Genomic DNA, 62839 nt, shown 5'->3' with positions numbered 1-62839 from the left:
ATGGGGAGGGGGGCAAAGAATTTTTTTGCTTTGACAAAAGAAAGGAAGAGGGACAATGTTCCTTATTTGTGAAAGAACAAATGACTGGAGTTTGCAAATATAAAGGGAAACCAGAGCAAGAAGCAAGCAGGAAAGACTCCCCACTACCATCATCAAAATTATAATTGCAGTGCTGGGAAAAGTATACTATTTTAATATAAACATTAGGCAGAAGGAGGATCTAATAAATTTGACACTTGGGTTATAGGTGCAAACATTAGCCAGTATTAATGCTGCTCTACAGAATCGGGGAATCATAGTGGAGGTTATTTAAGCAAGGGAGTGAAAAATGGTCTAGAGTATGAGAGGGCAGAGTTAGGAAGAATAATTAGAGGAGACGCTTGCAATAATAGTTCAGGCAGGCAGTGGTAAAGTCCTGATCAAAGCAATGACATCAGGAGTGACTAGGAGAGGAAGAATTCCAAACATCTCACTTGTAGAATGAATAGGATTTGTGAGTGATTGGCACAGTGACATTGTTGGGATACCTCCAAGGTATTTCAAGTAGGAGTAACTGACTGAACAATGATGTATTTATCAGACCTTTAAAACACAGTAAAAGGGGCAGGTTTTGTGGGGGAAAATAGTGACTTCTAATTAGATATACAGTGGGGATGTACAGAAGAACGCTGGAATTAAACATTTATGCAGTGTTTTAGAATTAAACTGCTAGCAATAATGAGAATTCCCATAATGCAAAGAGAGAAGGGGAAAAGCTGAGCATGCAAGCATGGTGGGTGGCCAGGAACATTTAGCAGCTGGGTGAAGAAAGAGAAGCCAAAGCGAAATCAAAAGGAAGAATTTGATATCATAAATGCCAAAGAAAAAGAAGTCAAGAAGTGCTGAATAAGATGCTAGCTGAAAAAAAGCTATTGGATTTGATGAAAATTATCAATGGACAGTGAATATAGAAACCAAATTATTGTAGTCTAAGGATGAAAGACAGTGAAACATGGGGACTCTAAAATTTTCTGAAGAAAAGGATGGTATGGCAATAACCTGAGAGGGTGTCACTGTCACAGAGGATTTTCATTCTCCAATATAAACCTACCCTACCATTTTGACTCTGTAGCCACTCAATATCTATTAAGTACAGCAATATTTTCACTTATAGAGTAGCTCTCCTATGAAAAAAAGTCCAGTATTCTCCAAATAAAACAGTACAAGACAGACCCATCAATATTTGAATGGTGAGAAGGGAAATATATGGAAATACAGACATTTCTTATTCTATGTTACATCTTGGGTTAATTGGTAAGAATTATCTTTTTTTCTTGTATATCTATAATTATAAATTATAAAGGAGGGAAAAAAACAAATGGTTTGCTGATCCTGTACCCCAAGGGCATAATTGCTCAGTCCAAAAAAGAATTTTAGCTTACTTTATAAATGATTAGGCATCAGGATGCCATGATTTGTCTTAATGACATATTTAGTTGCTTTAGCTAACATGTATGGGAAACTTGAATAATTTTTAAATGACATAAAAAAATGCTTGCAATGTAACACTAAGTGAAAAAAGGCAGTACTGTATTATATGTGCAATATGATCTCAATTTGGGGGAGGAGAAATTATATGAAATTATACACAAAATAGGAATAAATGCTAGAAGAAAATAAACTAAAATGGTAACAGACTCTGGGTGGTAAAATTAGGGATTTTTATTTTCTTCATCGTCTTTTCCTAATTAATTTCTACAAATCTCCATAAAGTCATGGCAATTTCTCTCTTTAAACACTTACATACAATTCAAGTATACTCTTTTTGGTCTAGGTGGCTCTAAAATAATAATAGTTATACTAGTAATTCACCAACTTGAACTGTAGTCCTTTTCCTTACCAACTTCTTTAGATTCTTTCTCCTATTCATCTCACTAGTAGTTTTTTTTTTTTTAATAAAATTTTATGATTTACCATTGGTGGATACATCTTCACCTCCACATGTGTATAAGCCTCAGTTCACACAACATCAAAATTCTAGTGTTCTTGGCACTATTACTACTCTTTCCTCCTCCTCTGGTAATCGCTCTTTTTTTCTTGGAGTCTAAGAGTTATTTTTGTTTGGTCAGTTCCCTTATTTTGGTTACTGGATAAAGAAGTTCTGGTAAATATTCTCAATGGAATACTATTCAGCTATTAAAAAGATGGTATCTTCCCTTTTGTGACATGGACAGAATTTGAACTGATTAAGCTGAGTGAAATAAATCAGAAAAGTGATGGATAAATAACCAAAGCAAAGGAACTAGCAAATGCTTTTAGTATTTACTTCCTTGGATTCGATTTGACTCTTGGATTCTTTTTTTTTTTTTTAAGATTTATTTATTCATGCATACAAAAGCTGGGGTACAGGCCAGAGGTGTGGGGGTGTGGGGGGTGAGAGGATTCACCAGAGACAGTGGGGGACAGAAGTACACTGCTGAGGGGGCAGCTGCCAGCGAGACAGGAGAGGTCTGCTGGGCCATGTGGGATTCTCACCAGCCTGTCGGGATCCAATAGGTGCTGCAGAGGCTGCAGACTGCTTCACGGAGCAGCACTCAACCTCCTGAGCCACCAGGGGAGGTCCTTTTTTTAATATTTAAAGCGCACGTTTATTAGAAAAGGGACAGGACAGTAAAAGCCACTTGCATAGGCACAAGCAACGAGGTGCCCGCAAAACGACAGGTTTGCTTAGAGAGGCCTGCATGTGGCTGGCTGGCAGCCTTGAGGAGAGCTGCCTCCGCTGAGGGAGGTCAGTGAGGATAAGTCCCTGCATGGTACAGGTCATGGGCAGGCAGGCGCGGCTGCCCCACGGAGGGAATAGAGCTGGTAAAAGAAAGCACCTGCAGAGTCACAGGTGGGCAGAAAGATTGCTGCTGACTCTTGGGTTCTAAAAGTAAGTTTTAAGAAGCAAGTAGAAAATAGAAGAAAGGACCCAAAGTTCCAGAGGAACTGTACTGTTCCGGGTAGTGTATGGGAAAAGATAATTAATTAGGACTGGGCTCTGCTGTCAACCAGATAAATCAGTTCGTGTCTGCCACTCAGTTATGCCCGCTTACCCATCTTTGAAATGGGGTGATAGAATTTACACTGTAGTGGGGAATGGCCATGGTCGGTGGCAAAACAGAAATTGCCATAGTTGGGGACATCTGCAATTCAGTAGTTCTTAGTCCATGCCTCGGTGAGAGGCACCACCCCAAGCATACTGACTCTGAGGGGTGGGGCCCCGGAATCTGTATTTTAACAGCTGCCCAGGTGATTCAGATGCTCATTTAGGTTTGAAAACCAAGACCTGTTTCCAGTTCCCCTGTTCTCGAAAGCACTTCTCAACTTCCTCTTGGTGCCAACGACGTTCAGCAGCAAGAGGAGCCGCGGGAACAGAGGAGAGCCGGCGAGGTGGAGGCCCGGCCCCCGCGGGCCCCCCTTCCCCCCCTCGCCTGCCCCCCTCGCCTGCCCCCCCACCGCCTCCCCCCACCCGGGGAGCCAGCCGGCAGGTTACATAACGGGCCTCCGCGCGGGCTCTCGCGAGGCTTCCGTCGCCCCCTCCTCCCTCCACGTCAAAGGGAACCCGGCGCAGCAGCCAACATGGCGGAACGCAGGCGACACAAGAAGCGGATCCAGGTAGCAAACCCGAGCATGGGGGTGGAGGGCTTTCGGGGCACTCGGGAGTGGACGAAGCGGGGGAAGCCTCCTGGAAAGGCGAGGCGGGGTGGGGTTCCGCCGCAAGCCGCCGATTGCGTCGTTGTGAGGGGCCTGAGGGGGGGCGGTGTTGGTGACGGCCGAGACCGGGGCGGAGGTGCCGGGGCAGCGGCGGAAGGCTGGGGGCGCCGCGCCCGGAATGCTTGGAGTTCCTGCGGCCGTGCTGGCAGGGCCGTCGAGGGAGGTCAGCCTCTGGCCCAGACAGACACCGACCCTCCCCGGGCTCCTCCCCTCCTTCTCCAGCCCATCCACTTGTCTCAGCTATCCCGAAATTAAGGCCACGGTAATTAGGGTAAAAGGAGGCGGAGGACCGACCTAAAGCTGCGGGTTCTTTGTGCGCAAATAGAAGGCCCGTAGGAGGGGGAGTAATCTGGGTTTGGGCCACAGTCCCGGGGGCCCAGACGACGATCTGCCCATCCAGACGTTCAGTTGCCTTTACCTTCCTTTCTCGTCGATGTTATTAAGTTAATAGTCCATTTGAAGCTTGCCGGCTTTCTTGCAGGCGCCACAGTGTAAACAAACACAACCCCGTTGGTACTGCAACGATTTGGTCGCGCCCAGAAACCTTTCGCATGCCGGTGTGTCATCCTCATAACCTACATAACATCTCTCCCTCATTCCACATGCATGTCATCTAGGCATTTCTTGCAATTTTACCCCTTTTGTTCTTGTTCTTTGCCAAGGTGAATACGTGGATCGTCTGAGCCACAGAGTGTCTATTAGTCCGTTGTCTCATTGGCTCATGTGTCTAGAAATCTTCAATATGTCATCATAAATTGATAGCATGCTGTGAATTGTTAATATACTAATCATAAGTTGTTACCCATCATTTTGTTCTGTTCCCTACTATTTATTGCTTAGGAGACTTTTTCTATTTAATGTTTTAGTCCTCCATTTTAAAAAATAGGTTTATACACCTAGGTGATTTGAGCTATGCAAATTAAAATTTTCCTGAAAACTTTTACGTGCTATAAAAAAAGACACCAGTGATCAATAAATTTGGAAGTTTGAAATTGAGCAGAAATAGTATCAACAGGGTACTGAGATCGGAAAGAGACAAATTGCCCCAAATTTAGACCTCAAAAAACCAGAACTTTTATGAAAGACGTCATTAATTATACTCTTCCTAGTCTTTTAAAATTTAGTATTATTGGTTAAGCTTGAGTATACATATATTCATTAGCGTTTGTATCAAAGTTGTCTGTCAAATTTGTACTTACTGCATTTTTTGTCCTTTTAATACACATTGTTTTACAGTTTTACTGTTCTTTTATTTTGTTGTAAAGGAGAGCCTAATCCCTTTTTTGAATAGCTGCTCTTATTCTAATTATATATTAAACAAAAAGTTAGATTAAGAAGCTGTGTGGTAGAGACAGTGGCTTTTGGCAAAAACTGGAGCTAGACAATGCCTGTGTGTAGCTCATTTTCACTAATTATTTAGCTGTGTACTTTGGGCAGATTACTTAACTTTTTATCTCAATTTCCAAACTGGTAAGAAGGAATATTTATCTCAAAAAAAAAAAAAAAACTAAAACTTCATGAGGTTATAAGGTTGTGGTGAAAAAAAAATTAGCGTGTCAACAACCTATTAAAGGTTGTAAAAGTTTTTGAAAGAGTATTTGGCACCAAACTCCTTTTCCTCCTTCCCCAGGTTGGAAGGATTTAGTAGGGAATAGGAAAATAATGATGGGTAACAATTTATGATTATTAGATGTTTATAGGTTAACAGTGTGGCTTACTCAAAAGGTTGTCTTAGTATTTCTGGTATTATGAAATTTTAACGTTCAGAAGGATTTTCAAATAGTAGGATTGTTTTGGGTTTTCATAAGCACTATGATAATGCTGAAAAAAAAAGATTAACAGGTTTCTGTTCAGTAAATAAGCCGTCAGGTTTTGAGTGCCACGAAGTATAGTTGTTTACTTGCTATTTTTTATTTGAAGATCACGTAAATACATGAAGATCTGTTAAAAATTAGCTTGGCATACTGCTAAGTGAAAATAAATAACATTTATTTCCCCCATTCTTGTAGTTTTCTATGACTGTTCAATGTTGTAGAGATCTTAGGAGTGCTAGTTGGAGTACTGCTATTACAGTACTGCTAGTACAGTCTTACCAATTAATAAAAATACACAATATCTTATAAAGTTCTTGCCCACCCCCACCCCAGCCTCAGAGAATCAGAAACTATAATATTGGCATCACTTTAGACAAAAAGATCAAATGTAATGGCAAAGTTCAGAGTTTAAATTACAGAAAAGATTCTATTGTAAGACTTTTGGGCAAAATGATCTGTAATAGCAACTGAGTTTCCTGTTGTTTGTTACTTGATGTTTCATGTTTAGGGAAAAACAAAATTATGTTTAATAGATTCAGTGCCCTTGAATTGTAACTTGTATATTAGGGGAATTGCTTGATACAAACAAGTTCAGGGTTTTTTTAAGTAGCTAATTCACTTGCTTTTTCTAGTGTAGCATAATTTCAGATTCTGGTATCCTGTCAAAGCTGGAAACATGAGGATCATTTTGTCACATTTCCTTCTAGGACTGACTTTATTCATCACTGAAAACCAGAAGTGAGATACATTTTTAAAATTGAGCCTCACAACTAAGAGTGATAATTAATGAAACATTTGAAATAAGTAATTGTAAGTTATTTAAGAAAGGCAATTACATAAATTTTTAAGGACAATGCTTAAAAATTAAGGACAGTGCATAATTATAGGTAACAGGCTTACTCAAAAGGTTGCTTTACTATCCTGGTATCATGAAATGTCAGCAAGCAGAAGGATTTTCAAATAGTAAGATTTACTAGGGAATCCTTTTCACAAAGGCAGTTCTAACGTAAAAGCAACTCTGTCCTCCACTTTATTACCACACTACTATTATCCTTATACCCATGGTCCTTAAAGCTTCTTTTAGATATAAGAGTAATTCTAGATGTAAAACTTACTGTTCTATACCATCTCCTTCATTTTACAGGTTCAGTGAGGTTATATGAATTCACTCAGGGTCACACACCAAGATACTTTGGACCAGGACTTCCTTCCAATTCTTGGTTGAATGTTCTTTCCCCATCATCATTGATAAAATAAAAATAAGCTGTTCTGAAATCCTTCAATCCTGAAATTTTTATTTTAAATTGTATAAACACTTAACATGACTTGTCCCAGCTAAAGGGAGAATTATCCCATTTCGTATTCTGCTTATATGTAAACTCCATTTGTGTTTTAAATGACTTATTAATTCATAGAATTTATAATCTGTGTCTCTTAATTTTGTTGCACCCATGTGTCTCCCTGGTAATAAAACCCTGATACATCATGGGCCTTATTTGCTTAATTTCAGAAAAGAGAAAGTTTGGGACTATACAGTCTCACTCAGAAGAAAAGGATCCCAGGAAAGCAGTCCTAAACCTGAAAACTGCCCCCAGAGGCTTAATGGAGGGCATACAATAGCAGTGAAGCAGGGAGGTATTTACAGAAGAGTTCTACCACGGGCAAGATACAGAGACTCTTTGTAAAGCTTTACTAGTAACATCCTATTTGACTTTTAAGCAAGTGACTTATCTAACATCCCCTCCAGCTTTCAGATATATTTCTGTAAACCTTTGTCCATTCTTATGCTGTTTATATAAACATACAAGTTAAAAAGCTGTGAACTAGCCTTTTTTATATTCATTTCACTCTTGACAAATCAAGTAAGCTTATTCCTATTGAAGATAGTAATGTAAAAAAAAATTCTTCTAAATCAAAAATTTTTGTAAGAATGACTTAGTGACTCATCTAATATTTTTTCTCAAAGAGGTTATATTAAGAACTGGCCCAAATAATATGGATATATATTTAGAGTAACCCTTATTTCATTATAGTATATATGTTGGTGTGTTGTAAAGCTAAATAATTTTTTATGTATCCTAATAATCAAATTTTACATGACTCCTCAATCAACATATTTATGCCTGAGTTCAATAAATCATTTGAGTGCTGAGTTAGATTTGTCATGCCTAAGTTGATATTACTATTTTTCATCCAGAATCACCTTTCTCCCACATTTGTTATTCAAAAACTCTCAGTTGACCAAATTAGAAATCTGACTTCTTTTGCTTAGCCATTTCATTCACCCATTATCATTATATCATTTCTACTCTGCATTTGACACTTTTCAAATATCTGAAGTTCCCTCCCATTCCTAATCCAGCATCATACCATGTTTTATTGAATACTACAATAGACTTCCAGCAGATTTCTCTGCCTTGTGAATTTTTCTCTAATTCAGTTTACTCACAGACCCCAAAAAAATAGTATGTCTAAATCATTTTTTATAATTATGTCCTCTTTCTATTCAAAATCTACTGATAGGCTTTATGTTCCTTGTAGGGTAAAGTTGAGACTCCCTTGGAAATTCTTTAGTCCTGTTCTATATATACATATTTAATCTCCCAAGGTTTCCTAACTATACTTCACTAGGCCTACAGTTAGTGCTTATTCTAAGTCAATTTACTCAAAACTCATTGAACTCAAAATCCAGCTCCCTTGCCCAAGAGGCCTTTTATAGCTGTCCTCATCCACTTTATAAGCCCACTGTTTTGTGTACTCCTAAAATACTTTTTTCTGCCACTCATTTTGGAATATAACAATTGCTGTTTTGGATAGTTGTAATAAAGTGTAGGTATCATGTCTGACAAAATTTTGGATTAATTGTAGCACCCAAAACTATAGGGTAAACACTGAGTAATCATTTGAATGATTTATGTTTATTTAGACTTTCTCCCGTAATTTTTTAATCAACTTTTCTTAGTAACATCAGCTAATCAGGAAAAAAAAAGTTGACAACAGCTTTTATCAAATGAGGGAGAGAAATTAGCATATATGGGTGTAATTAAAAAATGGAATTGGTTTCTATAAGCCAATTACAGCATTTTATTATTTTCATTTATTGTATTTTTTTGGCTTTCGATATATAATTTACTAATAATTGAGACTTCTAGAAATGCAGTGTATTGTGCAAACAAATATTTCATGGAATACTGACATATGTTGATTTACTGTAATTTCAAAAATTTAAATACAAATTTTTACCTTTTGGTATGTTAAAGTATATTTTGAGGGCCTCCCCGGTAGCGTTGAACGATGGGTGCGAAGCTGCCCGCAGCCTCTGCAGCACCGCTTCGCTCCCTGGCTGCTCCCGGGCCACCAGAGGAGGGTCCCTCCGTCCTGCCTCCCGCTGCTCCCCTCAGCAGTGTATTTCTGTCCTTCTGCCTGTTCTGCTCCCTGCTCTGGCTCTGGTGAATTCTCTTACCCTCCCGCGCTTCTGACTGTACCCAGTGCTTGTATAAATAAATAAATAAATCTTTTTAAAAAAAGGTATTTTTTGAGGCAAGGCCCAAATTAAGTCATTAAGAACTTTGTAGATATTAGTGAACTTGAGGGTTAAAATTTGAATTTGCAATTTTAAAGATTCTATTTTTCTGTGATACGTGTTTTTATATATAAATGGAAGAGTTTTTTTATTTGCATGAATATTTGTTTTTTACTAGATTCTTTTATTTGAATTGAATGGCTTGGACTCTTAGTTTTTATTGCCACAAATAATAACCCACAAATAGGGTAGAGACATTATATAAGAATGATATCTAATTGGGCCTCTAGAAGTAGAGGAGTTGAGAAAAGCAAAGGAAGAAATATGAGAAGTAGCTGCCACATGACTCATCTACCAAAGCACAGGTTCTCACTTCATCTAACAAATTACCCCTTTTCAAGATAAAATGAAAGCTGAAACCTTGGTTTGTTAATTGTTCCTTATTTTCATCCAGCAACTGAATTCAGATGTATCTGAAATTTGTGGGAAAACTGACAAACACTGATGATTAGATAAATTATTTTTCCATATTGTATTTTTAGAATGCTTTGTTATCTATCTTTAGCATTGATTGTTCTCAGCATCCTAGATTCTTGGCAGATAATTCTTTACTATTGGCATTTTGTTTAAGAAATAGGCCTTAAAATTATTCAATTTAGATTATATATTGCTGGAAATACTGCTTGAGTGCTCTAAATATCATACTTAAACATGTTATTAAAGACAGTACTTTTGTTTCAACAGCTTACAGCAATAAGACAACTTATAAAAGCATGTACAGGTGCATGCAGATACATATGTGTACTTACAGGATAAATCAGCCTTTCCAAAACTGTGCATTCCCATTAATGGTTCTTCAAATGAGATTGTAATTTGTCTGTCAAATGCACTTTTATTTTTGCTTTACTACGACTGGGGAAGAAAGGATTAGAAGTCCCAGCCATTATCTGGGATCTGCAACCACAAGGGAAAAAGGGAGGAAATACAAATCTTCAGCATCTCAGATAGTAATTATTGTGGCTTCCACATTGGAATAGCTGTCTTTAGTAATTTGAGAACACCTCTTATGGTCTGCTGTCCATTGTTCCGGGTACTTAGTTTTGACTGTTATTTAACATTTATTTATCGCACCTGTTTCTACTTAGTTTGACATTGGGCACTTATTATTGGCAGCCTCTTAATCTTTTAAATTATTGCTTTGTGGCTTATAAAAAGAGACCAAGGAAGAGTAAAGGTAAACTGGTACAAAGTAGTTACCATTCTAGAAAAACAACCCAAATGCCTTGTAACTGAGGACAGAGACAGTCCAGTTTTGAACCTATCAATTTAATGTTTAAAAAGGAGATAATTTTTTAAAATCTCTTCTCTGTGTCTTGAATACTTTACCATATCTGATCCAGAGAAAGCCTGAAAGAAAGACCTTTTATTTTCCACTTAAAATGATATGCAAAACAGATCTATAAATTATTCTTTAGTGCATGAATTTCTCAAATAAATGGTTATATTAAATTTTCATTTTTTGCAGGAAGTTGGTGAACCATCAAAAGAAGAGAAGGCTGTAGCTAAGTATCTTCGATTCAACTGTCCTACAAAGTCCACCAATATGATGGGTCACCGAGTTGATTATTTTATTGGTAGGATTACATTAGTAAAGTTTTATTAGATAACATGTATTAATGAGGATACCTAAATTTGAAATATGTAGATGTTTTAAAAGTGATTTCCAAGTGTGATTGGTGATGCTGGATGATGTGTATGTTCTTTCCTTTTATGAATGAAAATATCAATCATAAAAGGTAAGAGAAAGTGCTTAGTTATGACATTTGTTGGAAATCTTAAAAAGAGGCTTAATTTTCAGTTTTATAGACTACCTTTTATTCAGATATATGTTTTTTTAAGTATATAAAATTTATTATTATGGATTTTAATTCAGTGTTAAACAAGTCCATTGGAACCAGCTGTGGTTATTCACATTATCCAAACAACATTATTATAAGCTAATGTATAGTAACATATACATATATATATAGCCCCACAGCTTATAAGTAGTCTCATCAATTGTTATTGAATTGCTATTAGAGAAGAAATTCCATTTTCTTTCTTTAGTGTTATGATTAATGATTTGAAAAATAGATATGCTGTTCTCTTTAGATCTAATGTCTTTAGCTGCTGTTTAACAAAAGATTGTGTACAGAGCTTGTTTCTCAGTGGCTTACAGTAAAGCTTGATAACAGAATTTCTGTACTGTTGTGGGAAAGGAAGATTTTGGGTTGTTTTTCCTACATTTAATTGTGATTGAATTAGTGATATTTGCTTTTATTTTGAAGTATTTATTTAGAACATTACCTCGATTTATTTTGAATGTCATTTCTAGCACTACTGTAAAAAGATGTTTATCAATTTGTTTTACAAATTGAGGTTTTAAAAGACTATCATGATCATGTCAGACTTAATTTTCTGTTGAACTTGGTTTTATTTTCTCATGCCAAAATGTTGAACTTTGTCTTATAAAATATTAGCTAGACGTAAATTCCCATGTGTAATAAATTTAATAATTTATATATGGTGTAGAAATAATAAATTTCTTCTTTAGCTTCAAAAGCAGTGGATTGCCTTTTGGATTCAAAGTGGGCAAAGGCCAAGAAAGGAGAGGAAGCTTTATTTACAACAAGGGAGTCTGTGGTTGACTACTGCAACAGGTAGTGTATATTCTTAGTTAAAGGATAATGTAAATCAGTAACATAAAAATTCCTCTCTAGTCTTGAACTCCTTATTCGTTTTCATCATTAAATGTGATAGTACAACATAGCTCAAACATCTTTTTACATGCAGCCTGGTTCCTTGGTACCTCTGGAAGTGCATTTATTTGGTGTGAGACTACCTTATTTTTTTAATTTTTTTTTAAAGATTTATTTATTTATTTATACAAGCACTGGGTACAGTCAGAAGTGCGGGAGGGTGAGAGAATTCACCAGAGCAGGGAACAGAACAGGCAGACCAACAAAATACACTGCTGAGGGGAGCAGCGGGTGCGTCAGGAGAGATCTGTGCGCTATATGGGACCCTTGCTGGTGGCCGTGGATCGAACCAGTGCTCAACCGCTGTGCCACCAGGGGAGGCCCATCATTTTTAAAATTTTTATTTGTATTCTGTTGCCTCTGCCAGATTGACTGAACTAAAGGGTCAACAATTAAAAATCATATACCGATGCCTGTGTTGAACCAAAAAGTTCATCCTATACTAAAGCACAGTTGGGGAATCTTTTCCAAAACTTTGGCTGTTATACCTAATAGACTTCTTGTTCCGTTTGTTTGTTTGTTTATCCATACACTGAGTCATTAGCAGGCACCCTTCCCTGTTTTGTTTAGTGATAGCTAATGTATTTCTTTTAAAATCAAGACAGCTACAACATCTACCTTGTCTTGACAGCAAGATGAAGTGTAGACAATTAAGTAGCATACTCATGTTTTTCATAATAGGTATGTCTCCTTTGGGGAAAAACTTGATAGTGCTGTACAAAAATCACTTTCCTCTTGGGAAGAACTACGCTAGTTTTCTTTCCATTTTTCCTGCTTGGTTTACCTACTACTTAAATAAGCGTATTTTTTAAGATGTTAACAAAATAAATTTTGTGACACTAAAATTTGATTGTTGGTGACATTTTGGATTATTTTATGTTCAATGAGAATTTATTATATAGCATTTATTAATATATTGTTTATAGCATTTAGAGTGTCAGTCACAGGAAACCTTCTTTAAAACCACTATTTCACAAACTGTTTTCTAAGAATGTAAAGTTAAAAAATTGACATATGTTAGAATTCTTATTGGCCTAAAATCAGGGTCACTAATGGACCTTCCAGAAACTGAAAATTTCATTGTTGGGGCAAGAATGATCTAACAGTGGTACATCACTATTTACCTTTATAGTTATTTGTATATTTAGAAACCCAAAGTACAAATTTCCCTGTCAACTTTAAGGTACATTTATTTCTTGTATATGGTATAAAAATCAACAAATACTATAAATAGAAAACCAAGAAGTTGGGTAACTTACCCAAGGTCAGGTAGCTGGTAAGTGGCAGAGCCATACTTCTGCGGAGTCTCCATAGTCAGGCTCCATAGTCTATGCTCTTAACTACTACATTATACTATCTCCAACAAAATGATATGCATTTAATGAAGCATAAATTAAGGTGAAGGGTTCACCCATCAATACTACTTGAATATGAAGTCTGTTAACCTAAATCTCTCAGACGAAGAAACAGTGTTAATCCATACCACTTGGCCTTTAAAGATCTTTGATAATATTGTTACATGAAAAGCCCCAAAGACCTAAGTACAGAGAATGTTCTAGAGATATGCTCTTCATTGTATATGTCATTCTCATTCATGTTAAGACATTTGTGTCCTTTCTGCACAAAAATAGAGAAGCATAATACCTGAGTTCTTCAGAGCAACTTTTTTTTTTTTTTTTTAAGATTTACTTATTTATGCATACAGGAGCTGGGATACAGGACAGAGATACAGGGGGTGAGAGGATTAACCAGAGACAGAGTGGGGAACAGAACAGGCAGACTGACTGAAATACACTGCAGAGGGGAGCAGCAGGTGAGACAGGAGAGGTCTGCTGCACCATGTGGGTTGCTCCCTGGCTGACCGGGGATCAAACTCATGCTGCATAGGCTGCGAATTGCTTCATACTGCAGTGCTTAACCCTTTGTACCACCAGGGAGGCCCTTTCAGAGCCACTTCTAATACAACCTGGGAGTGTTCATGATGACCAGCCTCTGTGGCTTCCTCCCTGGCTACAGACAAAATATTCAAGGGATGATTATTTACTCAACATATTTTTCAAATATCTTTTATATGCCAGGCCAGGAATACAAAGATGACAGTGATTTGATACCCTGCCTCCAAAGTACATATCTAGTTTGTTAGAGAAGATTTAAGACTAATTACAACGTGTTGTATTCTATAAGGAGGAACAGAGATGGGGAAACTTCAAGAATGCATTAATAGGGGAACATGTTAATCAAATTTTGAAATATAGATAGGTGATTATCCAGCAAACAATAGCAGAAAGGACATTTGATCCTGGCAAAGGGTACAGGACAAATTAAAATAGGGAATTATGTAAAAATGTTGGAGAGCTTTGTGTGACTTATTCTCTATGATGTAGTTGACGCTAAGTAAGTAGAGTTATTGATTTCATTACAGTATTAAATGCCATCTTTTTCAAAGCATAGTTGAAGTAGACATTTTCTAAAGACCTATCAAGGGATAAGTCAGTTATTCTACTTATAAAATAATGGAATGATCCTATAATGGAATAATTTATGAACAGTCATAAAGTGTTTATGTGTGCCTATTCTATAGCTATTAAATGAAATTGAAGGCTTTACAGTAGCAAAAATAATGACCAACATTGAACAAAATGAAGGACCTAATTTCTTATACATCATTTTGCTTAAAGTAGCAATTTCCAAGAACCTATTGGCAATGTTAAGTGAGGACTTAATGTATGTGCTTCAAGTATCTGTGTATGTCCACATGTTTTCTTAATATATGGAAGCCTATAATATGAACTACAATATAAACAAATAGGATGTATTTTTGTCTTTATTAAGTGGTAATAAATGTTTTTGATAGAAAATCTAGAAATCACAAAAATAAGTGCCAAAATTTTTTAAATTAGAGTATGTTCGTCATAAATTTTTGTGGGACATTCTGAAGTAGGATAAAAATTAAAAATCCCCTTTGTTATTAGCATAGCTGCCACTACTATTAAATTTCATTTTCTAGTCATAAGTAGTTAATTGCAAAGGGTCTTGGTTCAGACCCTTAATGTAGACTTATTTATATATTTGCAAATGTTAATGGTAGTCTTTTGAGGTATTTCAGATCATTGCACAATTATATGCTAAGTAGATCTTCTCAACAAGTAAAATGGGCCAAATGAGTAGACCTGGAAGTTAGCTATGTGGAGATGTTCATGGGGTGGATCTAGTTGCACAGCAGAAAGAAGCCCAGGCACACCGTTTGAAGCAGGTGCTCCAGATTGCACAATATAATTACTAGAAATAAGTGGTCAGTTATTTCTAGAAGAAGGAGGCATCAAGTTAACAAGCAGTGTGATATGCTGGAGCAAGTAGAAAGTTGAGAGGGAAAGGTACACAGATAGTGACGAGACCTCACTTCTAGTTTGTGTTTTGGTAATTGTACATTATCAATGGGATGAGGAAACAAATCAGTAACTCTGAAACATAGGATTTGAAAAGATGACTTTTAGATAAGAAAGGAAGGACCAGCCCAGTTTCTTGAGTAGGGTGATACAGTTAGAAAGAACTACCACCAAGATTGACTTTATCTAGCAGGTCAGCAACCTCTAAGCTCATCAAATAAAGAAATGAATGAAGCAGGTATCTGACCGTTAAGTAATTTACACTCTTGTGAAAGTGGCAAATAGATATAACAAAGTATATGTTGTTAGAAAATAAGTGCCATGAATAGGATAAAATGAAATAAGAGGGAGAATGGGGCTTAGATTTATAATTTTATACAAGGTAAGCCTAGTTGAGAAGATAATGTCTGGTGGGAGACTTGAAGGAAGTGAGGGAGTGAACGAAAAGGACATGCTTATGAGATAGGAATGTAACTATATTTTTTAAAAAAACATGTTTAATAGAAGAACAGTGTATTGAAAGAAACTAAAGAAATGTACAGTGTTGTTTTGCACAGTTATATGCTATTGTGCTATATACGTTAGTATATTCATCCATTTCTTAATTGAAGATGTTTCATTGTAGTGACAGACTGAATAATGTGAAGAACATGGTGGAGAGAAGTATGTAACATCCCCCACCCCCCAAAAAACCCAGCTGAAGACATTATTTAGATTAGTCAAATCATGGACACATTTTTAATCTGTTAATATTTCTTAAACTATTATAAATGTCTCCTCTTGAATTTGAGCTTAACACTGAGTAAAACAGTTTTTATTACTCTTTTTTTTTAAGATTTATTTATTTATTTATACAAACATACAAAAAACAAGGTACAGGCCAGATGCGTGGGAGGGTGAGAGGATTCACTAGAGACAGAGCAGGGAACAAAACAGGCAGACTGGCGAAATACACTGCTAAGGGGAGCAGCGGGCGCACCAGGAGAGGTCTGCTGCGCCATATGGGACCCTCGCCAGCCGGCCGGGATCGAACCAGCGCTGTAGAGGCTGCGGACAGCTTCACAGTGCTGCGGCTCAACTGCTTGAGCCACCAGGGGAGGTCCTTTATTACTCTTAATGAATCTAGAGAAAAGCTTCATAAGGATAAATCCAAATTTATAATCTTTTATACCTATATTATATAGGTATTTTATACCTATATTATATATACCTATAATATTATGTATGGCTTGAAAATGGAAATTAGGTTGACAACTTTTATATAATCAATTAGGCTATGCAGTTTTTACTAGAGGTGGGCGTGACTGTTTCCCATATGCTTACTAGTTGTAGTTTATTTTGTGAGTTGCCAATTTATGTATTCCTTTGTTCACTTTATTTTGATTTACGTATTTTTGCTTTTAAGTCTGTATATAACTAATAAGGAATTAATCTTGTAACTTTTTCCTAAAGGCTTTTAAAGAAGCAGTTTTTTCACCGAGCACTAAAAGTAATGAAAATGAAGTATGATAAAGACATAAAAAAAGAAAAAGAGAAAGGAAAAGCTGAAAGTGGAAAAGAAGAAGATAAAAAGAGCAAGAAAGAAAATCTAAAGGATGAAAAGACAAAAAAAGAAAAAGAAAAAAAAAAAGATTGTGAAAAGGAAGAATCCAAAAAGGTGATTTGGTGATTTCAACTAAAATTCAGTAAAAATCAAAAATGACTATGTGTACATGACAATTCAGGCATATGAAAACTTTTAAAATATTTTATCCAGTAACCAGTTATATGGGTTTTTGAAATACCTAGTTGAGAATTTTTGTGTCTCAAATAGTGAATTTTTTTCTGTATTAAATGTCATAATCCTTTTTACTAGTTTGTGTTTTTTTTTCTTCTGTTCAACTTGGGTTTTAATAGGAGGAAACTCCAGGAACTCCTAAAAAGAAAGAAACTAAGAAAAAGTTCAAGCTTGAGCCACATGATGATCAAGTTTTTCTGGATGGAAATGAGGTGAGAGTATTTAGCCTATAACTAGAAATCCAGTTTTGTGAGGTTTTAGAATTATCTTTGATTCCTTCACTAAGAAGAAATTTAGATAAATCTAACCATATAGATAATAAGTCTTTTAGAAATAATGCCTCTGATTTTTGATTTATAAAAAATTTATTAAAAATACTCAGTTTCAGCTGTCTGTGAGTGATAGGAAACCTGAAATAAACAGGCACTAAAGTATTTACTTCTCTCTTATCTGTGAAATCTAAGGGCAAGCAATATAGATATGGCATCTTCATGTTGAATCAAGCTCTTCCTCCTGTGTATAGTAGTAAATTAAGGTTACATCATGTCCAAAATAACTGCTGATATTGTATGTGTACCCAGAGGAGAAAAGGAGAATGACAGCATGCCTCCTCTTTAAGGCCGCTTTCCAGGAGGCTGATAGTTTCATTCTGCTTGGATTCCATTGGCCAGAACCTAGTGACATGGTTATGCCTACCTATTTTGAAGTCTTAGAAATGTGCTTTTTATACTGTATATCTTTTTGCTCAGCTAAAATGTAGGATTTCTATTACTACCAAAGAAAAAAGCAGAATGGTTAATGGGGAACACTTAAATATACTATATATATATATACACCTCAATACATATGCACCTCATATACAATATATAGTCAGACATATTACTTCAGGAGCCTAAAATTTTCATTTTTGGTGCTTTACTCAAGGAGATAGTTTTTATTTCTTTTGTATTGGGAGATTTTTGTCATATAGCTCTCTGTGAAGGCTGCTTTAAAATTTAGTCATTTAACCAATATACTGACTATTGAATTGTTGTAAATTTCAAGACATATCTGTTCTTACTAAGACTGGTATTGTATATAAAGTAGTGGTTCCTGAAGGTGTAAGGTTGAAATTCTGAGAAATGTCTTTAAGAACTTGGGTTTTTTTGTTTTTTGGTTTTTAAGAATTCTAATTGGCAGAAGTGGTGTTTGTGAATCTGATTTCCAGGGAAATCATACATAGTGAAAGAAGAAGAATGGAACATCACTGTAGAAATAGAACCAGATCAAAAAGATAGTAACAGAATTCTGGTCAAAGCAGAACCAGGAGATGGAAGAGTACTAGAAACTCAGCAGTAAAACTAGGTGTTTTACGGATGATTAGCAGAGTTCTGATTGTACCAAATGAAATAAATTTCTGTTGTCTAAAATGGATTTAAAGTAGTCGTTACCAACTTGTGGGCTGTAGACTTTCCATGGAGTAATAAGCAATGAAATTCTTGCAAGGAGTCATCGAACCTTTATACTCAATGAGCATGATTTTTAATAATCATTCTTTACATCTCATCAGTTAGAGGGAACTGGGTAGAGTTGAGAGCTGGTGGATCTCTAATAGAGCCTGCCTGGAATCTGTTATATAAACTGCTTTTAGTCTAGTACATCATGCCATTATACATCCTTTAGTGACTAAAAGTATAATTGCTGAACTCCGGGTTGAATAAGTAATAAATTGGTCATATCAACAAATTGTTAAATGCATGGAACTATATAGAATTTACCTTAGTGCATTACGAAGTTTATCATTTTTAAAATAATTTTCTAACTAATGGCCATCAAAAGTTATACTACTGCTGAAGGAAAGACCTTTGGAATTTGTTTACCTTAGAAAGTATTTCTTATATGTTAAGAGGTTGGAAGTGACTTTTATAGGGATCAAAAGTATAGAATTAAGTTTAACTTTCTAATATGACTTTAGAACTTTAAGCACTGGGATTTCTTAATTCTTCCAGGTGTTTGTGTGGATCTATGACCCAGTTCACTTTAAAACATTTGTCATGGGATTAATTCTTGGTAAGTATCATCTCTGAAGAATTTGTTAGGGAAAATAAAAACTAAGCCATAAAGAAAAAAATTAACATAAAAGAGCTATTTTTAAAATGTATACCTTAAAGTCCAAGAAGGTAGAAGAAAAACTGAGGAAAATATTTGCAACACATTAAAGCAAAGATCTTTTAACAGACTAACAAACTGGTAGATATTAAAATACCTCATAGATTAAAAAATTTATAATGACCAATAATAGTGAATGATCCTTAATAAAAAAAGTGAAAGCCACAAAGATTATAAAGTTTAGTAGGATGTAGTCTTAGTCTCCAACACTTAGGAGAAACCAACAATTTTTTACTATTGGCAATATGCCCATTTCCATTTTTGCTCTATGAGCTATGGAAATGATCCCTGAAAGTGTAGTTTCACTTGTTTTAGTCTGGCTAACTCTGGCAGTCTAGCACTATCTTTTGAATTTTAAATGCATGTAGTACTGACCATCTGTTCAACTTCTAGGAATTTATCCAGTGGTTGTTCTTAATACAATAAAACAGATTATCTATTTGAGAGTTTGCATTATCAGTACTAACACAAATCCTCCAGACTATATTTAAGAGGGTAATTTAGCAAAAATCTTTGAAATATTAAATGTTTCTACCTTTTGACCTAACAATTACACTTCATATTTATCCTGTGTTGTAATCAAGTTGCACTAATATATATGTACATTGTTGTTTATTGCACCATTGTGTATAACCTAAGAGTGTAATACTGAAACAATTCAAGTCCCTAATAGAAGAATTGTGAAGTAATTTAAAGTACAATTGCTTGCTATATTATCATTTAGCCTTTAAAGAATTAGATGAGATTTAGTGATAGAAAGAGCTCTATAACAGATTAAATGAAAAAATAAATTGTGAAAGAGGAACAGTGGTATAAGTTTATGTAGAAAGAAGTTCTGCGTTTTTAGTTTTAATTAATTATAGGCAATCTTTGGGAACACATAAGAAACATAATAATAGTTAATCAGTGGGAAGTGAAACAAGAATTGGATGAGGAGCACTTTATACCTTTTTTTGCTTTGTTTTTATTTATTAATTTTTTTAATCATGAGTTTATGTTATTCCTGTAAGTTCAGGTTAGGGTGTGAGAGGCAGCAGGGAGACAGTGATTTAACAAGTAGAAAAAAAATAGACAGCAGTTAAATACACAAGCTTGATCAGTACAGTAGCACAGAATCCCTTTCAAAATAACTTTTATAATAAAGTTGAAACTCATAATCCAACTCAAATAGTTAAGAGCTGTTGATCACTTACTATGTACTAGTCAGTTTACTAAATATTTGACATGTGTTATTTCATTTCATCCTTATAATTATCTTTAAGGAATAGAAGCGGGTAATGTAGGCAGTGTATTAAATAAAAGATTACTGAGCCTCAAAATAGTTAGATAACTTACCAGGGTTACTTAGCTTATAAATGATAGAACTGTAATTTGAATCCTGATCTCTCTTTAAATACCTGATTGCCAGACTTCTGACCTCTTATGATTGTTCCATGTGGTCTCACCATATTTGGATAAAAGCTGGAGGTGCTTGTATACAGTTTCCCGGCATACCAAAATATCATCTAGCAATAAAATGTGCTTTTTATACTGTATATCTTTTTGCTCAGCTAAAATGTAGGATTTCTATTACTACCAAAGAATTGCAATCTGTATATGTCAGAGCTCTACTCCAAATCAGATTCTTCAGGGAGGGATCTTTGGAATCACTTTTTGGTTAGTTGTGTTGTTTGTGTTATTTTCCTTAAGCTCCCCTATTCAGTAGATATCTATGTTCAAAAATAAGTAGATACTGCTTGTAAACAGCAGCAGTTAACCATTTAAGGAGCTAGCAATTTCACATTTTTAGCTAGCACTTCTTTCAGCAGCTCTCTGCCCACCTGCATCTATGCAAACATCTCCTTTTTTTCCTTTCCTTAATAAATGTGCCATGTGCTGATGAAAAAAAAAAGTAGCACCTTTTTCTAATTGTATGTAATTTATAATAAAAAAATTCTAATATAATTTATGAACAGTTGGGTTTTTTTTTTTAAGTTTTTTTAATATATATTTTACATCATTCTTCCTTTTTGTGCAATGTATGCTAGCCATAGTCCCCGTAAAATTCCCACCACCAGTTTACCCGTGCACCATCACCATAGTCCATTGTGCTCTTTACTCCCCTGTTTTGATCTCTCTTCCTTCCCCTCCCCTGCAGAATGTCTATTCTCTGATTTATAGTTGCCTGTTAATTTTGTTTTTTAATATATTATTTTGGGGGAAGAGGGGGCGGTGATTGTGCCCAGTAAAATAAGCCAGAAAGAAAGAAAAATATCGGATGGTTTCACCTCTGGGAGGAATGTAGGGGAACCAAGTAAGGGATCAGGGGGAAAAAAAAATATGAACAGTTGTTAAAATGTTAGGTTGAACTATGTGAAATGACTGATAATTGACCGTTTTTTATTTAAAAAAAATGGCAACTTTATGTTTCAATATGTCTTATGTTTTAGCTTTTTCCCTAGGAATATATTCACTGTTATTGCAACCAAGGCATTAAAATTTTAATCTAAAAATTATCTTTGTAACTTTGTCATTTTTGTTCCAGTGATTGCAGTGATAGCAGCCACCCTATTCCCTCTTTGGCCTGCAGAAATGAGAGTAGGTGTCTATTACCTCAGCGTGGGAGCAGGCTGTTTTGTAGCCAGCATTCTTCTCCTTGCTGTTGGTAAGTAGTAGGATTGGTAAAACTGACCAGTAATGTAGATATTGGGCTATTTCAGCTGTAATCTGAAACTTAAATGAAGCTGTATAGCAAAATTATGTAGGCAACTCAAGAATATGGGCCTACTTTTTGGGTTGTATTCCAGAACTGACGCAGATTTGAAGTAGTTCATGTGCTGGATTAGATTTTGTCTCTTCTGAAGTAAGCAGGCTTAGTTTGTCTTAATCTATATGTAAATATACTTTAATATTTTTAAAATATTCTTTAATAGTTGATCATTTATTAGACATAATGCTTTCAGTAAAATTTTTGTATTTTGACTAAAAGCAAATGAAACATACCAAATATTTAATTTCTATGTATATGTTCAATAAATGATTCTAAATAGTTGATTTGCCATTTGGGGAAAAGTCAGTTTGCGCCCATGGACCAACATCAATTCAAGTTGCATTAAGGATTTTAACTAAGTGATTTTTTTTATTTTTATTTTGGATGACTGGGCTCCTTTATAGCTGAAAATAAATCATCATAAAAATTACCCAATTCAGAAGAAAGCAAGTGATTAATAAATGCATGAGAAATACCCATTACTAGTAATCAAACAATAAAATTAAGAGAATGAGGTGTTTTTCGCCTATTAATAAGATTATTTCTTTTTTTTTTTTTTTTTTTTGAAGTGGAAATAGTGCTAGGGAGAGTTTAATTGGAAGGAAATATACCTAAATATAAATAGTGGTGATAATTCCGAATGACTTATACTTGCCCATAATCTTTATAATGAGCATGTTACTTAACCATGAAAAAAAAATTATATAAAATCCTATATATGGTGGGCAGGTCTAATTTAATTTCTCTCTTTGGGAACCAATATGTCAAGTGATTTTTTTTAAACTTATATGTGACTCCTTGACCCATCTAGATTTTCTGTTGGTGTATGGTATTAAGTGATTTTCCTAATTATTTTCCCCAAGTGAGAAATTAACTTTTCTACCAAGGATATAGAATAAGAATACCTCTGTCTAAATAGAAAAATAACACACACTTTATTGACCCAGTGACTTCTAGGAGACTAAATTTGACCAAGATTATCTGAACTCGTCATATGTTATTCTGAGGTTCCATGTTATACAGTAGATTCTTACATTTCTAAAGCATTACTCCTATCACCCTTAGCAATTTCCCACTTCATATCCCTTTACCCTGGGCATTAGGTGTCGTAAGTTAGGGCTACCATCTATGATCTGAGGAGCCAATTTATTATTTTATTCAACTTACTACTATGTCTATGGGCCTCCTTTTTTCCTGTCATCTGTGACACTGTGTGGTACCTTCTTCACCCATATTTTATTTTTTTCATTTCTCTAGCTTAGTAACCTTGAGAAAACCACCTGATGTTTCTGCATGTAACACAGCACATTTGTAGGCAAAGAAATAATACCCAAGTCTGCAAACACAACTAGTGGCAGTATACTGTTGTCCTTAAGAATGGCATTAAACTTTAATACAACTTTAGATATCAAATTGGAATCTTCTAGCCTTCAAACTCATGAAAATTTAGAAACTTTGAAAATTTTTAGCAAAAGTTCATCTCAGCTGAATTGAATTAACCAACTTGCTTATTTAGCTTTTATTTAAACCAATATTTCAATAATTATGGTTATTGTGTTTATTCAAGTTGGAATTAGACAGAAGAGAAATAGGCAAGAAAACTGGGGTCTGATGATTCTGCAGTAAACAAAAGGTCAGAATGCCTTTGTCAGTCACTATTCCAGGAGTTGTTCGTTTTTTCATTTAAATAGGGTCATCCATAGATACCACAAAATAGCTTAGAGAATTTGTCATATTAACTTTATTCAATTTAAAACAGAAAGTAATCTTTTAATCTTTCAGAAGAAAAACATTTTCACTATCAAAACATTTGAACTATAATGTGAGCATTTAATGCCTCATTTTTTTATGTAGGGAAAAAATCTGTCATTTATTTGGAATACTATTAATGAGAAAAGAGAAAATAATCAGGGAAGTTAAAAGAAAATATGAAAAGCAAAGAAAGAAAAATGTGAACTATTAAGGAATAGTATACCATCTGTTATTTCATTAACAATTTATCTCTTTTATGATAATAGTAAAGCAATATGACAACAGTCACACTTGGTTAACAGTCATATCTCATTAGTTTGAAATTCAAGTAGGAAAAATAAAATTAATTTCAGCCTAAAATAAAGTATTGCTTCAGTAGTTGTTTCTGTAATTCATTTTAAATATATTATGGATTTAACTATACAGTGCATGTTAAATAATCTTCTGACTATATAACCAGAAAGCAAATGCAATATTTTGTTATTTCCTTTAGAAAATGCAATTCCAAGTAGTCTTACAAATAGTTTTGATCTGTCGCCCACTTACAAATTGGATGTATTTTTTTTTAATGTGAAGTATTATATACTGGTCAAAATTACATTTGGTTGCCATTTTGAATATGTATGGTTGATATTGCCATTTAAAATAGAACCCTTTGCAATTTTTAGATGTGTAACTTTTAGTAAAGGAGCAGAATGACAGTACATGTCCCAGTGGCTTTCCCATGATTTTTCTCCTTTTGACCCTGGTAACCTAATGTCACCTAGAGAAAACCACAAATGAAAAAGCTCAAACATGTTAAAATTCTGTTATGCCAGGTTTATATATTATGAGAATTTAGATTTTTTGTGTGTGTGCCAGTTTTATTGCTTTTTCTTGGATTTAACACAAGATTTCACAGTATGAGCCATCTGTTTTATAATCTTATAAATCCTATGATAGCATTGTATTTCTATCTTGAGGGAAAAATACACACTGCCTCCTTAAAAGATGTTCATTATTTCTATTTATCAGTGGAATGTCAAGCATATTTGCCTTTCCTATTTGTACCGTCAAAGACCCTATTATGTACAGTCTTTTAAGATATTTACATTCTCTGGTGAAAATAGAAATTGTACTTTATAAAAAACAAGGCAGCTGTAACCATTTCCTTTTATTTATCCAGAATAAAATAATGGAAGATTTATAGATGAACCTTAGGCCTTAAATGAAAATAAGGATATAATTGTCTGGAAAAAAAAATAAAACAAAAATCTGTCATAGATGATTAGTCCCTAACATTCACATAATCATTATGACCTTTTTAAAAAAAAGAAAATCACTGGGCTCTGTAGTAATATTAAGTAGTATTGCAAAGTAATATTTAATAATACTAATAGTAAATCAACCAAAAATATGTGAGGTATTAGGGTGTATGATAATTCATTACTATAAATTCTCAAAATCTTCCATTATTTAACCACATTTTTATCATAGATCTTCTAGTAATTCAAATACTGTTGAAATGATCTGGCTTTCATTAGCATTGTGCTGTTTCCTAATATTGGGAGAGGGTTTGTCCTTGAGCAGAAATTATATAAGTACTGCACTAACAAAATTATATAACTTGGGAAAATGTCCCCTTATTGTCCAGAAGTGTTTTTACTTAGAAGACTTACCCTTCAGGTACATGTCTTGGACCCATGATACATTTAGGAACCCACAGAAACATTTCTTTTAAAATCAGAAAATTATATGTATATAATAACTATGCACAATAATATTTATATCAACATGGTCATAAAACGTAATTGTTAATATTTCTTCAAGGAGACATTGTCCTACAAAGGCAATCAGGTTTAGGAAAGCCATGACTAAGCCTTTTTTTTTTTCTTGTAAAGGGCTTCTTAACATATCCTTTATCCCTTCTATTTATCTCCTTTTTCTTATACCATGATCTCATGCACACTTAAACATCCAACTGACAGGTATGCTTGTTGAACTTTAACATGCAAAATACTTAAATTATAAGCGTATATAATAAAGCAGCACCCAGATGAAAAAGACAATTTTTGAGTGACTTTGTAGCATTATGCCCTCAAGTTCAGAACAGAATGTTCTGTGCTTAGTGTAATGTGATAGCTACTAAACTAGTCAGGATTTTATTGTTCATATTTAAGGTACAGGTAATGTGTAACTAATAAGTACTCTGAATGTTTCCCCAATTTACTAACAAATATCCCCCGCTACCTGAGTCAGTGCTTAAATTATTCAACTAGAGAAATTTTTCTCCCACAGCTCGTTGTATTCTGTTTCTCATCATTTGGCTGATAACTGGAGGAAGACACCACTTCTGGTTCTTGCCAAATCTGACTGCTGACGTGGGCTTCATTGATTCCTTCAGGCCTCTGTATACACATGAGTATAAAGGACCAAAAGCAGACTTAAAGAAAGATGAGAAATCTGAAACCAAAAAACAACAAAAATCCGACAGTGAGGAAAAGTCAGACAGTGAGAAAAAGGAAGATGAGGAGGGAAAACTAGGACCAGGAAATCATGGAACAGAAGGTTCAAGTGGAGAACGTCATTCAGACACGGACAGTGACAGGAGGGAAGATGACCGATCCCAACACAGTAGTGGAAATGGGAATGATTTTGAAATGATCACAAAAGAGGAACTGGAACAGCAAACAGATGGGGATTGTGAAGAGGAGGAAGAAGACAACAATGATGGAGAAACAATGAAATCTTCACATGAAAAATCATAATCTGACTAATTTGGGGACTGAATAAGTGCAAGAAGTTGGATTTTCTATGTTGGCTGGGTCATCATAATTACACGACATTTGTAGCATTCTTTAAGTCCATTTGCTGAAATGTATTGACATCATAGCAGTTACATTCAGTCCTTCATTTCATAGAATCCTATTGGTACAGCCGAAAGCCATTTATAAGTTTTATCCATTTGATAATTTTATAGTGAGTAGATTTCATTCATTTTGATAATTCTCAAAGATGCACTTTTCATAACATTTAAATTAATGGGATTTTTGACAGATGTGTGGCTTTTTACTGTTAGAATAATCCAAATATAACTGAAAGGGATATAAGAGAAACACCAATATTTCCGATTGTGCATATAGGTATATAGCCATTTCTCAGATTCTTTAAGATGAAATGCTAAAACTCATTGTTTTTGATAGCTAAGCTTTTTTGTTCATTATAAAACTGTACCAGGAAATTTCTAAGATTCTGAGTTAGCAGGGTTCAGAAGCATTTTGTGGAAATAAGCCAACTAGAAATAATGCAGCAACACTTTTAGTTTAGCTACAAATTCTCCTTTTCCAACTTAGGAAATCCAAACTGATTTGTACACATCTAATTCAGAAAAAGATGATCATCTCCAACAGAGAAAGCAAACAACATTGGTCGGAATGTGACGACTTCTTCCTTCCCCATTTCCTTGTGGTAAAGTAAAAATGTATTCTGTACATAATTTACAAATAAACATTTTATTTTAATTGTTACTCATTATTTAGACATTTTCTCAACACTTAAATTTGTAAAAATTAAGACCATATTAGGGTATGTTTTTAGAAAAATGGAAGTTTCAATAACTCACAGAACATCTGTGATCTTTCTACAGCAGCTTCGGTTTTGTGCCAACATTCCATGTATTTGATATGAGTTAAAACAGTCCTTATTAAATAAGAGCAGACTTAAAGTAGCTGTTTGTACGCCTTAATGTTCATTTTGATTTATCTTAAAATTCTACATTCAGAAATGGGATACTGTACTATCAGACCAGGGGCACTGCTATGAAAGATAATTTACTGTTCTAAAATACCAATTTAAAATAAAGAACATAAAAGAAATAAGAGAACCACTGGACTCTAATTGCTTTGAACTAGCTTTGCAGTTTGATTTTATGTCTTTCATACCTTAGTTATAAATCCTTTGGAAAAATTTTATGCTTATATAGGAGCATAATCCCTGGAGTTACACTCTTTTAAACCGATAATATTAAATTATTTTCCTTCAGTCACAGTGAAAGCATTTTGCTCTGTTGAAATAGGTGGTTTGTATAGGTCTTTATTTTTTTAAGGCTGTTTCCCATCTAAATGTGACTGGAGATGTTACATTTCTAATTGTGAAAAATATACTTTATCCTGACTAAAATGACTTGACTTCTTTACATATTCCTTGTAGTGAACAAAAATGTGACTGATGTAAATGTTACGCCATCAAAATTTCATCTTAAAATTTTCTTCCTCCTACAAAATCAGTCATCTTAAAATTTCCTTCCTCCTACAAAATGTTCGTTCATTTAGGTGCCTGGATGTTTTACCTCACATTTTCAGAACTCTACTGCTTCAATTCTACAGTAAAGGTATGCATAATTATAGCTTCTGAGCTTCTTAATCACCATTAGTAGCATTTATACTTATTGGGAGTATGATACTGGTACCAAAAGTTTTAGGAAATATAACTGACTTAGTTAGCCTTTATTATAATACCCAGGCACTCAATGTTCATCCTAAAGTTCCCTGTAATATGTGTACTATAACTAGTTTTAAAGCCATTTGAAACATGGCAGATAAGTCTGCTTCTTAATGTTTGTGGAATCTTAGTGTTAGGACACATTTTTCATCACTCCTGGTTTCTGGGAGATAATGTCATTCTTAGTATGAGTACAAAATGAGAAGTGTCTGACGATTCAAGGTTGTGTACTTTAGACAAATTTTTTTAAAAAATCAAAAGACTGCCACTATTAATAACTTAGAATAATAGGTTGCTGTCTGTTGGTTAACATTAAATATTATGCCAGAGAATGGAGAATTGTTTACATTAGTCAGTGAAATGGAGGTTTAAAAAAAAAACTTCAGATTTGCAACGCTACCGTAAGTAGAAGCATGAAATTTTTGGACAATGTAGGGTTTATTGTAGAGTAAGTATAAATTGACCTTAGCAGGATTAAATTAACAAACTGAGTCCAGCTAATAAGAATAAAGCATAAGTGATTGTACTTAAAACCAATGTTTTAAATAGATTATCCTTTTCCCTTCCCACTAATTTCATTTTCAAACTATATGGCCTTCTCGTCGATTTTAATTGAAGTAATTTGGATTTGGTCAAATGCTATTCAAAGGTAATAAATTTTAATATATTACATTGAAATTTTGCAGTAGTGATGGATTTTAATATTTTTCCCTCTTTGTGGTTCTGTGTGTAACATTTTCATCAACTAATCAATGTGATATGAACATGTTTTAGGCATCTTTCTGTTTTGTTGATTTAATAATAAGTTACAGTCAGCAATAACTTCTTGTCTGGCTGAAGCTTATCTGACACATACTTTCTCCATAAGGCATATATCACAGCCTTCTGGTACTTAGGACAAGCCCTTGTATTAGCTCGTAAACATTACATTTGGGGTAATTTTAAACTGGAGTCATCAAAATAATGCACAAAAATGCAAACAAAAAAAAATTGACATTATATGTTTACAATTTGAGAGCTAAAAGCAGGTCCTCTTTGTTCAGCCTTAACTGGGGACACATGCATTGGGCAAATCAAATTGTTCACCACTGAGCACATGACCATGAAAGTACCACAGAAGTTTTGAGGTGAGTGCAAACATGGAATCCATAAATAATGAGGACCGACTGCTATAGTGTAAGGTTATAACATATGACCTAATGTACAAAATAGAACTTATTACTAAAATCTGGAATTTCGGAAACATTTTAAATATTTACTGTGTCTTAAAGTAAATGCTCGGTTCCTAATTGAATGTAGTAATTTGCTTTTACTCTTCATTTCAGGATTATTGCAGTTCTTTGTTCATTCAATAAAACTGAACTCTGCCAGAATCTGGCCACAGCCATAAATTTAAAAAATATGGTGCGGCCCTCCTGGTTCATTAAAATGTGTGATAAATGCTACGGTAGGGGTTTGCCAAATGTCCTGGCTATATCTCTCCTTCCAGCCCTGATCCGTTCTCTATCCCATGTGGCTGATGAGTAGACTTAGACCTATCAGTGGGTTCTTTTGTTTTCTTACATATGATGTCCAAATTTTTTTAGTTATGTATATATCTTTTAATTGAGATAACATTGGTGTACAGCACTGTGTAAGATTTAGGGGTATAGACTCAGATGAATGTTATTCAGATGAATGTTACCATACCCATGAACAAAGCACCCATAATCTTAAACCATAGTCCCTCTTTTGCTGCACTCCCTCAGCCTTTCCTCTCTGGTAACTAACTTCTGCAATCATATTTCTAGGATTTGTTTGGTTTTCTAGGATTTGTTTTGTCTGTTCCTTTGTTTTTTTCAGATTTCCCACAAGTGAAATACCAGTATTTGTCTTTTGCCTTCTGACTTATTTCACTTAGCATAATTCCCTCCAATTCTATCCATGTTGTTGCAAATGGCAGAAGAGAATGTTTTATAGCCAAGTAGTATTCCACTGTGTATGTACAACACATTTTCTTGACCTACTACTCTGTTAGGCACTTAGGTTGTTTCCATGCTTAACTATTGTAAATAGTACTGCAATGAACATAGGAGTGCATGTCTTTTCAAATTAGTGTTTATTCTTTCTTCAGATAGATACCTAGAAGGAGAATTTCTGATTCACATAGTAGATCTTTTCAATATTTCGAGAAACTTCCATACTGCTTTTCATTGTGGCAGGAGTACTCTACATTCTAACAGTATATAAGAGTCTCTTCCACACCGTTGCCAAGACTTGTTTCTGCTTTTGTTTTATTTTCTTACATCATTGATCATTTTTGTGCAGTAATTGGTTTCTCCCCTCAGTTTGGTGTACTGTTTGTCTTGTTTATTTAATGGGCTCTTTGCAAGGGTACATACAAGTGACAGGGAATCTCATCGTTTTGATTTGCATTTTCCTGATTAGTGATAATAAGCATCTTTTCACTTTTGGCCATCTCTTATGTCTTCTTTGGAGAAGTCCATTTAGCTCCTAGGCCCATTTTTTTTTTTATTGTGTTATTTTCTTTTTGTTGAGTTGTGTAAGTTCTTTGTAGAATTTGGATATTAATTCTTCATTGAATGTATGCCCCCTATTCAGTCAAGTGTCCATCTGTTTTAATGACAGTCTCTCTAGCTGTGCAGAAGCTTTTTAACTTGACATATGTCCCATTTGTCTGTCTGATTTTGTTTTCCTTGCCACTATAGAGGAGTCCTCAAATCCATGAAGTCATGGATATGTGGAGTATTTTCTATTATGTGTTTTATGATTCTAAGGTCTTACATCCAAGTCTTTCATCCATTTTGAATTAATTTTTGTATATCATCAGATAGTAATCTAGTTTCCTTTTTTTGCAGGCAACTGTCCAGTTTTCTAACTGCCATTGGTTGTAGAGATTCCTTTCTCTATGGCATATTCTTGTCTCCTTTGTTGTAAATTAACTGTCCTTTTCAATTTGGGTTTATTTCTGAGTGGTCAATTCTATTCCATTGGTCTGTGTGTCTTTTCATTCCACCTATACTATTTTTATTTGTATAGCTTTATAATGTAGTTTGAAATCTGGGAGTGTGGTGCCTCTTCTTTTTTGTCAATATTGCTTTGGCTATTTGGGCTATTTCAGTTGTTTGCTTTATTTGGAGAATGCCATTCAAATTTTGATAGGAATAGCATTCATCTGCTTTGAGTAAGATGACCATTTTAACAATGTTAATTCTTCCAAACCATGAGAAGAGAATATTTTTCCATTTCTTTGTGTCTTCTATTACTTTTAACAATATCTCATAGTTTTCACTGTACAAGTCTTTTACCTTCTATTAAGTTTAGGTACTTGATTCTTTTTTGGCAATTGTTAATGGGATTGTTTTCTTGATTTCTTTCCCTTCTAGTTCATTGTATGTAAGAGTACAATTTTCTTTCCTTTACAAGTTGGATTCTTTGTACATCTTTATCTTCCCTGATTGCTCTAGCTAGGCCTCCCAATAGTATGTTTAATAGTAGGGGTGAATGAACATCCTAGTCTTGTACTTGATTTTTGAGGGAAAACTTTAAGTTTTTCCCATTGAGTATGATGATCACTGTGGATCTGAGAGTTTTTAACATTAATGGATGTTGGAGCTTGTCGAATGCTTTCTCTGCATCTATTGATATGAGCATGAAATCCTTTCATTTTGATGTGCTGAATTATGTTGATTGACTTGCGGATGTTGACATACACTTGAATCCCTTGAATAATTCCCAAGTGGTCATGTATTAATGTATTGCTGAATTGTGTTTGATAAGATTTTGCTGAGCATCTTTGTATCTATGTTCATCAGGAATATAGTTTTTTGTGTGTGGTATTGCCTATTTTTGGTAGTAGAGGAATGTTAGCCTCAAAATGTGTTTGGATGCATTCACTCTTCTGAAACTTTTGGAAAAATTTGAAAGGATACATATAACTTCATCTTTGAAGTTTTGACAACTCACTAATGAAATCATCTGCCTTTTGATTGGCACGTTCAGTCCATTTATATTAAGGGTGATTGTTCATATATGAGGACTTGCTGCTTTCATTTTGTCTTTAGTTATCTGGTTCTATTTACTTGTTCAATATTTTTGTGGGCTTTCTTCTCTTCAATTTAGAAGGAGAGCACCTGTCAATATTTCTTGTTGTGGAAGTCTACTATTGGCAAACTATTGTTTGTCTAGGATGGCCTTAATTTCTCCCACATATCTAAAAGTCTTGCAGGATATAATAGTCTTGGCAGATGGTTTTTGTCTGAGTATTTTTAATATGTCATCCCATTCTCTTCTTACCTATAGAATTTCTGTTGAAAATCTGATGTAAGCTTGATGGGAGAGCCTTAATAGGCAGCCTGCTCATTTATTTTTTATTTATATATTTGTTTATTTATATTAGCTTCATGGGCTTGTATATTTAATCCTTTCCCCAGGTTTGCGTTTTCCTCTATTTCTTGGAATGAGACCTCTCTTCCCCTCTCTTTCTCTCTTCCCCTTCCAGAATATGTTGCCTTTCCTAATGGATTCAGATAGTTCTCATAGTGCTTCTTTTTTCATTTTGCATCTTATTTCTCTCTCCTTCCACCCAGATCCTTTGTGTATTAGTATCTTTGAGCAAAGATCCTCCATTTGATCGACTCTGCTTCCATAGCTTTCTTTAGAATTTTTTTTACCTTTTCTACTTTTTAAAACTTATTTTTATATATTTTGCATCATTGTTCATTTTTGTACAATGTGTGCTTTCTCCTCTCACATGTAGTCCCTGTAAATTTCTCACCACCCATTCACCTGTGAACCATCACCATAGTCCTTTGTGCTCTTCCCTCCTGTTTTGATCCCTCTGCCTCCCTCTCCCTTACAGAATGTCTCTTTCTAGTTTTTTTTTTAAAAATCTCATCTACTGGGCTTTCTACATCCTAAATCTTTTTTTTTTTTTTTCCTTAAAGATTTATTTATTTGTACAAGCACTGGGTATAGTCAGAAGCACGGGAGAGTGAGAGAATTCACCAGAGCCAGGGCAGGGACCAGAACAGGCAGAAGGACTGAAGTACACTGCTGAGGGGAGCAGCGGACGGCAGGAGAGGTCTGCGCGCCATGTGGGACCCTCCTCCCGTGGCCGGGGAGCAGATGGGGATCTAACCGGCGCTGCAGAGGCTGCAGGCAGCTTCGCAACCCAACGCTCAACCGCTGCGCCACCGGGGAGGCCCTTCTACATCCTAAATCTTATTTTCTTAGTGAAAGCTTCAATATCCACCTTCTTTTCATCAATTTTATTTCTGAGCTTGTTCATTTGTTGCTCTGAATTTTGTTGTATCTCTTTGATTAGATTTTCTGAGTTCTCATATCACTTTGATGTATCTTTCTGTTTTTTCTTATATTTGTTTTGATTATAGCAATTTTGAACTCCATATCTAATAGGGAGATATACTTCTCTGTTTCTTGTTCTCTTTTTCTTGTTCTCTTAAGGTCTCAAGGTGTTATATGTTAAATTTCTTTGTCCATTTTGTAGCTTTAAATGTCCCTATTTTAAAAAATAGATCTGTAGCAGTAAGAGACTTGAATTTGTTTTATTTGTCCTGCAGATAATGCTGTTTTGATTTGATTTTTTTCATCTTTGCTGCCTTCCATAGGTATTGCAACTTGTTTTTGTTTTTGCAGTTGATAAATCGGGGGTGGAGAAGGGGTGCCTGGAGTGTGAATGCACTGGTGGAGTTGTGGCTCATATTTGTGGAACCAACAATATCCCTCCTCTCTGGGGTTTGAGACTCTGCAGTCTGTGTGCTGTTACACACTTCGTGAGATCAGTACCAATCTTGAGAGATGGGGAGCGGAGAATGCAGTCCAGAGCACTATTATCCTTGGAACCTCCTCTGTAGCCATCTTGTGTGTACCTGTGTGGAGCACCCAGCTCCTCTGTACATGCTTCCCCCTCAGTCAAGGGTATGTGCCTTCACACCACTTTGCTCACCCCTCCCTAGGACTTCTGGGTGAGTTAGCAATCCATTCTATATGCAGCCTTGGCTCACAACCTCCAGTGTTCTTCTCTACCTACCTCTTGTTCAAAAAAGTGTGATTTTCTTTTGTGTCTCCCCTGTGCCATGTGTTTGGTTTCCGATGTTCCAGAAATGTTTCCATTTTGCCCCAAGCCGTGGGACACTGGGTAGTGTCCCTCTGGTTAGGTGTAGGATGGAGCCTCTTCTGTAGCCATCTTGGTGAGGTCCTCCAAATGTGTTCTACTAGCTTCCTGGTCTGAAAACACTCAGCTATCTCTACTTCTTTGCTTAAAACAAATGGACTCCATATAATCTTTGTGGTCTTCTGCCTCGAAATCTGCAACTCCAGTTTGATAATAAGAGGTCGTACAATTCCAAATGAAGGACATTCTTCACAACCTGGCTGGTATTCCTGAAAATTTTCAAAGTTATCAAAAAAATTTCTGAGAAACTGTTACAACCAAGACATTTAGCAATCAGATGTAATGTATTTATTCTGGATGGAATCCCCATCCTAAACTGCTCTCAGGGGAAAATTCAGTGGGCCATTCTCACTATTCTGGTGCCACTGGTATTCATTTGGCTCTTCTGCCTCCTAGATTCTGGGTGGCTCTGGCCAAAATGTATCCCGGCAAGAGGCCTGAGGAAGGTCAGAGTACCTATTCTCTTAGCTTTCACAGTGGGCTGCCTCAGCAGAGAAAGGTCATCTCTTCTTTTTTTTTTTTTTTTTAAAAGATTTATTTATTTATTTATGCAAGTACCGGGTCAGAAGCCCGGGAGAGAGAATTCACATGGTCTGCTGGGCTATGTGGGTTAGCTCCCTGGCCCGGCATGGAACTCATGTTGCAGTGGCTGGAGCAGAACAGGCAGACTGCTGAGGGTAGCAGTGGGCGGCAGGAGAGGTCTGCTTGCCATGTGGGACCCTCGCTGGCGACCAGGGATTGAAGCAGCACTGCAGAGGCTGCGGGCAACTTCGCACCCCATCGCTCAACCACTGTGCCAATGGGGAGGCACCATCACTTCTTCTAAACTTTCCTTTGAGTTGCCACTGCCTAGCCTCTTCTCTTCTGGCTGTTGCTACTAGCCTCGAATTGCTAAACCTACTGTGCTTCCTCTGTGACTCTACTACACCCATACCTTTGTTTACTACCTCCTCAAGAATTTTAATTTAAGAACCGTCTGTTTCCTGTTAGAACCAAGACCAGTAAAGAGAATTTCATAGCAAATAAGAACTCCAGTGAGGATTTACCTCTTTGACAAGTCCTTATCACCAAATACTTTTTTTTTTATAATAATAAATTTTATTGTTATATTCCCCATACAATTGCAGCCCCCCCATTCTGACCCCAATCCCTCCCCTCCCGCCCCCGCCCCCAAAAAAGTGTCTCTGGTTCATAGTTTTTTGTTGATTTTGATTTTCACTTTCTTATAGTTATTCATTTTCCTGGTCCCTTATTTAAGTTTTCTAGATTCCTGCTATGAGTGAGACCATCCGGTATTTTTCTTTTTCTTTTTGGCTTATTTCGCTGAGCATGATCCCTTCCAGCGCCATCCATGTTGCTGCAAATTGCATGTGTTTATCTTTTTTGAATGCTGAGTAATATTCCATGGTATATATGTACCACATCTTCTTGATCCAGTCATCTATTTTTGGGCATTTATCACCAAATACTTTTAAATAGACTCTCACAATCTTTCAGAGTATGTCCTCGGAATTTTGAATACACAAAGAAATGAATTTGTCTTCTTTGGCAAGCCCTAAGTCTGTCTGCAGCATTTATTTATTTTTTTAAAGATTTATTTATTTTTATACAAGAATTGGGGTACAGGCCAGAGATGCGGGGGCTGAGAGGATTCACCAGAGACAGAGTGGAGAACAGAACAGGCAGACTCACTGAAATACACTGCTGAGGGGAGTAGCAGGCAAGACAGGTGAGGTCTCTCCCACCATGTGGGTTTCTCCCTGGCCAGCCGGGAATCAAACTCTTGCTGCAATCTGCAGTGGCTGCAGATTGCTTCATAGGTTGTGTCTTAACCCCTGCACCACCAGGGAGACCCCAGTCTGTAGCATTTAGTTGTGAATTTCCAAGTGGATCCAAATACATTTTTTTTTAAAGATTAATCTATTTATGCATACAAGAACTGGGGTGTAGGCCATAGGTACAGGGGGTAATAGGATTCACCAGAGACAGAACGGGGAGCAGAACGGGGAGGCAGATCTACTGAACACTGCTGAGGGGAGCAGTGGACAAGACAGGAGAGGTTTGCTGTGCCATGTGGGTTAGCTCCTGGCAGGGGATTGAACTCATGTCACAGTAACTGGCAATAGTTTGACAGTGCTGAGACCTTAACCCCTGCACCACCAGGGAGGCCCTGTATCCAAATATATTTACTCTACATTTCCAACCTTGCCCAGAGGCCCTCTGACACTTAAGTGAATCATATAGCATTTCCAGCCAGATAAAATTTTCAGTTTGAGAAAGAGTATCTTTTCTCAGATTTGTAGTTTCAGGGTTGTCCAAAAAGCTATGATCTCTAATCTTAGTATGGCATCAGAAAGAGATGGGCTAGGGCCTCCCCGGTGGCGCGGCTGTTGAGCGCTGGGTTGCGAAGCTGCCCGTGCGTGGCCTCTGCGGCGCCGGTTCGATCCCCGGCTGCTCCCTGGCTGATCCCCAGCCACCAGAGGAGGGTCCCACGTGGCGTGCAGACCTCTCCTGCCGCCCGCTGCTCCCCTCAGCAGTGTGCTTCGGTCCTTCTGCCTGCTCTGCTCCCCGCTCTGGCTCTGGTGAGTTCTTTCACCCTCCTGCGCTTCTGACAGTACCCAGTGCATGCATAAACAAAACAAACAAGTAAATAAATAAATAAATAAAACATGCCTCTATAAAAAAAAAAAAAAAAAAAAAAAAGAAAGAGATGGGCTAAGTTTTTCTAGAGTCAAATTATCACACTTTGGTCTCATTCAAGTGAATACCTAGATCACTTCAATTTTTTTGTGCCGTGAACCCTCAGAATGTTTTGAATGTTTTTTAAATGCAGAAAACAAAATTTATGCAATTACAAATGAAACCCAATTACATTAAAGCATTAGTATAAATGTGTAACACAGTACATGTAACAGCAATATATGTGTGTGTTCATTTAACAAGATCCAGGAGCAAGTTTAATAACTGCCATGACAGAGGCCTCCCTGGTGGTGAAAGGGGTTAAGCACCACACTATGAAACAATCCAAAGCCTCTGCAACACAAGTTCAATTCCCGGCCGGCCAGGGAGCAAACCACATGGCGCAGCAAACCTCTCCTGTCTCGCCCACTGCTCCCCTCAGCAGTGTATTTCAGTCTGTCTGGTGACTCCTCTTACCCCCTGCATCTCTGTCCTGTATGCCAGCTCTTGTATGCATAAATAAATAAATCTTTAAAAAAAAGTAACTGCTATGGCATTGAAATCTCTACAAAGGTATGAAAATACCTGGTTCAATTATTGGCAAAGTCACATTTACTGCCAAATACAATTCTGGATTGTTGTATGCATTTATAATCAAAGGAAATATTAAATTTCGATTATAGTCAAGTGAAAATAGATTTCCCCCCTGACAAGTTCACATAAACTTTGAATTCTCTCTTCCCCTCCTTTAGCAATCTATGGACTCCAAGTTAAGAACACCTGACCTAGCTTATCAGTTCCACCAATATTTCAAAGGGGACCATAACATCATAATTAAACATCAGTGATAGTTTAGCGTAATTTAGTATTCAATATTATTCGCATCTCAAGTCTTCTTCACTGAAATATATTTAGCAAGTTACATATGTGAGATGTTATTTAAAATAAATACCTTACTCCTAAACAAAAATTAAAATTTTTTTGTAGGGACTCTAATTTTTTCTTTCTCCAGTTTTGTTGAGAAATAATTGATGTACATCACTGTATACATTTAAGGCATTTACTTATATTGTGAAATAATGATCTCAGTAGCTTCAGTTAACATCAATCTCATATATAGATACAATAAAAAAGAGAAAGAAAAAAGGAAAAGAAACTTTTCTCCTAGTGATGACACTCTTAGGATTTACTCTCTTAACTTTCCTATATAGCAAAAAGTAGTGTTAGCTTTCTAGTCATTATAGTCTTATAGCAGTATCAGCATATAATTATTATGTTGTACATAACATCCCCTATACTTGTTTATAATAAAGTTTTTAACCTTTTAACTACCTTCCACAAATTCCCCCTTCCCCTACTCTACACCTGTGGTACCTACTCTACACCTTTTCCTATGAGTTTGTGCACTTTTCCTTTTTAGATTTCATGTGTATATGAGGTCATAGAGTATACATCTTATTCTTTATGACGTGTCACCTAGCATAATGTGTAGCAATTTTTTAAAGATTTATTTATGCATACAAGAACTGGGTTACAGGCCGAGGTGCGGGGTAGAGAGAGGATTCACCAGAGACAACACGGTGCAGAACAGGCAGATGCACTGAAATACACTGCTGAGGGCAGCAGGGGAGACAGGAGAGGTCTGCTGGGCCATGTGGGTTAGCTCCCTGGCCCGGCATGGAACTCATGTTGCAGTGGCTGGGGATAGCTTGATAGCGCTGAGACATTAACCCCTGTGCCACCAGGGAGGCCCCCTGTGTAGCAACTTTTGAATGTAGAAATCAGAGCAAGATCTTCCCCATGCTGAGATTAACTTTCAGTCATTCAGCAAATATATTGGGTGACTACTATGTAACTCAAGGAGTTAGTTCGGTAAGAGAAAGACAAATACTTATTCAAAGAGTTACAACAAAATGTGTGATGTCAAGAGTATAAACTTACATGCTTAAGAGATCACATAAGGGCCTCCCCAGTGGCGCAGCGGTTGAGCGCTGGGTTGCGAAGCTGCCCGCGGCCTCTGCTGCCCCGGTTCGATCCCCAGCTGCTCCCCGGCCACCGGAGGAGGGTCCCACATGGCGCGCAGACCTCTCCTGCCGCCCGCTGCTCCCCTCAGCAGTGTACTTCGGTCCTTCTGCCTGCTCTGCTCCCCGCTCTGGCTCTGGTGAATTCTCTCACCCTCCCGCGCTTCTGACTGTACCCAGTGCTTGTAAATAAAAAAAGAGATCACATAAATGAAGACCCAGCCCATAGAGGAGGACAGGAAAGGGCTTCCCATAAAAGCATCATGAGTTAGATATTGAAGGATGATTTGGCGAAAAATTAGAGGAAGTCTGTCTAGGACCAAAACAGCAAGATGTGCAAAATTAGAGACAGCTGAGTGCGTCTGGCCGCCAGTGCAGCTAGAAAAGCAGTCTGGAGAATCGCAGAGCACCGCAGTGGTCGGCTGGGGAACGGCTGGCTGCCTGGCTGCCTCTGTGATTATCCCCATGGGCTGCTTCGCCAGCAACAAGATCCACCTGCAGCAGGTGAGAGGCACCCTGAACACACAACAGGAAGCGCTTCTCCGGCCGCTGCGAGCGTTGGCCCGTCTGGGTCCGATGGAGGAGCTGCTGAGCGGCGCGCTTACAGCCTAGGGATGCCCACGGCTGTGTGGCCTCTGCCTGGGCACAGAGTGTCTAGAAATAAAACCAACATGAAAAAGCAAAACCGGGAAAGACAAGGCATTATACACCATCTTTGAGGGCCTAAATCTAATCCTGCCTGAAGCCAACCTGGATTTTTCAGTTACATGAACCCAAAAAAATTCCTCATTTTTGTTTAAGCTATTATGAGTGAGAAATTCAGTCACTTGGGACTGAAAATGACTGGCTTACACAGATGGTAATATTGAATAATGACTCTGAAGTATCTTTTAAGGGTGTTGACTCAAAACAGGGAAGTGACACTACACTAACCAGTGGAAAATGGGCTGGAAGGGTCAAGTCCCCAAGAAAGGAAAATTATGTGGCTGTTAGAGTCATCACATTCTCAGAATATTTCTAATAGGTCTTCGGTTTCCATTTTATAACCACAATTACCCTCTTTTGTTAGAAATACTTTTTTTAAAGTTTTGCTTAATATGGAAAGCTCAGAACACAAATTAAAAGAAAAATTACAAAAAAAAATGTTTAGCAAGACAGAGGTCTTTGGTGGGAAGAGAGGGCTAGCTAAGGAGTTTGGGGGTGGGGGAGCACAGTAGACAAGGATATGCAGGTTTAAGTTCTGCCTTCTCCATTAAAATGTGATAAGATCAGATCCTCCTGGGAGAGACTCTTACCTGGAGAAGTTTGCACATAAATATTAAAAAAAAAGAGACTTTCCTATGAAATGACCTCTTGCCAAAAGAGATAATTTGATTTTTTGTTCTTATACATTGTTTCTTTCTGGAAGGTAATTTTTTATTTTGTATCTTTTTCTATACTTTTCCTTTTTCTATTTTATTAAAATTTGTCCATCTTTAAAAAAAAAAGGCAAAAATACGGAAACAGAAAATTCCCCATGTACCAATTAGGGGTACACAATGGGAGAATTTGCATATATCCTTCTACACTCTTCTTTGTGTAATGTGCTCCCGTGTATTCACTGAGGTGGGAAATAGTATTAAACCAGATCATACGATAGTGTCTTGCACTTAGACTATGCAGAAATGGATGACCTTGAAAATAAAACATGTGAAATGACAGAATGGCAGTCAATATTATTCCAGAAACAAATTGCCCAGCTTATGATTCTAAATTCTATTTCTGTTCACCAAATTTGAGCTTTCAAATGTGAACTTATGCTGACTTTAGACTAAGTATATGCTAAATGTGAGTTACAGGCTAAGAGTTCACATTACAGGTGTTTGACAATCAACATAGGAAGGAATGAGATGAGGATGATCTTGTGATTAATCTTATACCTTCAAATATACTTCATCTCTTATAATTATGTAACTTTGCACTTCAAAGAAAAAGTAAAGATCACTGAGAAGGAACTGAGGACAAACAATCGGCATATAGAAACCGGTCGCATTTATGTTGTCTGACTATGCAGCATCTGTCAGACCTCACAACTGAGCTGTTGGATGCTACATAAAATAAGACAAGGCATAGTCATCCCTGCTTTCTAGTTGCATATACTCTACAAGGCTTACAGATTGACCTCTCTAGTCTTAATAACTTTTATTTCACTTAGTAAAAGAAATTCCCACTTCTCAGATTCCTATAAATTTTCTCATAACTTACCTTTCATCCTACACCCAACTTAGTGTCTTTTCAAAAAGCCAGCTACAAATTTCATTTTTTAAAAGCAACACACGCAAGGACTCTGAAGGTGCCTAGTGCTTCCCTCAGTCTCCACCCAAAGTTACTTATTGAATAACAGTGTTGGAGGGAAGCATGGTTTTTTTTTTTTTTTAAGGTTCCATCCCATGCCAAGGCACAATTATAAACAGATCATATCCCTACAGCAGGAAACCAAATCTTGGGAAATAAGCTCAAATTCAGTCCCATAGTCACCTCACATTCTTTATTTTACCTTAAACAGACTGAAGAATGTGGGAATCCGTAGGCACAGAAGGAATGCTATTTATACCCCCCCCCCATATAGACCATAAACTGCTTTTTCAAGAGGCAATTGTATTTTTCTGCAATACCTAGGAGGCAGGTATAATGAAGATTCTTGTAACTAGGTGAGCTAACTACCACATCTTCTTTTCTTCATTTGGCCAAGATTTATTGAGCTATGTGCCAAACAACAAAAATACGAACACAATAACCCACAATTCCTGTCACCAAGCAACTCACAGTCCAGAGAAAGAGCAAAACCCAGCATCTTCCCATACAAGAGGACATGATGTAAGAAAACACCCCTCTTCCACCGTAATAACTACAATCTCTGCCACCTGAAAGCTTGCAGCCTGGTAAGGAACAAACCACCACAAAGCTGAACACTCTGGGCCACAGAAATAAAACATTAGTGCTGGGGGGCTTTGAGAGAGTGCACATGAAGGCGAGATGGTGACACCCAGCAAGCAGCCATCTGGCCACTCCCTGTGTTTACTTTTTATCAACAGATGCACTCCCAAACTGAAAATATTGGGGCCTCCCTAGTGGCCTAGGGGTTAAGTCTCAGGGCTCCCACCATGACAGCCCACACAAAGGCCTGAGTTTGATCCCTGGCCAGGTAGCTGACCCACATGGCGCAGCAGGCCTCTCCTGTCTCACCCGCTGCTCCCTTCAGCAGTGTATTTCAATCAGCCTGTTCTGCTCCCCCCTCTTTCTGGTGAATCCTCTCACCACCATCCCCCACCCCAGCACCTGTGGCCTACACCCCAGTTCTTCTATGCAAAAATAAGTAAGTAAAATCTTAAAAAAAAAAAAAAAAAAAAAAACCTGAGAATATTGCCCACCAGTAGTTTATAAATCTCAGTAAAAATAACAACTAACAGTTGGAGCAGGAAGGAGGGGAACCAAAGGGTCACACCTTAGCCCTCTTGTGATAAAGAGACTTAGTGTCAGGGGCAATATGAAATAATCATTCCATTGGTCTCTAAATATCTGGCGCTTATCATATTTAAATCTGCTTAAAATCATCAGGATGTTCATTTCATCTACCCTACACCCTCCAGCCACATTATAAACAGGAAGCAACACAAGACACTGTTCTATGCTGCTAGAACAATTCCATCCTGTTAGCTGAGGTTTTTTTGTTGTTCCTTGATACCATATGCAATTATCAGAAAAAAAAATTCAAAAAAATTTGTGCTATAAACTCAGTCCCTCTTGCAGCAACATAAGATCCTCCTGCAGGGGAGGCGGCCAAAACTGCATTTACAGAAAGTGGCTTTAATATTGGGTGGGACCAGAGTCACTCCGCAGGGGAGGGGAAGGGAAAAGGATCAAAACAGGAGAGGGAAGAGCACAAGGGACTATGGTGACGGTGCACGGGTGACTTGGTGGTGGGAATTATGTGGATGCTACACCTGAGAGGAGAAAGCCTACATTGTACAAAAAGGAAGACTGATGTAAAATATATATAAAATAAAAAAAAATATATTGGGGTGAGACCAACTTACCGTTGCCTTTTTTACTGTTCTACTGCTGGAACACCTTCATTGGATAATTCATTCATTTCATTAAAACATTAACTGAATTGGGGCCCTCCCTGGTGAAACAAATGGTTATTAAAGTCTCAGTGCTATGAAGTTATTACCAGCCACTGCACCATGAGTTCCATCCCTGGCCAGGGAGCTGACCCACACGGCACAGCAGACCTCTCCTGACTCACCCGCTGCTCCCCTCTGCAGTGTTTCAATAGATCCACCTGTTCTGCTCCCCACTCTGTCTCCGGTGAATCCTCTCACCCCCACACCTTTGGCCTACACCCCAGTTCTTCCATGCATAAATAAATAAATAAATCTTTTTTAAAAAAATTAACAGAATTTTGACGTTAATTGATTTGTGTTCTCTGCTACTGTATTTTTAGGGCATGACACACAGCAAATTTTTTCTAAATAAGCTCTTAAAATAAAATACACACCTAAAGGAAAGAGCACAAATTACAAGCATATTGCTCAGAGAATTATCACAATGTGAACACACCCTGTGACACAGACCATGAAGGAGAACAGCTCCCACAAACCCCCAGTGCCTTTCCAGCCACTTTATTCTTCTCCCTCCCATGCTTACGTTGACACTGTAGACTAATTTTTTCCTGTTGTTAGCCTCATATAAATAGAATGATCTTATGGATGCTTGTGCAATAAACTTGTCGACATTGTGGGGTCCATATTGTGAGTAGCAGCAGTTCTTTCACTCTCTTTGCACAGATGATCAGCACATCCAGGATGGAAGAGAGAATGACATAGATAAGTATGAGACTTTCCTCACTCAGAGACTCTAAGCACAGCTCCATTTCCTCATCTCCCCAGTCCAGCATGAACAGAGAGATCCACATTGTCCACTGAGGGTGGATTCCTGACTGGAATAATAATTTCCTGAGAACTCTCTGACAGTTGCATGGAATCCCTATTAAGAATTTTTCTATTTCCTTAGCTGTGAATTCAACCAGCATTTGCTGAGCACCTCCTGTATATAAATCCTGGTGCTGCATGAGTGTCCCAGGGATTACAGCCTCAGCCATCAAGCAGCTCCCACTAAAAAGGAGGGACAACCTAATATACATATAACTAGAATTCAAGCGCATAAACTGATCAGAGGAGAAGAGAGATATAAGGTGCTTTGCAAATCTTAAAATCAGTGGAATTTATACTCATTTGAGGGGTCAGAAAGAGCCTTAGAGGACCAATGGGATTAATACAGGATGAAATGCAGAAATCAAATCAAAACCATAAATCTTGGGTAAAAACAAATAAGCAAATAAAAAATGGGGCATTTTGTGGAAAATATTAAATGTCTCAGTTGCCTAAATCATAAGGAATATTGGGGGTTGAGTCTGGGAATCACTGAGCAGAAGACTAAATGTCAAAGGAAGGAATTTCTCCAGTGGCTTCTTCCACTGATTTTTGCCATTCAGCCTACAAATTGTTCAGACACCCTTTTCCAACAATTAATTTCTGTCTACCTCACTTCTCTCTCAAGTGTTTATCCCTCCCTTCTCTCCTGTCCTTTTTAAGAATCTTTATTCTCCACTCAGTTTAACTCATATTGGTTTCTGTATTCAACATTCTCCTGAAATTACTCTGAGATCTCTGTATGCCTCAGAGTTCTTTATAGAGTTCTGCAAAGAATTGAACTAACCGGCTCGAGGAAGCAGAAGATGCAATTTCTAGAGATGCATGTGAATGTCTTCCTAGATTAAAGGGAAGGCTGGAAATGTCAGCCTAGAAAACAGGAAGGAACTTAGAAATATCTGGCAACCAGAATAGGCCACTCAAGTCCTCAATGCCAACGAATCCTCCCATCACAGATCTGCTACACTGAGAGAACTGCCTGACTTTCCACATCAGTGTCATGAGTGGGCACTCTTCTGGCTGAGCGTGGGTGATGAGGCTGGCCTTTCCTCCAGGTGCAAAGGAGGGAGAACAATTTACCCTTATCTCTCAGATTTTTAGTGCGAGGTAGAGCCCTCCAAAAGTAAGGTATTACCCAACAGCTGAGTCAAAGAGCCTCTTCCAGTATTCGTTCATTCTACTTTTTCTCTGCTTTCATCACCATCAGTCACCACTCCCTCATTCCCATCTTCTCATAATTGTTTCCTGGTTATGCTCTATTTCTCACCACTGCTCCTTTATCTGCCTCTTAAAACTGGGACTCCCAAAATTTCTCTCTTGTTCTATGCTCATTCTCTATACTCCCTCAAGTAATTACATTTGTTTCCTTGGCTCCAGGTGTGACTCTAAATATTTTACTCCAATCTTCACTTTCAATCTGGACCTAAATCCAAGGACACCTCACTATCAGCACATCCCAGGTGGAACTTAACTCTCCACCCCTGTAAGACTGTCCACTTACTGACCTCAAACAACAGTCGACCCAACTAGAAATGCAGTCATCCTCACTCTCCGTGGATAGTCAGTCACCAAATTCTGTCAATTCTATTTTTAAAATATCCCCGCTAACTTACTGAAATATTTTTAAAAATCCCTTGATAAATAGACATTTCTCCAGAGAAGGCATACAGAGGACCAACACACACATGGAAAAAAAAAAATGTTCGTCATCACTTATCATCAGGAAAATGCAAATCAAAACCCCAATCAGATATCACTCACTCCCATGAAATGGTCTTTATGAAAACAAAACAAAAAACAAAACAAAACAAAACAAAACAAAAAAAAAAAAACAGAAACAACAAATGCTGGAGAGGATATAGAGAAAAAGGAAACTTAAACTCTGTCGGTAGGAAAGTAGACTGGTCCAGTTGCTATGAAAAACTGTGTGGAAGTTTCTCAAAATATTAAAAATTGATATACCATATGACTCAGCAATTCTCCTGCTAGGTATCTACGTAAAGGATACAATAACACTAGTTAGAAGGACTCTGCGCAGCCCTATGTTCATTGCAGCACTATTTACAAAGGCAGCTATAAAAACAACCTAAGTGTCCAACAACGAGGTGTGGATTAAGAAGATGTGGCATATACATGTGACGGAATACTACTCAACTATTTTTAAAAAGATGAATTTTTGCCATAGTGTACTAGATGAAGCACAATTTATACATTTATGTGCATATTTGCATTTGTAGTTTATAATATAAAGTTTAAAATTTTATTTACTGGAGATGATTCAGGGAATTTTTTTTTTACAAGAAAAATAATCAGAGAAAGAACACCATAGTACTTCCCAGGGGAGAAATGAAAAATTTCTAGAAAAATGCAGCTTACCAAAATGAATATGAGAAAAAATAGAAAGTCTGAAAAGCAATGTATTTTTTAAAGAAATTTAATCCAATTTTTAAAAAACTTTCCCCCAAAGAAAACTTCAGGATGAGATGACTTCATAAAAATTATTTCAAATATTTAAGGATGAACCAATTGGTATTTTTTAGGGATAATACCAATGTTATACACTTTTCCAGAAAATAAAAATTTCCCCACTAATGTTATGATACTAGTGTAATCTTGATATAAATATATGATGACATAAGAAAAAAGGGAAGTATAGATAATTTGTATCATGAACATATATGTAAAAATCCCAAAACAAAGTTAATAAATCAAATCCTATAATACATTTTATGTATTTTTTCAAATGACAAATCATCTTACAAACAAGTTGATAAAATTCAACTCTTTTTATGTTTTTTAAATAGTTTTGGCAAACCATGAATAGAAGAAAAATTTCTAAATCTGATAAAGTACCTACAAAAATCTTTATAAAAAAATCACACTTAAAGAAGAGTTGTTGAAAACTTTTATAGTAAGACTAAAAATGAAATAAGATTGCCTCTTGTTCAGTATCATGCTGGAGGTCCTAGCTAGTGCAATAGAACTGCTTCAAAAATTAACATAATTGGAATTGTATGGGGAATATAACCAAGATGAAAATGCAAACATAGTGCAAAAATGAAAAGTGATGTAAAAAATGTATAAAATAAAATAAAAATAAATAAAATAATAAAACAAAATAATAAAATCTTAAAAAAACAAAACTAGAAACAACACAACTGTCCATCAACAGTGGCCGGATAAACATATTTGATATTTTTACAAAATGGAACACTAAACAGCTGTAAGAATAAATAAACTACAGCAACATCCTATAACAATATGGATGGATCTCAAAAACATCATGGGTGAGAAAAAAGCAACCAGAAACAAAAGCATACTATTACACGATTCCATTCATATAAGGCTCCAAAACAGAAAACACTGATCAGAGTAGGGTACACTTGGTGAGGTGCAGCGACTGAAGCGGGGCTTAATGAGAGTTTCGTTGGTGCTTGTAATTATCCTTCATCTGTGTGCTGGTTATATTAATGTACAATATTTCCCCCTTATCCATCTTTTCAATTTCTGGGGTTTCACTAACATGGAGTCAACATGGTCTGAATGTATTAAATGGAAAATTCCAGAAAGGAACAATTCATAAATTTCCCACCATGAAATAATCTCTGACCATCCCACTCCACCCACCCAGGATGTGATTCACCCTTGTGTTCAGCATCTCAACTCTGCATTAGCTATTACACCATGCGTCACTTAGCCTCCGAGATACCAGATTGATTGCTGTGGTATCAGAATACTTACGTTTCAATTAACTCTTATTTTACTTAATAAAAGCACAAGAGTAGTGGTGCTGACGTTAAAAATGATGAAAATTAAATTAGGTCTATAACCTAGTGAATAGAAGTATAGCAATGTTATTTTCCTGGATTTGTCATTGCACTATAGTTACTTCAAACTGGGAAAAGAGTACAAGGATTCTATGTATAGTTTTGCAATTTCTTGAGGCTGTAATTATTTAAAAACATTAAGTTTTTGAAAATGAACTGAGCATTAGTGAGGTGTGGAGCAAGTTCAACTAGCTTAATGTATGTGTAATTGGAAACCCTGAAAGGTGGGAGATGGGGGTACTGAAAGAATAGCAAGAAAAGCAATAGTCAGATTTTTCCAAATTTAATGAAAACATTAAAATCTACATATGCAGATTCCCATGCACAAGAAACATGGGTAAAAAACTCCAAGGAATATAATAATCAAATTACTGAAAACCAGGAATAAAGAGAAAATGTTTAATGCAAAAAGAGAAAATACACACGACATGAGAAGCAAAGATGAAAAGTGACAGTCGATTTCTCATCAATGGCAAGTAAAACGACAGTTTAAAATACTGCAGCAATCTAGAATTCCACCCCAGTGAAAATACCTTTCAAAAGCAGTGACAAAATTAAGACTGTTTCAAACATACAAAAGCTAAAAGAATTCATTACCAGCAGATCCATATTGGAAGAAAAAGAAAATGAAGCTCTTTATGTAGGAGGCAAATGTCCCAGATGGAAATTTGGATCCACACGAAGGAAGCAAGCTCGCCCCAAACAGCAGCAGTTCTCAACACATGGCCTGGGGACTCCTGGGAGGTCTGCAAGGACAAATGATTTTCATAATAATGGTACCATGTAATGCCTGTGACGTCTCTCACAGTTTACAGTGGACTTTTCCAGTGTGATATGGCAACAGATGAATGCAGAGGCAGATAATAAGAATTTATATTTCTTCTATGGAGCCAAACATTCGAAGAGTTTGTTCCAAATGTAAATGCTGGGGCTGCAGAAGATGATTGCAATTCCCCCATGAATTAAATAATTTTATTTAATTATTTAATTATTTAATTTAATTATTAAAAATTAATTTTATTTAATTATCATCCTCATAATTTTCATTTGTTGAAAGAAACTGAAGAAGGACAAAAAGGGGTGGGTCATGGTATCCTTAGCTAGGGCCTTGAAGAGGATGAAGATATGACACTTACAAGGTGGACAGGCATGATTATTGGGCCACCACAGACAAATTATGAGAACAAGATATATCCTGAAAGTGGAATGTGGGCCTAAATACCCGGAAACTCCTCCATCAATCAGATTTGTAACCAAAGTTAATATGAATGGAATAAAAAATTTCAGTGGGGCCTCCCTGGTGGCGCAAGTGCTTCATAGTTAAGCACTGTACTATGAAGCCATCCGCAGCCTCGGCAGCATGAGTTCGATCCCCGGCCTGCCAGGGAACAACCCACAAGACACAGCAGACCTCTCCTGTCAGGCCCACTGCCCCCCTCAGCAGTGTATTTCAGTTGATCTGCCTGTTCTGGTCCCCACTATGTCTCTGGTGAATCCTCTCACCCCCTGCACCTCTGGCCTGTACCCCAGTTCTTGTATGCATAAATAAATAAAAAAAATCTTAAAAAAAAATTCCAGTGGAATGGTGGGTGCACCAAGAATACCAGCGTCAGCAAAGTAGCAACATGCTTACAGCATTAAAGTTGTACTTCAAGAGCTAAGACATCTAATGATGTCCAGAGAAAATACAAAGCTTCCACAGCCACCAGAAGGACTAACCAACATATAATTTTAGTGGATCTCAGATTTGTCTTAAATCAACAACCATCTACTCATGTTAATGTCTTGGTTAAATATCACGCTGCAGAATACCCACACATTAAGTAAAAGAATCCCGGTTGATAAACATAACCTGGATATTTTTAAGAATATAATTAATATACGTATACCCATTATGTTTTTAGGTAACAGGAGGAAAAATGCAGCACATTTTTTTCTCTAGTTAAGGTCCTGTCATTTTGTTACAGGGCAACCCCAATGTGAAATGGGTTGGCCTGACTGTGGGTCCTCACCCATGCTCATAGGGACTTATAATGAGACTCAGCTGCAGGCATACACAAAAATGTTAATAAAGGATTTATTTACCAAAGAAAAATGGGGGGGGGGGAGATGAAGAAATGAATATGTCAGGGAGAAAGAGAGAGAGATTGGTGAATGCATCTACCAGTTCCGCAGAGCTGGAATCGCCGATAGCATGCTGCTGAAAGCCGGCGAAAAACCAACAGCCCCCAAGGGCCGCATGTCTGGTTATATGCCAAACCTGGCTGCTTAACTCCACCCTCAGTTCCCAGCAACCCTCCCTACGGTGGTGATGACATGGGATTTGTAGTCCTTGGTGTCTTGGATCTCTCTGGTCTGGGGAGGAGGTGGGGTATATAAAACAAACCAGTTTGTGGAGTTTGTTCTCCTGTCCCCCCAACAATTTTTTTTAAAGATTTATTTATTTATTTATTTGTTTGTTTGTTTGTTTATTTATTTATACAAGCACTGGGTACAGTCAGAAGTGTGGGAGGGTGAGAGAATTCACCAGAGCCAGAGCGGAGAGCAGAACAGGCAGACTGACGAAGTACACTGCTGAGGGGAGCAGCGGGGGGCAGCGGGGGGCAGGCGAGGTCTGCAAGCCGTGTGGGACCCTCACCCGGCGGTGGGGATCGTACCAATGCTACAGAGGCTGCGGGCAGCTTCGCAGCCCAGCGCTCAACCACTGCGCCACCGGGGAGGCCCTGTCCCCCCAACAATTTAAGCCTAAACCTGGTGTGCTGAAAACAGAATTCAGGTTTGTAAGATGAAAGCATGGCTAGAAGTATCAGATGACTTTGGAAGCATGTGTGTTTCTGAAAATTGAAAATCTCAAGAAGGAAAGCAGAATGGCCTGCTTTATCCATCTTGCTTAGAAAAAGAGTTGCAGTTTAAATTGCATAAAGTCGCAGGTGTAAAGAATATTGTCACCAGTTGTGTTCATTTTTGAAGCAGTTGGGTGCTGACTGCTTTTTGTATTAAAAATATGTTCAGGACAATTTTGAGCCCTGTTTTTATAATTTTTAAAATATCGTTGAGAGCAGTCAATGAATTCCTGTTAAAAGACATTCCTCCGTGTTAGTCTTAAAATGTAGACTGTGTCCTCAGAAACTGTGCCATTTCTAATATAGTCATGTGATATGTGTACAGTACTTTCCTGAGGTAGCAAAAACTAGAATTATCGTAGCTGTTCACCTAAACATATCATTTACAGTCTATCCTACTTTGGACACTTGGAATTTGCAGACTATTTCAGAGAACAAATGACCTAGTTAGCTTATTAAGTTCTACTTTGGAGAAGGAGGAATCCCAAGTTATATATTTGGAGTTTTATTTCACCAAATATATTATTTAAAAGATGTTTGAATTCAAGTAATTGAATTATATTGATCCAAATATATTGACTGCATTCCTTTTCTTCTTCATAATCATCTTTTGTCTTTATTTTTCTATGACTTTTTTTTCACTTTTTAATACTATCTGGGCTTAATTGTGTACATTCCACTGGCCTCCACTTTGGTGTGCAAAAAAAGGGATATTGAAAGTTGCTTACATTCTGCTTTTACCCAATGACAGAGGCCATAGGCCACTTTTTCATTTCAAACATTCCTCTTATGAATTCATTAAAGAAAGCAGAAATGTGGTCAGATAACAAGGACAAATTTCTCAAACATGCCCTGACATGATTCTGTCCAGTTTATTCAAAGTTAAAGCTTTGAGCTACCTTGTCTTAGTAATATATTAAGTCAGGGAGAGTTTCTTTAAATTTATTAATTTCAACATGGCTATTCTATCCTAATGATCAAAGATGTTTATAATGACACATAAGGAATACATGCATACAAATTATGTTTGTGATTTATTACAATAGGTTTGGAATGTATTATTATCCTAGAATGCATTCTTAAAATCTTGCAGTGGTTGAAGATTACATTCAGTTACAAGGATGTCACTTATGTTTGATGGTCACTGAGGGCCTGAAGCAGTCACTCTAATAACTTCTTTTCCACTTTGAAAACATGTCTTGTCATACATAGGCTCTATAACTACATGAATGTTGTTGAAATATTTTTATATATTGATGGATTTAGAGCCTAGGCACTTTGATCTCTTGTCTCCTTCATTTTCCTTTTATCCATTAATGTGAAGGTCCCCCCCCCTTCAAATATAGGTTGTTTGAGTTCACCCTAAAAAACAAAAAGTAAAATAATGCCATTGTTCTGACAAATTGTTGTTGAAAAATACATTTTTCATGAAACATATACTTATGTTGACCTGTAAACTCATTGTTATTTTTAAACTGATTGATAATTATTCTCTTTAATTTCTAACACAATAAATATTGATAGAAACAACCTATAGAGACAGAAACCTTTTAGCATCCTCAAAAATTTTTAAGAGCAGGGCCTCCCTGGTGGCGCAGGGGTTAAAATATCAGCGCTATCAAGCTATCTCCAGCCAGTGCAGCATGAGTTTGATCCCCAGCCAGGGAGCTGACCCAAATGGCCCAATGGACCTCTCCTGTCTTGCCCCTGCTCCCCTCAGCAGTGTATTTCAGTAGATCTGCCTGTTCTTCTCCCCAGTCTGTCTCTGGTGAATCCTCTCACCCCTGCACCTTTGGCCTGTACCCCAGATCTTGTGTGTATAAATAAATAAATCTTTAAAAAAAAAAAAGGAGATTTTGATGACACATAGAGCTATGTAGTAAAAATAGAGAATGAAGGAAGGGCTTTAGGAATGGAGACAGATGTACTAGGACCAAAAAACCCAAGCAGGAGGTTTTTACCAAATGGAGAAAGAGCAAAAGCTTAGGAGAGCGTCTCCGGAGATGTAGATCATTTACCTGCTCACAGTGGCCCAGTTGTGCCTTGCAAATATAATTGCCTAGCAACTTCAGCCACCAGCTGTTTGAGACTTAGATATTGTTGTGATTGTAGCTGCATTTAATAACACCATTTAATTTGCACCTGGCACTTAGGGATACTGTACAAGTCCCCAGCGGCATCACTGTTCACAGCTACATTTCTGCCATTTTACTTACAAAAAAATTGCATAAACTTGCAGAAGGAAGAGTGTGGGGTTTAGACTCAGGTAGGCCTACACTCAAAATCCTACCTAGGAACGAGGAAGTTGTAGTGTCAACTAGTTCCAGGACACTCACACTCCAGACAGAATGATCGAGGTTTTTTGTGACAACCTAGTTGGGGAAGAAGGTCTAAGTTAAGTGCAACAAGGATGACACCCTCGGGACTTTTAGCAGCTGATCAGAGCCAAAACTGGCACCCACTGGAATAAGATTTTCTTGAAAAGGTCGTACAGGATTTTGAAAGACCACATGTCCTGGGGGACTATGAAATCTATAATAGGATGAACCTGGAGATTTATTACCCATGATGCAGAATTCTGTCCTTCTGCCCTGCCCTGATCATTTCTCCCACCCTTACTTACCCTCATTGGTATAGTTGCTTATTTTTAAAAAGTCATGTTAATAAAAACTCAGAAGCTGCAAAAAACAAAAAATCCTGCCTAATCCTACTTTCAACTGGAAATTACTATTTGAGAGCTTCCCTACCTCAAACTGGCCCTCCTGAGCTGCTTCTGTTGGAGGCAAATGTACAGTGGCCTCAGCGTTGGCTCTGACAACCTGGCTTCTCTTGGGACAGTCCATATTTTATAGTCTGATTTCCATCTTTTACAGTAAATCTCAAAGCCACTTAGACTTTCACCATAAATTCATTGACTTCCTACAGTCATCCTGGCTCATTGTGGCTTTTATTTGCATTTTTCTCACAACAAATGACGTTGTTATGCACTGACTGTCTGAATGTTCGTATTCAAAATTCATAGTTGAAGTTCTGATATGAAAATATTTGGAGGGAGGGACTTTGGAAGGTAACAGTCGTATGGATGGAGGCCCATGGTGAGATTAGAAGAGGAAGAGAGCTAGTCTGCACATGAGGCTACAACAAAAAGACTGCCATTTACAAACCACGAAAGGACTTTCTCCAAGAACCTAAACATACTGGCACTTAGGGACACTGTGTAAGTCTCCGGTGGCATCACTGTTCAGAGCTATCTTTCTGCCATTTTACTTATGAAAAAATTGCATAAACTTGCAGAAGGAAGAGTGTGGGGGGTTGGACTCAGGTAGGCCTACGCTCAAAATCATGCCCTGGAGCAAGCAGGTTGCTTGAAATGTTGACTAGTTCCAGGTGATTCGCGCTCCAGACAGAATGATAAAGCACCCTGATCTTGAACTTCCAGCCTGCAACACTCTCCTTTTTATCCAAAAACTGATGCCCATTCAAAGGGGAACTGGTTGCAGAGAAGCAGTTAGCATCTGTAAAGGATATTGCTAAAATCAGTATTTTTTTTTGGTTAAAATTATTCCTGAAAATCAAAATATTAAAAAAATATATTGCTTAAGTTACATAGTATGGTATTCTGTAAGAACAATCCAAACTAAGACAGATGCTAATCATCTTTTCTTGTACTTATTGCATACTTTCATATATTCTTTGGATCATTGTCTAGCCTTGCCCATTTTAAAGTTGGTTGTCTTGTGATTGTTGAGTTGTAGCTGGCTGGATTATTTTGAGGTGCACGTCGGCACTGTCTACAGGGCTTTCCATTTGGGATTAAGATTCATTTGAAGGCCACCCTGGTGGTGCAAAGGATTAAGATGCAAACTATGAAGCTATCTGCAACCACTGCAGCACGAGTTCAATCCCCAGCCAGCCAGGGAGCAACCCACATGACATAACAGACCTTTCTTGTCTCACCTGCTGCTCCCCTCAGCAGTGTACTTCAGTCAATCTACCTGTTCTGTCTCTGGTGAATCCTCTCCCCCCCCACACACACCTCTGACCTGTACCTCAGTTCTTGTATGCACAAATAAATAAATCTTTTTTAAAAAAAGATTCACTTGGTCCTACTGGTAATTGCTTGAAAACACATCCTTCATTGATGCCTTTCCTTCTGTATTAGTTTACTAGAATTGCTGTGACAAAGTATCACAGACGGGGTGGCTTAAATAGAATTTTATATTCTCATAGTTCTGCAGCCTTAAAGTCCACAATCAAGATGTTGGTGTTGGTTACTTCTGAGAGCTGGGAGAGGAAATCATCCATGCCTTTAACCTACCTTCATTCTGGTTTGCCTCGAATATTTGGTTTTCTTGTAGAAGCATCATTCTTATCTCTGCCCTCAGGTTCATATTGTGTGTGTCTGTGTCTGAATTTTGAGAAAGACATTGGATCAGTCATATTGGATTAGAGTCCATCTACTCCAAATGGCCTCAGCCTATCCTATCTAATTGCTTGTGCAGTAAACATGACATCTGAATAGGCCGGGTTCTTGGTGCTGCCTGTACTACCAAAAAGACAACAAGGAGAGACAGGAATTGAATCTACAAGCACTTTTATTTTTTGGATCACTGGCCAGTGATCTGAGAGAATGATGGGTATAAACCCCGAAGAAACCATTCTGCCCTCTGGTCTCTAGTTGACCTTTTTATAATGGGTTAGGCAAAGACAGTTTAGTCATAAACACACAGCCCATCAAACAGTCCATCACAAATGATGTTCCTGGTATTTATCACCTTTGGCCCCAGAATTTATCAGCCTCCGGGTTATTTTGATCCTGGCACATCTGATGGCACCAATGTCCGGCACTTCTTTGGGTATCATCAGGGCAGGAACCTCAGTTCAAAATATAAGTTTTAGTTTAAATAAAACAGATCATTAGTCATGTAGAGTGTCCATGCAGCTTACCCCATGTGTGTGTGCAGATTCGTATACTAGGTACAGGACCCTTCCCTTCCTGCCAAGTCCCCCATCAATCCTATTCCCAAATAAGTTCCCATATTAAGGTCCAGGGGGTGAGAACTTCAACAAATGTGTGGAGGGAGGGATACAATTCAACCCATAACACCTTCCTTGACTCACTTTCCTACTCCCTAATTGATATTACTTGAGATCACTGTCCAATAAACTACATGCACTCAAATCATAATTTCAGTGCCTGCTTCCAGGGAAACCCATTTCAAGATATGCAAGCAATTAGGGTTTTATTAGGGTTAAAGGCAAACCTTATTCACAGATCCTCCTTTCAACAGGTGGAACCTTCCAGTGACACTCACCTCTTTGTAAAATGACCCAAGAAAAATAAAATAAAATAAAATAAAATAAAATGACCCAAGATTTGGATGGGCACTATTAACTCATTGGTCATTTTCCTAAGAGCTGAATATAACACATAATTCTGGGGGTGGAAGTCTATGTCAATCAAGCTCTTGCATTTTATTTGGTGACATTTTCAACTTTTAAAAAAATTCAAATGAGATAGGTATGTTAGAAGAAAAGGTTTCTTCCAAAACTATAGAGATTGGATATAGAGGCTATGTAAAATTCTGGACTTGTCAATATTCACTTTCCCTAAGGCCCACTACACTTGCTTCTGATGAACTGGAGGTTGAGATTTCCCTAAACACACTGTTCTTATATAGCCTCCTATCTTTGCCAATTCTTTTTCCAATATCCCACCAGTAATTCTCAAGTTCTACAGAATTTCCTTTAAGTTCCAACTCAAGGGCCTCCCTGGTGGCACAAGGAGTTAAGCACCACACTATGAAGCAATCTGCAGCCTCTGTAGCACGAGTTTGATCCCCACCCAGCCAGGGAGCTACTCACATGGCGCGGCAGACCTCTCCTGTCTCACCCACTGCTCCCCTCAGCAGTGTATTTCAGTCAGTCTGCCTGTTCTGTTCCCCACTCTGTGTCTGGTGAATCCTCTCACCCCCTGCATCTCTGGCCTGTACACCAGCTCTTGTATGCATAAATAAATAAATCAATCTTTAAAAAAAAAGTTCCAACTCAAATGTCCTCTCTTATTTTAAGTTATTCCCAATTTAGTCTAGTCAGAGTGAATTCCAGAACACTGAGCAGTTACTCATCCAGACAGGCTGTTGGCCAGGAGCTCCTGGTACCCATCTTGCCTCTATATGGAACCTGAGAATGAAGCCAATATGGAGATGAGCAGACAAAAGAGTTGGAGAGAAACCAAGTTCTGGGGACATCATTGAATTCCTGGATCAAAATATGCCAAATCCTGCCAATCTTCTGCCATTTCAGTGTCACATGCCAAAGTAATTGACCCTGGTGTGTAACTCTATTTGAGTTGGTTATTGCTTTATAAAAATGAACGCAGAAATCTAACCCTTAATTGCCCATATATTATAGACAAATATGGAAGTCATATATTATGACTTCCAAGACATGAGCAGGACCACTGTGGGGATTCTCCATCCTCCACTTCACCATAGTGGGGGTTCTAGAAGACAGAACACCTAACACATGTCAAGTCACTTCTGGGTACAACAGTTTGTTAATTATGTCAACCTAATTTGGAATACCCTTTATGTTATAACATTTAAACCAAGGAATTTGGGGAGTCTATCATCTTCATAGTACCTTTCTCTTAGGAATACTTGATTAAAATCTTTAGATATGATTTGTCTACTTTCAAGATTTTAGCATTTTAGAACTAGAGAAGATTTTAAATTATAGAGTATGCCCTTCTGTTTTACAGATCAGGAAATATTTGCCCAAAAATGTTTCAAAATCTTTGCAAAAATCAGGTTGCTAACTAATGGGGAAAACAGGAAGGTTGGGATAGTCTCCAGGTCCCCCAACTCCCATTCCAATGCTTTTCCACTGTGTTTTTACTCCAAAGCACCTAGCACAGTAATGAGCACATAGTAAGTGTCCAATTAATGAAGAAATGGTTGACGGTTCATAGGGCCTGAAGGTAAATTCAAGTGGAGGCCAGCCAGCATCAGTTATGAGACTTCTCCAAGAGGATGGGACAAATGTTTGAAGAGCCTCCTAACCGCAGGATTTCTGAGCTAGCAGCATTACCTCCATTTGGACAGTTGCTGTTTAAATAGTAGCTCAGAGCTCAAGTAAATTTTTTTCTTGTAGGTTGATTCTCCAGGGTTGCTGCAGAAAACACAGCATCCTAAGGTTTACATGGCTTGAACTGGTGTCTTTTATTACTGTTTTGTCGAGACACGAGATTCAAAGAGCTGGTTCTCTTGCTTAAAATAATAATTTTCTTGTCTTTTAGGGAGGAATATGTTTATAACATTTAAGACTTTGGATGTTCATATGGAAAGCAATCTGTCCCATGATGAAGGATTTGTTGTGTTTTTGTTTTTTACTGTGGTAATATTGGCTTACATTGCTATTAGCATATTAGGAGTATAGGATCCCCTTCTCAGAATTGTTATGACACTACACCCTCCATCAACACTATAATCCATCACAATAGTCCATTGTGCTCCCTCCTTACCTAGTTTTTGCCCTTCCCTCTTCTCCCCCCCGCTCTGGTAGTTCCTGTCTATAATCATATTTCTAGGGTTAGTTCTTAGTTTGAGTTTATCTGACCCTTTGTTTGCTTTTTCTATATTCATATATAAATGACACCATCCAGTATTCATCTTTCTCCTTCTGACCTATTTCACTTAACATAATTCCCTCCAGTTCCATCTATGCTGTTCCAAATGGCAAAAGTGAAACTTTTTTCACTGCTGAGTAGTATTCCATTGGGTATATATACCACATAGTCCCGATCCACTCATCTGTATTTGGGCATTTAGGGTGTTTGCATAGATTAGCTATTGTACGTAGTGCTGAAATGAATATAGGAGTGCATATTTCCTTCAAATTTGTGTTTTGGTAGTCTTTGAGTAGATGCATAAGAGTGGAATTACTGGGTCACATTGCAAATCCATTTTTAATCTTCTGACAAACCAGCATACTGTTTTCCATAGGACCTGGACCAGTCTATATTCCCACCAGCAGTATCAGAGGGTTCCTTTTTCTCCACATCCTTGCCAAAACTTGCTGCTTCTGATCTTTTTGATGGGCCATTCTCATAGGTATGAGGTGGTATCTCGTTGTGATTCTGATTTTCATTTAAGAGAAGATAAGTGATACTGAACATTTTTTATGTGCCTGTGGGCCATCTATATGTCTCATTTGGAGAAGTGACTATTTAGCTCTTCTGCCCATTTTTTGATTGGGTTATTTTTTTTTTCTCTTGAATTGCAAGAGTTCTTTGCAGATCTTGGATATCAGTCCCTTGTTGGATGTATGGTGTGCAAATATTTTCTCCTATTCAGTAGAGTGTCTTTTTGTTTTTGTGATGGCTTCTTTTACCATGCAGAAGCATTTTAGTTTTATGTAGTCCCAATTGTTTATATTCTCTTTTGTTTCCCTTGATATTGGAGATGAATCTCTGAAGCCTATATCATGGAGTGTTTTGCCTATATTTCTTTCTATGTTTTAGAAGGAAAACATAGAAGGTCCTATATTTCCTTCTATGTTTCCTTTTATGTTTCCTTTCCTTTATAGAAGGTCCTATATTTCCTTCTATGTTTCCTTTATGGTTTTAGGCCTTACATCTAATTTTTTTATCCATTTTGAGTTGATTTTTCTGTGTTGTATGACATAGTGATCTAGTTTCTATTTTCCTTTCTTTCTTTCTTTTTTTTTTTTTGCATCTGATTGTCCAGTTTTCTCAAAACCATTTATTGAAGAGGTTTTCTTTTCTCCAGTGTATATTCTTGGCCTAGTAGTCATAGATTAATTGTCCACATAGGTGTGGGTTTATATCTGGGCTCTAAATTCTATTTCATTGGTCTGTGTATCTGTTTTGTTTTGAATATTGTAACTATAATAGAGTTTGAGGTCTAAGAGCATGATACTGACACTCATTCTCATTTTTGTCAGGATTGCTTTAGCGATGTTGGGTCTTTTGTGGCTCCATGTGAGTTTCAGTAATGTTTGATCTATTTCTTTGAGGAATGCCATTGAAACTTTGATAGGGATTGCATTGAATGTGCATATTGATTGCTTTGGGTAAAGTCCCCATTTTGACAATTTTAATTTTTCTAACACACACACAGAGAATATCTCTATCCATACTCATTGGGACTCCAGGTTGCCAGCCATTGTCAGGACCTACCCCTCAACAGCTGGCTTTGGGGGCTGCCACAGGCAGAGTCCCTCCCCCAATGTCCCCCCCACCCCGCCCCGCCTCCTCACCAGCCAAGCAAGTACTGCCACGGCAGCTGTCAGAGCCAGGCTCACTTGGGGACTGCTGCAGCACAACCTAGGGAGACATTTCAGGGTTAGTCCTCAAACCTGGCTGCTGAGGGGCTGGAGTGGGCCATCAAACCCGGTCATGTCCTGGGGCTACAGCCTCAGGGCCCCTGTGACTGTGGCAAAAAGAATAAGTGGAGGGAGGACATGGCCAGTACTCTTAGGCTTAGGGAAGGCCTCTTGGAGGAGGTGACATTTAAAACCGAGTTCTTCCTGAGGAAGAGGGTCTAGTGACACAAAGGTCCTGGGGAATGACTCCAGCCAGGAGACCAGCAGTGTTAAAAGCTGGTCAACAACTGGAAGGAAATTTGCTTGTTCAGAGTGAGGCATCGTGAGGAGGAAGAGACCTAGAGGACAGAGCACAGAGACCTTTCTGTGCTGGTGCAAAGGAGTCATCCCCCTGGCAGAAAGACTCCCCTGCTGCTCAGGATGAGTGGAGGGCAATTCCCAGGCAGAAGAGAGGAGCGTGGCATGAGACAAGAAAGAGGGCAGATTCATGGTGTATTTTTTTAAAGATTAATTTATTTATGCATACAAAAAATGGGGATACAGGTCAGAGGTACAGGGGGTGAGAGAATTCATCATAGACAGAGTGGAGAGCAGAACAAGTAGATCCACTGAAATACACTGCTGAGGGGAGCAGTTGGGGAGACAGGAGAGGTCTGCTGCACCATGTCGGTTATCTCCCTACCTGGGGATCAAACTTGTGCTGCAGTGGCTGTGGATAGCTTCATAGATCTGATGCTTAACCACTTGCGCCACCAGCGAGGCCCGATTCATGGTGTATTTTTAATGTAGAGACACAGGGTTGTGTTAGAAACAGATTCCAAACATTTCGATTAGTCTTCCATCCTTGATTTGTAGTAGTGGCTTCATCACTTAACTTGCAAAAAAAAAAAAAAACTAAGGCCAAGAGAGTCCAATTTTAATTTCCTTTAAATGCTGTAACAAACTACAACCAGTTTAGTGGCTTAAAACAGCACAGATGAGTTCAACAGTTTGAAATGTGCCTCAGGGGACTAAAAGAAGGAGTCAGCGGGCCAGGTTACTGGGGGCTCCAGGGGCACGCTGTTAAGTGCCTTTCCCAGCTAAGAGGGCTTCCTCCTTCCTCAAAGCCAGCACTCCCGTGGCTCCAGCTTCTGCTTCTGTGGTTATCCCTCTGACTCAGCCGCCTTCCTTTTTCATTTACAAGGTCCTTGGAGGTTACACTGGGTGCATTTGATAACACAAGATAATCTCCTCACCATAATAAGATCCTTCACTTTTCCACATCTGCACAGCTACTTCAGCGACATAAGAAAACATATTCACTGATTCTGGAGATGAGGACATGGACATCTTTGGAGGCAGGTATTATTCTGCCTACTTTCTTCATAGCCTTTTTTTTAACCCCTTGCTGCTTTGTTGATTGTCATTTTTAACCATTTCTAAAGCGCTGGCTTTAGTTGTTCATTCCTTCTGTTACAGGGCAGGGAGAGGGCACCCCAGACCCCGCAAACCTGCCTACTCTAAATAGGTTCTGCCATCTGCCACATCAACACAAAACATGTGAGACTTTATTGGGAAGGAATTTAATGCAATTAGTAAACAATACAGGAAAGGCAAAGAATCTACTTTCTAAGTCAATCACCCAAAGTTACCCGTCCCCTCGTGGGTAAAAGTCCACCCAAGCAGGATTGGCCCAGAACAAAGCCCCAAAGCCTGCCATAAGTCTAAAGCATCTGCCATAAGTCTAAAGGGGGACCCACAGAAAAGGATCAGAAACAACCAGACAAGTCTGGAAGGAAAAGAGCAAAATCAAAATCAAGACAAAAACAGCCATTGTCCCCTCCCCACTGGTCTCTCACCCACATCTGTGTCACCCAGTGCACGACCAAAAGGCAAGTGTAGTTTCTTCACATGTCTCCAGCAACATGTGCCTCCTCCAGGTCTCCTTCTGGCTCTCCATCCTGCGTCCTTTCTTCCTTAGTCTCCTCTGCAGCTTCTTCTCTCCCTGCTCAGCTCCACCCTCCTTTTTGGGTAGGGCAAGGAATCTGGAATCTCCCCCTTTCCTGGGGACCACCCTCTTATACTTCCTCCCTCCCTATTTTTCAACAACCATTTTCTGCATAAGCCCTGGGCCCGGTACTGTGGGAAGACAACTATGTAACTGGACTTTACCCTGCAGAAACTTATTTTGCTTTTCCAGATAGCCTTGCTGACCAGTAGGTCAGCTTAAAGTAAACTGGCCATAGTGAAGGAATTCCACCAATGAGGCAAGCATGTACACAGACACTACATTGCTCTCTCTGCTATGTCCTGTTGCCAGGAGCAGTAAAATACCAGCTGAGACTCAGGAAAAAGCATCAGTAGACTCGTCAAACTCAGAGAAAACTAACAACTAAGAGTGTGGGCTGAGATATGAAGTCCTATTTTTCAAAAAGTACATCCTGACTGTCCCTGGGCATTGATGCTGGTCACGCACTTAGCAAAACTCACAGGCAACCAGCACCTTCATCCTGACCTTTCTCCCCACCCCTGCAAAGACAAATGCAGCTTTCTGAAAAACATTTGAGCCATTTCTTGGCAAAATGTTCCCACAAGTGAGCCTCAGGAAATGCTTGAAAAAACACTCCACCCCCAAGGAGTTCTTATCTTTTAGAAATACGTGCTAAAATATTTGTGGATGAAATGATAAGAAATTAGGAATTTGCTTCTGAACAACATACATGGGGAAAAATGGTTGGGTGTAGATGTGGCAAGTCTGGCTATTAGTTAATAATTGTTGAAACTGGGTGATGGAGTACAGGAGTTCTTGGTA

The 62839-nt window shown here is 37.5% G+C and overlaps 1 protein-coding gene and 2 pseudogenes across 1 annotated transcript; all 3 read left to right on the top strand.

Moving 5' to 3' along the window:
- Positions 1-3558: 3558 nt before the first annotated feature.
- On the top strand, positions 3559-27536 carry SEC62 (SEC62 homolog, preprotein translocation factor). The gene is made up of 8 exons (XM_037525722.1): positions 3559-3636; positions 10598-10706; positions 11666-11771; positions 16709-16913; positions 17153-17245; positions 19022-19082; positions 21706-21825; positions 25960-27536. The coding sequence occupies exons 1-8, from the start codon at positions 3601-3603 to the stop codon at positions 26427-26429; spliced, it is 1200 nt and encodes a 399-aa protein (XP_037381619.1). The 5' UTR covers positions 3559-3600; the 3' UTR covers positions 26430-27536.
- A 21446-nt stretch (positions 27537-48982) lies between these two features.
- On the top strand, positions 48983-49586 carry LOC119258159 (ubiquitin-conjugating enzyme E2 variant 2-like; annotated as a pseudogene).
- A 3462-nt stretch (positions 49587-53048) lies between these two features.
- Positions 53049-53269, top strand: LOC119258158 (ubiquitin-like protein 5; annotated as a pseudogene).
- Positions 53270-62839: the final 9570 nt, after the last annotated feature.

The sequence above is a fragment of the Talpa occidentalis genome, unplaced genomic scaffold (assembly GCF_014898055.3).
Source record: "Talpa occidentalis isolate TD23 unplaced genomic scaffold, MPIMG_talOcc4v2.1 talOcc4.4, whole genome shotgun sequence".
Taxonomy (NCBI): Eukaryota; Metazoa; Chordata; class Mammalia; order Eulipotyphla; family Talpidae; genus Talpa; species Talpa occidentalis.
Note: the sequence above shows the minus strand (reverse complement) of the source record. Positions and strands in the feature narration are given on the sequence as shown.

Bases quoted from the DNA above. Each gene is read 5' to 3' on its own strand.
- SEC62 (XM_037525722.1), top strand. From the start codon at position 3,601: ATGGCGGAACGCAGGCGACACAAGAAGCGGATCCAG. The intron at 3,637-10,597 runs GTAGCAAACCCG...CATTTTTTGCAG, and splicing joins GACACAAGAAGCGGATCCAG to GAAGTTGGTGAACCATCAAA. The intron at 11,772-16,708 runs GTAGTGTATATT...TTTTTCCTAAAG, and splicing joins GTGGTTGACTACTGCAACAG to GCTTTTAAAGAAGCAGTTTT.